Source organism: Arvicanthis niloticus, chromosome 1, assembly GCF_011762505.2.
Source record: "Arvicanthis niloticus isolate mArvNil1 chromosome 1, mArvNil1.pat.X, whole genome shotgun sequence".
Taxonomy (NCBI): Eukaryota; Metazoa; Chordata; class Mammalia; order Rodentia; family Muridae; genus Arvicanthis; species Arvicanthis niloticus.
The window spans coordinates 72,759,965-72,819,704 of NC_047658.1; the positions used below are offsets into that span (position 1 = coordinate 72,759,965).

Below are 59,740 nucleotides of genomic sequence, written 5' to 3' on the forward strand. Positions count from 1 at the left end.
ACTGGAAACTTGTATTTTATTAGTGTTTACTTTTATTATATATTTTTTACTGGATATAAAGAACAGTCTTAGTTTCCTATAGAGACAGTGTTGTAATGTGATACAACATCTTTAACATTAATATTTAAGTAATTAAGAGGTACAGTTTTGGATGTATTCAATTTATGCAAATATGTCAAATCAGGTATATGGAGAGGAAAGCTTTATATAAGAAAAAAGTATCTCTGTAAAAGGCATTTTTTCTTTCCTTTTAATTACACTTCTATTTTTGATACTTTCACACACTTATATTTTTATTTACTTTTTACTTACTTTACATCCCTCTCACTGCCACCCTCCTGGTCACCCTCACCCACAATCCTTTCCCTGATTGCTCTTCTCTTCTCCTCTGAGTGGGTGGGGACATCCCTTAGTGTCACCTGAACCCTAGCTTTTCAAGTCTCTCTAAGGTTAGGTGCTTCCTCTCCCTCTGGGGTCAGAGAAAGCAGCTCAGCTAGAAGAACATATCCCACATACTAGTAACAGCTGTTGGGATAGCCCTGCTCCTGTTGTTTGGGACCCACATGAAGACCAAGCTACACATCTGCTACATATGAACTGGAGGCCTAGGTCCACACAGTGTATGTTTTTTGGTTGGTGGTTCAGACTCTGAGAACCCCAATGGTCCAGGTTAGTTCATTCTGTTGGTCTTCCTACTGAGTTCCTATGGTAATTAGGGCCTGTAGTCCTTCCTCCTATTCTTCCATAAGAGTCCCCAACCTCCATCTACTATTTGGCTGTGAGTATCTCCATCTGACTGAGTCAGTTGCTGGGTGGAGCCTCTCAGAGGACAGCCATGGTAGACTGTTGTCTGTAAGCATGACAGGGTATCATTAATAGTGTCTTTGATTTGTGCTTCTCTATGGGATGGGTCTCAATTTGGGCCCACTGTGGTTGGGCATTTCCTCAGTCTCCTCTCCATCCCCTGTACCTGTATCTTCATCCCCTGTACCTGTATCTTTGGATAGCCTTTCTTTCAGTCTCTGTTCCATTTTTTGTCCCTGCATTTCCTTTAGACAGGAAAAATTCTGGGTTAAATATTTTGAGATGAGTAGGTGGCCCCATCCATCAACTGGGGGCTATGTCTATCTACTAGAGGTGGTATTGAGGAAGATTTCCTGAACAGAACACCAATGGCTCGAGCTTTAAGATCAACAATTGACAAATGGAACCTCATGAAACAAAAGATTCTGTAAGGCAAAGGAAGCTTGCTGTCAATAGGACAAAAAAGGCAACCTATAGATTGGGAAAGATCTTTACTAATCCTGCATCTGATAGAGAGCTAATATATAAAGAACTCAAGAAGCTAGACTCCAGAAAACCAAATAACACAATTTAAAAAAATTGGGTATAGAGCTAATAGAGAATTCTCAACTGAGGAATCTTGAATGTCCAAGACATACCTAAAGAAATGTTCCTTAGTCATCAGGGAAATGAAAATCCAAACATCCCCGAGATTCTACTTACTTCAGAATGGCTAAGATCAAAAATTCAGGTGACAGCAGATGCTGGCAAGGATTTGAAGAAAGAGGGACACTCCTGCATTGCTAGAGGGGTTGAAAATGGGTACAGCCACTTTGGAAATCAACCTGGTGGTGCATCTGTAAGTTTGAAATAGTTCAACCAGAATACCCAGCTATACCACTCCTGAACATATACCCAAAAGATGTTCTACTATATCACAAGAACATGTGATCCACTATGTTCATAGCAGCTTCATTTGTGATAGCCAGTAACTGCAAACAACCCAGATGTCCCTCGATAGAAGAATGGATACATAAAATGTGGTTCATTTACACAATAGAATACTATTCCGCTATTAAAAAGGAGGGCATTATGAAGTTTGCAAGCAAATAGATAGAACTAGTAAATATAGTCCTGAGTGAGGTAACTCAGACACAAAAGGACATACATGGTATATACTCACTGATAAGTGGATATTAGTCAAAAAGTTCAGAATATCTATAGTACAACTCACAGACCATATGAAGTTTAACAAGAAGGAAGGTCCAAGTGTGGATGCTTCAATCCCACTTAGAAGGGAGAACAAAATAGTCATGGGAGGCAGAGGGAGGGAGGAACATGGGTAGGGGAGAGGAGGGGGAGAGAATAAAAGAGGGCAGGATCAGGTATTGGGGGAGAGAGGAGAGAAGCCCAGAGGGTCAGGAGAATGAATAGAGATGTGCAACAGTGTGTTGTGGGGAACATGGCAGGAGAGGGGGGAACCATTAGAAAGTTCCAGACTCCAGGGATGAAGGAGGCTCCCAGGACCCAATGGAGATGACAGCCAAAATGCCCATCACTGGGGACATAAAACCTCTAAAGGTATTTTATTACATACTCTATATGATCTTCTTTTTACTATATGAAGATGTTTACACAGAGAAGCTCATTAGTTATTAATATGTTCATAGATATGTTTATGTATTGATTTTATTAGAATTCTTTTCTATTATTTATGATTTGGTGTGAGTGAAAGAGAGAAACATGACCATGAAAAGACAAAACTAAAGCGCGACCATGTTGATGACACACACTTCAAATGAACTCTTACACATTTGGAAAATGTTTTCAGTTCATGTGGTATCATTTGTTCATATAAACAATAAAATTTCAATTAGAGTACACTTATTACATATCAGCAAGCACTTAGGAATTACTAACTTTTCATACATCAAGATTGAACAAATATATGCAAGTTATATTCCAACCTGACTGAGTTCTTTTCTTAAATTAGTACTTTCTTCCCACTCTCAAGAAAATTCAGAACTGGGTGAAATCATTTGAACTCTGGCTGTATATAGCACCCAATGACGTTCCTCCATGTCTTCTTTTCATCCCAGGTAACATCTCATTTCCTCTGACAGCTCAGTACCTGCAACACCCGCTCCCGCATCTGTTTGGTTCGAGCTGCGTATACTAAGGGGTTAACCATAGGAGGCACCAGGAAATACAAATTGTCGATTATAATCTGTAAGTAGGGAGCCATATGGTACCCCAAAATCTGGGATAAGACAGAAAAGACAACTGGAGAATAAAACAGACCAATGACACAAAGATGAGAGCCACATGTACTGAGAGCTTTGCTTCTGGCTTGCCAAGATGGAATATGAAAGACAGCACGAAGGATCAACGTATATGAAAGAATGACAAAAAGTAGATCAATCCCCACAGATGCTGCAATAACCATGAGGCCATAGACAACATGGTTGGAGATGTCTCCACAAGCAATCATCACCACAGCCATGTAGGCGCAGTAGGAATAGCTAATGACCTGGGTTTGGAATCGTTCCAGCCTTTTAGTTAAGATGGGTGCAGGGGTGACCACTGCCACTGCCCTTGCCAGTATAGCCAGTGCCATCTTTACCAGCATGTTGCTGTCAAGAATGGCTGTGTACCTTAAAGGGTACCAGATAGCTGCAAATCTATCAAAAGCCATGGCCACGAGGATCCCTGATTCCATGACATAAAAGGAAGGGATGAAAAACATCTGTGTGAGGCAGGCTTCAAGGCTGATTTCTTTGGCATTCAGCCAGAAGATTCCTAGCATTCTGGGTACAGTGACTGTAACCAGGCATAAGTCTACAACTGATAGTGTAGCCAAGAGGAGAAACATGGGTTCATGGAGAGTCTTCTCTATCCAAATGATGTTTAAAATGGTGACATTTCCTATGATGGTTATTACAAATATCAAGAAAAAGGATATAGAGAACCAGCCATCGGAGGATTTGAGGCCTGGGATTCCAGCCAGGATGAATATCAAGGGCTGAGGAATGGAGTTATTACATGACGGCATGGTCAGAGGAATTCTTCAAGGTCTGGTCCTAGGGAGACAAAGACAACAGTTCACAATAGTAATAGGTATTAAATTGATGATCAAGTTAACAGTTGAGCTACTTAGTGTAGGAATGCAGAAAAAAAAATTCTGGACAACTTTCTAAGAGAAAGAAGCCTTCTCGAAATTAAGTTCTTACTAAACATGTACTAATTCCATGATTTAGTCTTTCCTGTTGCTCTGACTGTGTAACACTCAAGTCTTACTATTTTCTAATATGACCACTTAGGACAGTAGGATATAGCAGGGCATGTATTCCACGTTACAGGCAGAATGTGTGTGTACAAATAAGCCAGTCACTGAAGTGTTTACCCCAGCCAAGGAAGCTGAATATAATTATGTATTAGTCTTGCTTGGAGGATTGGACTTTGTGCTTTAGGATTCTTGCCTGAATTTATTATGGATGGTTCATTATGATAAAAGGTACAGGAACTATGTGGGAAAATCATGTAGAAAGCAAGGTGATCACTTTGGTAGAATAGTGGCTGTGTGGGATGACAAAACTGGTATCTCAAAATGCCTCCAGAGGTAATAATTCAGCATTTCCAGACTATTCAGTCATGCACATCCAGGGAGTGGGTAAGGGTCAAGATGAGTTACTAATTTTATGTGGAAATTTATGGTTGTGTTTCTGTAGGGAGTAGTAGTTGGGGGTTAATATAACTATTTTTTTTATCAAAATAGCACTTTGTTATAGTTATTGAACATTTTGAACTACATAATTATTTTTATAGAAATACAAAATTTTCTGTCACTAAATGAAAGTCATGAATGTATGTTAATATGCTAAAATGGAAGGTTCATATGAATAATAAATATTAATATAAAGACATAGTAGTAAGTTTTTAACATTACACAAATGTAATTACATTGTGCTTTTAAGGCTTGGCTTTAAAATTTTATTTAACATTTCAACTGTATAATTTTAATAAATATCACAGAAAAGGAAACAAACTAATAAAAGCTTAAAATCACAAATCAAAGCATGTATTTCAAAGTTGCTTTACATAGAAATATGATGATATTAATATTATGACAAAATTCTTCCCTGTAATTGATGATTTTCTTGGATTACTACTGTTTTATTGTTACATCCACCTCATGATATATTTAACATGTTTCCAAATTATTTGTAAGTCTAATGACTTGGCATTTATTCCTGTTATTGTTGTTTTCCTTTGGGATTTTATTTTGAAACAGTGTCTTTCTCTGTAGCCCGGTTTGATCTCAGATTCACTAAACAATCAGGTCTTTCTCTGACTCATGACCCTTATGCCTCAACCCGTGGAGTGCTGGTATTGCAGACACACCTTGGATAGTCTCCATACTTGCCCCTCATCCAGTTATAGTTAAATTTCTGGGATACACATATTCCCAGATTTGTAAAGGCAATTAAAACATCCACATATGTTTAGCCCTAATATATATATATATATATATATATATATATATATATATATATATATACACACACATATGTGTGTGTGTGTTTGTGTTTACATGATTAAATCATTTTAAATATGTAAGAGTCCAATATGTTGTGATAATTGGCTTAGTACTCACATTCTACTGTAGCATTTTCACATAGTAAGTTGACTGAGTCAGACATCAATATTTTATATTAAAATTGCATTTTGTCAGTGGCACACTGGTGCTTAATAATAGACATGTCTTCTAGGAGGTAAACTGGCATAGTAAAAATATAAAGGTGTTTGGAATCTCAGACCTAAAACTTACTGTATGTGACTTGATCTTATCTTTTTAATTTTCTTTTTATATTATACTATAATTTTTATCATTTTTACCTTCTCTGTCCTCCCTCTAAACTCTTACATATAACTCTTCCTTGCTCTATTTGAAATTAAGTGTTCAATTAAACTTCTACATATTTTACCTTATATATAATCCATATACGGCAAAATTAATCTCTGTACAGAGGATGTATACCTTGCATCATTTCTAAAAGATTCTTTTTGTTCTAAACTGCAACCATTTTTTTTCAATGCATTATCAACTTGAAGTTGATATGGAATGTTGTATTATAAGGATATGGAAGTATTGTATTACAAGTTTGTTCGTTACAAAGAACTGTGATGAAGATAATGAAAAGTCTTGAACTGATTCCTTAAGCATAAATAGCTGAAAATCTTGATACTTTTATAGTCTATTGTTTCTAGGTTAATAATTTCTTTAAAGAGAAAATATTTGACGTCACTATAGCTAGATATCTGGGCAAATGATGAGAGTTAAAATAGTAAAATGCAGTTTAATCTGCTAGAAGTCAGGGTCCTATCATAAATAGCTGCTTGAGGACAAAAGAGATGCATAACAAAAGCAGAAACTTGTGCATGTTAAAGTTTCCAGTGGAGAATGTATATTCATCTATCAGAAATACTATGGATCATGATCCCCACAAAACAGAGTCTTTAGGACACTGTTGGTATTTTAAGCAAAGTGACACAGTTTTTCTCTGTGCTATCATAAAGTATTGGCAATAATACATGAATATTATAGAAAGATGCAATCGATTTAAGAATAAACACTTAGAGGTTTCTTTTGTTTTGTTTTCTTTAAATAAGTGTCTCTGATCATTCTAAAATTGAAAAAGTGTACAATGGGTTTAGGTATTTTGTAATATTTGGTTGAACATAATGAGAATCTATTTTACTCATATAACTGTCTGTGTCCCGGGACATTTTTACCCTTTCCTCTCCCTCCTGTGTTCCTTTTTCCTGGAGTCCTACCTGTAGAGTTATAGACCTGGTCAGCAATCCTGGAATGATCCCAGTACACTGGAGGTCTGAAGAAGAGCTGTTTAACTCAAGATTAAGATGGTGTATTTGAGATTGAGGTCCATTTAAATTGGTTTGGTTTTCTTCTCTGAGTCTCAGGTGACCTCATCTTATACCCAAATGTGCTGCTCTTGGCTTTAATGTTGTTGGATAAAAACCTTAAGGAGAGTCACTAAGGACAGACAGAATTTGCTAAGCACTGTAGGATTTGCTGTGATGAGCTGTGGGTAACAGGTCGATAGAGATTAGAAGCCCCAGAGGGACTCAGTTGAATCAGAATGGATAGCTTAAGAATGCTGAAGCTAGCTCAGGCAGATCGAGTCAAATTCAAAACAGTTTGTATTAGGTTATAATTACATGTAAATTGATTTGTTTTCAAGTTATTTATTTTTTACTTCTAATCACTTTTAGGATCCCATAAATAAATTAAAAACAGATATCAGGGCTCTTAATTCCTTAAATGAGATCGAAGCCCAGGCATACTTAGAAAAAATATAGACAAAGTAAAATTAACTTAAAAGTACTTGTGGGATAAAGAGAAAGGGAAGAATTGATGGAAATTTGAATAAGAGCAGAGTGTTAGATGATAAATATCATAAAAGACAATGTTCTGGAGGAACTGTTTTAAAAAGACTCTTGGTAGCATTGTGAATATGCCTAAAAAAAGAAAGAAAAATTTTTGAAAACTATTTTGTGCAGAAATTACTGATAGAGCATAAATATCTTTTTTTCCCCTAGACAGCACCATTTTATTACAAAATGACTAGGATAGATAAGTATGCATTCTTTTTGTTGTTGTTGTTGGCTTGCCATTTCTTTTTATAATTTTTAATTTTTTATTGGATATTTTACTTATTTACAATGCAGATGTCATCCTCTTTTGACATTTTTCGTCCCTAGAAGCTCCATCCCTCCCCCCCTCCTTTTTGCTTTTATACCATTTTAATTATATGCAATTATTAAGATCAGTTCTAGGTTGAGGGTCTAGCAATACAATATATGCAAATAGTCAAGGAACAAGCAAGACAATAAACACAAATAGCCAAAGAACAAGCAAGGCAATAAACAAAGTTCTGTGAACACTCCTGTGATCACTGTTTCTAAGGACTTATCATGATGGCTAAAATATCTGAACCAACTTTCCTGTCCTAGCCCCAAATCATTTTCATGTCTGAAGCCCACTTTCTCGTTCTAGCCTAAGAGTTAGATTTCTGCCTGAAATTACTTCTTTGTTCTAGCTTAACGTCAGATTCCTGCCTGAACGCTACTTTCTTGTCCTTGGCCAATGTCATATTCCTGCCAAGCAGCCCATTTCCTTGTCCTTGGCCCAGTGGCCCAGGTCAGATTATGCCAAGAAGCCCCTAAGGCTCTCCGTCTCTCCCCCTTTTTTATTTCATTAATAAGACCAAGACTGTCTTATGTCATTCTGTCAAGAATGCCTTCCTTATCCATCATGGATTATGCATTATCCAAAGCAATGCTTTCCTGTCTTAGGTTGATAAGGCTCTGGAGCATAAATTTCTTGAAGAGAATGATTAGGGATCTGCCTTTTTATTCATTCAAATTATTATTTTAAATTATTTCTCAGATTTGATATTATAATATGATTACACTCCTTCTTCCTTCCTTTTCCTCCAAGCCTTCACGCAGACCCCTACTTGGTTTTTCAAATTATGTCATCTTGCTTTATTTATTGTTACATAAATATATGTATATTTATATACATATATATTTCTAAATACATATATATAATCTCTTGCATCTTCTTGATATATAAAACAATGCTAGTATATATTTGCATTTATACATATATGACATTAACAATATATGAAATATATATGACAATTTTATATTTGAGAACGAATTGGTATATTTCTGGGAAAACAACTATTTCTCCAACTCTCAATATTCCTTGTTTTTTTGTAGCTCTTTGTGTAGAGTTAAGATCTCCTGGAATTTTTCTAATTGACATTACTATTCTATTGTTGATGTTCATGTTCAGCTCATGTTTAGGCAGTCATGTTGGTGAGACTGTGTGGGTATAGCTTTTGGAATTCCTAGGAGACATAATCTTGAAGCAAATTACATTATAAATATATGTGTCCTTGTACACAAAGAAAAAAATGTACTCTTCACTCCCATCAAAGAAACGTCTCTTTAAACTACACAGGGAACATTACTAAAAACCACAGCCAATCAAAATGAAAAGTTTTGGATTCCAGTTGCAATGGATACATTTGGAATACAACTCTTGTTGAGGCCCACACTCTGCCTCAACACTTTGTCTCAACACTTTGGGCCTAAGTGCTCTGATCAAGAGAGAGAGTGGGGCTGCAGGGGCAGGAGATGCGAAGAATAGAGACAAGACAGGGTGTGATCAAGTCTCTTCTATTTTATCAAGTCTCTCTTTATCAAGTCTCTTCTATTGAAGGGAATTCTAAGGTATTTATATACACAAGCAGGAGAACACAGGTGAAAACACTTTACCACGTGCACCATACAGCTGAGGTCACTAAACAGCAAAACAAGCTATGTGGGATAAACAATATACTTATCAGAGTGTGCTTCAGCTGTTATAGGCTTTTGACAACCAAGTCTTTCATCAGGGTATATGGTTCCAGATGGCTGCAAAGTTGATCTAGCCACTTTCTACTAAAGTCGGCTCCCAACAGGTCCCCCTTTTAAAATTTTTTTTCAAAAGGGAAGGCTGAGAAAACTTACGGAAACCGTGCCTGTCCTAGGTTGGAACAAAGGACCCCAGCCTCACTTAAGATGGTGAGGCCTCCCTTATTTTAGGGGCAAGGGTCTCGATATGCTCTCTTACCCGTCATTGGCTATCCGGCTTAGTGCGTAAGTTAGGAGTTAATCCTCGTCAATCTTGATGACAGAGGTTTCAGAGTCCCCTACTTCCAGCCTGTAATATTGGACCTGTATGGGTTTCATTTGTTATCTGTTGTCATACCAAAGCCATCAGTTTGTTGAACAGCATGAACCCGAGAGACAAGAGACTTAATATCTAAACTGTTGATATAAAAGCAACACTCTTTAAGGCAATACACAACTTCCCCTGTTGGAGAATTAAAAGGTCTAAGCCTTGTACCCACAAATTTTCAATAGAAGAAATTATACCAATGAAATCCTTGAATTTTGCATCATCTTAGTAACAATTATACAGATAAAGACAGCCTAATATTAACCACCTCAGTCCCCAAGTCCAGGGAATTGGGGCACCGACTCCTCATTAACTTCTTCAAGATGAACATGGGCGTTGACTTTTAGAAGAGGAATGAGGGGAAGGGTAAATTGATAAGCCTCTGACGTCTGTCTTAACTGCATCCAGCTGGAAGTCCAGGGCATCAGTGAACATGCAGGTGATAAGATTCATTCTCCAAAGCTGTGTATTCTGCAATATACAAATCTCAAAACAAATTTTAGTATCAAGATAATTATTTTGTTTGATTCTCTGGAATCTAGTATTCTGGAGGCCTATCTCTGTCATGTCTGATCCATATAATTCTGGAAGACATAACTACTACCTTAATGACCTCTTCAGAAAACACATAGAAAACCCCTTTTTCCCAAATCAGCCTTTCCTTAAGCCAGTAACCAGAAAAACCTTTACATTGAGTTTTTATCCAGAAAAATATAACTATATAACTCAGAATCACACCCATTTTGAAAGTTAAATCAATTAACATTATCATTCTGCTTAGCTCTCTGCCTAGAGCAGACTTCTATTTATTCCTCACGTCTTTAAAACCTTTTTCATCTGTTTTTACTCACTTATTTCTTGCCCCATTTTCATTACTATAACCTTTATTTATCTGTTTAGCTCTCTTGACTCAGAGCAGCCTGTAATTTACTCCTTGCATCTTTAAAACCTTTTTCATCTGTTTCTGCTTACTTATTTCTTTCTTTAATTTTTTGTTACTATAACCTTTATCTATCTGTTTGGCTCTCTTGACTCAGAGCAGCCTGCAATTTACTCCTTGCATCTTTAAAACCCTTTTCATCTGTTTTTGCTTATTTTTTGCCCCATTTTTGTTACTATATAATCACCTTTGTTTCACTTCCGAATTCAGCCAGCTCTGTCAGTCAACTGGTTCTCCAGCGCAGGGTATCTTCCACTGTATCCCGCTTACTGGAGTTCAAAAGTTGAGGCTCTGTCAGTCCACTGGTTCTCCAGTGCAGGGTGTCTTCCACTGTATCCCGCTTACTGGAGCCCGACGTTGGACGCCACAAATGTTGCGGCTTTTACTCTGCCTCAACGCTTTGGCCTCAACGCTTTTGGGCTAAGTGCTCTGGTCAAGAGAGAGAGAGTGGGGCTCTTGGGGCAGGAGACTCGAAGAATGGCGACAAGACAGGGTGTGATCAAGTCTCAAGTCTCTCCTCTTGAAGGGAATTCTGAGGTATTTATATACACAAGCAGGAGAACACAGGTGAAAACACTTTACCACGTGCACCATACAGCTGGGATCACTAAACAGCAAAACAAGCTATGTGGGATAAGCAAGATATTTATCAGAGTGTGCTTGAGCTGTTATAGGCTTTTGACAACCAAGTCTTTCATCAGGGTATATGGTTCCAGATGGCTGCTAAGTTGATCTAGCCGCTTTCTACTAAAGTTGGCTCCCAACAAACTCTCATATTTAAGGTTCAGTGATCATTGCAAAAAGAGGGGCAGGAAGACTGTAAGATTCAGATGAACAGGAAGTTTACTGTGAGCTTATATCTATTCACCCATATATTACTGTTGCCCAGGCAAAGGCCAGCCTTCAAATAATATCTATGAATAAATGTGCTCATTCCTACACACACACACACACACACACACACACACACACACACACTGTCTCATAAATTGTCAACTGTGAACTCTTAGACCTAAAATAACAGTGCCAAGGGTAAATGATACTCAAGGAAATAAAATACTTTTTTGGTCATCATGAATAATCTGGATCTTTCTTATCTTTCTGGACAGTGAATATTCTCTTATGACTTCTAGTTCATTCATTTCTTCCATTTATATCTCACCATTATTTACAACACTGTGGATACAAAAGTCTTTTTTTTAAGTATATGTATTTATAAAGTTAACTTGTATAATACAATGCTACCCATTGTGAAGTATTTAATGAATTGGAAGGATTACTATAACTATTAGAGAAAGGTACCTAAAACACATGAAACTCAGATTTATAATATCTGATTATTATAGATAATATTTCTTTACATCAATACTTGACCTACCCTTCATAGCCATTAACTGTGCACCATTTGATTTGTCTCTCTGTCACACTAGGCCACCCTAGGAACTGTTTCTTCTCTTTTTGCTGTTTGATGCTCTTTTTGAAAATGTATTTCTTTTAATTTTGAGATTATAATATAATTACATCATTCCTCCTTGCTTTTTCCCCTCCAAACCCTCTCACATATACCTCCTTGCTCTCTTAAAATTCATGGCCTCTTTTTTTTCATTAAATGTTGTTACATGTGCATATATTTATGCCTATATATATAAACATCTAAATATAACCTACTACTATCCCAGTCTTAATTATCTCATACTCTGTTCAGTAGCCAACATAGAGTATTCCTTTATTTCTTTTATAATTTCACATCCTATACTATCTGAAGAGCCACATTGATTCATGTTTCCCATTTTCTATCCTTGTGATATTAATGGCCCCACTTCCATGACCTCTTTGTCTTTCCTTGGCTGTTAGCTCACATACATACATACATACATATATACATACATACATATTTAGACATGCATCCACACATATCTATGTCCTCTCACACCTGGGAACATGACTATACATACAAAACCACCTCAAACACATTAACATGCCTTACCCAAAGATAAGGTATAAAGAATATTTTTTATAAAATATAAGTCACTATAGGGACAACATCAATTTCACAAATATTTATTGAGTACATCTGTACATCTATATTGTATAAGGGAAGAAATAAGGAAAAAAGCTAAATTTTATAAAGAGTAAATGTTCAATTGCTCAAATTGTTCCAGTAAAAAAAAAGTAGTTTTAAAAAAATTTTATTTTCAATATTGTGTGTATATAATGGTTCAACACTTTAAGCTGATTTACTTAAAAAAAACTTTTACAAAAGAAAGTAACTCTTACTTTATGAATACAAAAATAAATAAATAAAATCAAGATTATTGTGTCTGAGCAAGCTCTGGGATGATTCACAAGAATGTAGAGACCGTCAGTGATGAACGGAATCCAAGTCTAATGAAATGAAAGGTTTAAAGAGGCCATATATTAGTTAGGTCATGTTAAAACTAGTTACACTTCCTTTCAGTAGAAAAATAGCCTATAATTACAAGGTGATTTAAATAATTGTTGAATAGAACTGGAGAGATGACCTGTGGCTAATTTATGATTGTGTAGAAGACTGAGCCTTCCATCCCAGAACCCACACTCCACAAACCACCCGTGACTCCGGCTACAGACAAGCCAACACTTGTATTTCTGAGGATACCTTTACTCATTTGCACATACCCATATTACATATACTCATACTTAAAATAGAAAAATATTAAGTATTTGTTTATTAGATCATTGAGATCATTGCAAAGGATACTCTACATTTACTGTCAAGGTCTCGTGTGACAAGTTTTATAAATAAATAGGATATTATCACAAATTTAAAGGCCCAAACCAAATATATAACTTTCATGTCAACTATTGACAGTGATCATTAATTTTTCAGTAGCCCATTTTACTTGAAGAACATTTAAAGATGGTAATGTGTTTCTTCCTTTTGAATTTTTTTTTATTGTAAAGGAAGCTGCTATACCAAATTAAAACATAGATTGGAAGTACCAACAAGAATAAAGGCTGCATTGACTTATCATCACGCTCTAAAGAAGTTTACTATAAACAAAATACATGCAAAAATATCACAGCTACTAATTTCATCAGAATTTGAGCCACTTCTATGTATAGTAATTCCTCCTCATTAAAAACCAATATTTATGCTTAAAAAGTTCATAATGAGAAAAGACTATTTATTAGCATTCTTTCCTTTAAGTTCTATTACTGTGCTTTCAAACAACTTCAGCATGATCAGCTGCCTTTTACTTTTAGAGTATTAAGAACATAATCTCGAATTTTCTTGGTTCTAACACCATAAACAATGGGGTTAAGAAATGGTGGAACCAATAAATACATATTGGCTACTAGAATATGAGTTTGGGGGGCCACATTGTGGCCAAAACGGTGTGTCAGGAAGGTAAACCCAGCTGTGGAATAGAACACAACAATGACACAGACGTGTGAGCCACAGGTGCCTAGAGCTTTAAGACTTGCTTCTCGAGATGGGAGCCGGAAGACAGCACGGAGGATCAGAACATAGGAAATGGCAATGAAGAAACAATCACAAGAGCCGATGCCAAAAGCAACACCAAGGCTGTAACGCTTGGTGGCACCTATGTCCAAACACACCAACTTCACCACAGCCATGAACTCACAGTAGGTGTGTGCAATGATTCGAGTTCTGCAATAGGGCAGCTGCTTGAGCAGGATTGGGTGTGGGGAAAAGAAGCCTACCCCTCGCAGCACCACAATTGCTCCCATTATGGCAATGCGGCTGTGGGTGAGAATTGTGGCATGACGCAGTGGGTCACAGATTGCCACATAGCGATCAATGGCCATGGCCAGGAAGAAGCCGGATTCCATAGCAGTGAAACTGTGGATGAAGAACATTTGAGCAAGACATGCATCAAAGGTGATATCATGAGCTGCCATCCAGAAGAGACAGAGCATGCGTGGCAATGTAGATGTGGAGAGGACCAGGTCAGTGACAGACAGCATGCACAGGAAGAGGAACATGGGCTCATGGAGGCTGCGCTCTGCTCTCACCACGGCCAGGATAGTCACATTCCCCATCAGAGCCACCATGTACATGGAACAGAAGGGAATCCCAATCCAGACATGGAGGTGCTCTAGGCCTGGGATGCCCATCAACCAGAAGGTGCTTGGGGAGAGTTGTGACTTATTAGCTGGCTCCATGATGGCACTGCCCACTGTTTGTGGCTGAAGTCCTTCTCGTACAGAGTGCATGCTTTGCTAAGGTGGTTACAAACAACTCTGAAAAATGATTGAGGAATAAAGCTAGAAAATCCAGAAGTATCATGTTAGATAATTCTCATTGTTGTTTTGTGAGTGTGCAGAATCCCTTAGACAGTCTTCTTTAAAATGTGAACCCTGCAGCAAAGTCTCATTATAAAAGAATATCATAATTTACTCAAGAATAATTTACTCAAAGAAAGCTTTGCTAACATTTATATAATAAAGTAAAAATTATCTACCTATTTGTGAATTTGGTGTTTCTTTTATTTATTGATTATCTTTTCATAGTTATCAAATTAAAATGAAGATCATATTCAACATTATTCAAATACTTTTCTTTATGTCTCAAGAAAGATAAATTTCTAATACTTATCTGAATACTCTGAAGATATTGTTTTTATTTGTTAGACAGTGTGTTCTTTAGTTTTTACCTTCCTCAGAAGCCTTGAGCTGACACTGGTCTTTTCTGTGGATATTTGTAGACTTCGTGGTCCATCACATGGCAGAGCAGTCTTTCCAAAATTTGATGGTGAAAATTAGTTTTTTGCCCATTTGTTATTGTTTGTTTTCATCACATGGAATTCTACCTATCCATTTATTTTATCTTAACTTTGAGAAACTCTCATTTTACATTTAAACTATTCTGTATTTTTCCTATTTATTGTATTGTACTGTGCCTGATTTATCACAACTTAAAAACTGTGGTACATCTTGTTTAGTGAAATGCAATTATTTGGTCAACAGACTTCTTTATAAGTTTAAATTTCTCAGTGTCAAAGTCTTGCATAAGTTGGTATTGCAGTGATCTAGCCCTAAGTCTAGCACCTGATTCTTTATTTTATCATGTTTCCAACTAATTAAGTCATTTTTTAATGTGAAAAGGCTCCCAAGGAAATCCTTTTTCTGAATATTTAATTGTAGGTTTCAGGCATACCATACATATGCCTACAATTAAAAAACAGTACTAAAATGCCAGGACTGAGTTTTCATTTATTTTAATTTTTTGATATTTTTATTTATTTTATTTTAATTAGGATTTAATTACATCCTATTGCCTTTCTTTTCCTTACTTGAGTCCTCTCATTTCTCACTCTCTATCTTCTCCCATGTCTACCTGCTTACTTCTTTCAAAACCATGAAGTCTTGTTTTTCACCAACGTTTCATCTTAGTAAATAAAACACATTTCTTCTTTACTCCTAAATATTTTTCTTTCCACAAAATATGCTGTGATTTCACAAACTCTAAAGCTAAATAGAGCAAAAGTAGGAATATCTCCACACAGATATGATCTGTCCTGGCTGATTACAATGCTATTACAAATCTAATTCAGAATGGCTATCAGTCTATCATGCTACACTTCAATTAATACAAAGATACACTATACATCATTTATGAAAGGATGTACTTATTTGTATATATATATATATGATTATTATTGTCCTTAACCTTATTGTGTTTAATGTAGAATGGAATGTTACCTTTCTGATGATCTCATAATTTTATGAAGTAGTATATTAGAGTGCAGCCTTGTTTGCTCTTTCCCATCCAGTATTTCTGTTTTCACTATTTCAATTTAAAAGATACCTATTCTCCAGAGAGCTGCCTTTGATGAACAGACACATGGGATGCTCTGTTAATAGGAGCCGGAACTACAGTTCAGTCTGGATTCATCCCAGATGGAGTAATGATTAGTGGTCCTCTGAGGTCAGGGTCCATTTCGCAACTTGTGGGACCTAAATTGCTTTTAGTAAGAATAATTATCACAAACTCTCTTTTGAGAAAATTAATAAAGATATTGTTTCTTTAATGTATTCTGAATACTTTATTTAGTATATTTGCTGAATATATCCAAAAATATTCTTATCATGAGTCTTCCTGATGTTAATAACTTGGATAGTGTTTTTGCTTTCTAACCCTTCTTCTAAAAGTTGTACCCTGTATCTGATTTCTTATTGTAGATCTCTATTTTTTAGACATTATTATATATAAAAAAACTTACCTTTCTATAATCTTACTCAATACCTTTCTTCTACTCAATAGCATTCTAGTTTGTTCCTTTTCATATTCTTATCTTTCTTAACAATCCATTACTAGTTTGTATCTTACTAAAACCATATTGTCTTCTTTTACCAGCAGAAATCCAAAGTCAAACTTTTTCATTGACCTAAACTTTTTATACTCTTTGAATTCACTCTAGCCTTTAAATAACATGAAAGTCATGTACCTTGTCCCACATAAGGCAATTCATAAGGAGCACAATTTCCTTTCTCTTCTAACAAAAGAAAGAAAATTATTTCTTCCAGTCTATAGCTTGAATATAAAATACCCCTTTACAGACACATGCATTGGATCCCAGTGGTTAGTGCTCTTTCAGGAGGCTCTAGAATCTCAAAGACACTCAGTCCAGCAGGAGGAATATCACTGGAAACTAGGGGTAAGTCTCAGGTGATGTCATGCTTCTGTCTTTTTCTCTCTTTTTGTACATGGCCATTTCTTCTCCTCCCTTTCCTTTGTCTCTCAGTTCCCTGAATGCTGCCATGCCATTCTGGGCCATATGCAATCATTAGGCTTTTATTTTCTTAATTGTGGTTACTGTTTTTTTTTTTTCCAGACTTCATGGAACAAAATTGCAGCACATGAACAGTTTCCTAAAGTTCTTGAAATAATGACACATCTTATGGCATGAGGGGTTTTTCTCTCACATTCGCAAACTTTTACTAATTAATTTTTAACTCTTCCTTTATTGTTGTTTTATCTTATTTTATTTTAAAATTGTTTTAATTACATTTCCATATGTACTAACCCAGTTAACACAGTTCAAAGTTTCCATATATCTTCCTTTCTCCAAATGTAAAATTTGGTGCTGTAGAGTCACTAGGTTGGAGAATTTTACCTTCCATTCAACTCCTGCATTTTTTCTCACCACTAAACACTGCTTTCCTTTCTTGTTCTTTAAACAAGCTGAGCAACATTTTTTAAATTGCATGTCTAAAACTAAATTTCAAGTTTCCTATCTTTACTGTGAATTTTTTCTTTGTCTGCATTAAATTGTGAATTTATTACCAACTGGATCTTCTTATTTTCATGATTTAATTAGTTCTAAATGTGTATGTCAATTGATTGTAGGCTGTGTCCAAGAGAATCTCTCTCCAACAAATAGTTGTGTAACATAGTATCCTTGCACTTCAATAGGCTCCTACCATACAAGAACATAGTGGAAATGCAGTATATAGTCACTACAGTTTTTGTTTCTCATCTGTATTAGTTCTTTGATAATTTCATATAAATTTGATCACATTTGCAATCCTCTCTCAACTTCTCCAAGATTCTCCCCAATTGCTCAGCTACCTAACTTTGTGTGTTCATTTTTATTTGTTTGTTTGTTTGTTTTAAACTCATCTAGTACAGTTTTTGCTGTCTATATGAGCTGATATGTGTGGCTCGCAACTACACTGTACTCTATCTAACAGGAGCCACATCCTTAAAAAACCGATTCTCTCACAGTAGCTATAAAAATATTTTTCAAAAATATGTAGATTATACTATAATTATATAATTTCCCTATTCCCATTTTTTCCATATCAGAATCTTTTACAAATACTCATTAGAACAATAGCAAATCAGTCACTTAATCACATGTGCAATATAAAAATGTATTTATTATGATTGGCAAACAATGGATACTATTTTTAGGATGCATGATCAGTTTGCTTTTATTTAATAGCAGAATGTTATCTCTTACATTAGATATACAGAAACATTAGAATAGAAAACATTTTAATATGCCAATTTTTCTTTGAAAATATCTTAACTAAAAGATATTCTTAAATATCAGTGTTTTGTTTTATCATTACATAAACTGATCCACAGACAATTGTTTTGGAAAACATAAGTTCTAATAACTGATAGTTTGTAGATTTCAAGCTGGGCAATATTGACTTTTGTGGCCATTCTTAGTAATTTTAGATATGTGGGCATATCTAATCCTAACCAAGAAAATGTAAAAGTATGGTAAATTAAGTTTATAAAAATAGATAAGAATTGCAAAGAAAATTTTTTTTTATTTCTCAATGTATAGCAAGTGTATCTAGTAATAGAAAATATAAGATCATCAAAGAATTTAAGAGGAGGTTACAGCTTTTAAAGAATCCACTATAACAATAATGTGAAAACAACAAGAAAAGAAAATGTTAGAATAATTTAAAGTATTATTAAACAACTGGAGAAGGTATTTATTGGATTTTATTTAGATTTATTAAAAGAATTTCTAGATTAACATTATATTTCAAAATTCCAGTAAGACTTCTGGGAGTTATATTCAGAAGACATTTATTTTAACATCACAATCTCTGTTGTTAAGGTTACAGACTGCCACTTCTACATGATGTGTATATAACTATATTAACTGAAAATGCAAAATGCATGTTACTTCAAGGAATGACTATTAATGAGTCAGAGGCAATGTCTCATAACTTCTAAGGTGAAATAATAAGGTTTTTATGTGTGACAGTAGGGCAGGCTTGCAGCGTCAAATGTATCAACAAATAGAATCAAACAGCTAGATAAATATTGAACAAATGTTTCGATTTGTGCTTTTAGTGAAACAACTTTTTGGTTCGTTTTTTGATTGGTTTCATAAATCAGTAGTTTCATAAACCTTAAGTGAATAGTAGTTTACTTTATGCTTTTTTTAGATGATAAAATTTGGAGAAAATGTTCTCTGATTGCCTTGGTTCTAATGCCATAGATCATTGGGTTTGCTAAGGGGGGAACAAGGAGGTAAATATTAGCCACAAAGATATGAATGTGAGGGGCCACATTATGTCCAAACCTGTGAGTAAGGAAGGAGAAAAAGGCTGGGGTATAGGCTACTAAGATCACACAAACATGTGATCCACATGTGCCCAAGGTCTTCAGCCGAGCTGCTTTGGATGGAAGATGAAAGACTGTATAAAGGATGACAATATAGGAGCATATGATCAATATGAAATCTAAACCACCTGTTAGGAAGGCAGCAGTTAGACTGTATAATCTGAAAATCCGGGTCTTTGCACAGGCTAACTTGATTAGAGCCATAAATTCACAGTATGTATGAGGGATGGTATTTGTTCTACAGTAGGGAAGCCAGCGAAGCATAAATGGCTGGGGACTGAAAAGCAACACTCCACGGAAGACAATCACTATCCCCAAGTTCCAGATGACACTGTGAGTCAAGATAGTGGAGTGCCTCAGAGGGTTGCAGATAGCCACGTAGCGGTCCAAGGCCATGGCCAAGATAAACCCTGAGGCCATACTGCATAGTGAGTGAATGAGAAAAACCTGGACCAGACAGGCTTCAAAATGAATTTCTCTGTCATGGAACCAAAAATTGCTGAGAATTTTAGGCATGGCAGTTGTGGAAAGAATCAGGTCTGTCACAGAGAGCATACAGAGGAAGAAATACATGGGCTCATGCAGATTGGAAACTATTCTGACAATAAAGAGAATAGAGAAATTCCCTAAAAGAGCACCCAGGTAAACGAGGCAGAAAGGCACTGATAACCATGGGTGTATGGCTTCCATTCCTGGAATGCCAAGGAGAAGAAAGATCCTGGGGTGCAGATTGGTAATATTTGACAATGGCATGATAGAACCCACTTGCTGCACCCTTTTGAAGAAAAGTATAGAGTCTTCACATCCATCTGTTCATTAATAAACAGATTATATAAAACACTTAACATGTTTCATTTCAAGATTAAATTTAGAATAGAATAGAATGTTCCAACTTGGAACGTCATCATTATATTAGGAGCAGTATTTGGATAATCTAATGATTATCTTCCTCTGTAACCATCGCTTTCAAAGTCATATGAGCAAGTACTTTCTATGACTCAAAAGATGAATGAATTGACTGATTCATAGATAAGGTGCTCAATTCTTGTTCCCAAACATCCTGGACCTTTAGAATAAAAAGAAAAATATAAATTTAAAAATGCAAAACCAGAAGACATAATTTTTATTTCTAAGAAGACAAAAGAACTATATTTCTGTGTTTGTAGACCAGGATAAAGTATTTATTTTTAAACCTTCAAATACAATTTTTATATACTTTTCATGTATGATGTATTGATTTGAAAGATGCATACATGATATAACAGATATTACTCAGTTGTTGATGTTTGTACATGAGAGCCAGAACTAGAATCCCAGAATCTATGTAAATGGAAGGTAGACATGGCAGCCATCTGTATATCAAGCCTACAAAGACATGGGCACAGAATCCCCAGAGAAAGCTGGCACTTAAACTAAGCATGCCAGGGTTTGATTGAGTGAAGGTGAAAAAATGGTCAACGATGATTCTGGATGCCAACTTCTAGGCTCCATCTACACATATGACCATATACAAGGGCATCAGCATATGTGTGCCAATACTCCAATACATATGCAAACATGCACAAACTGTCATGCACACCATACAAACACATATGCATACACGCAAACTAATTTGTATGATTAAATTAAATTAATTTATCACTTTTAATAGACTCTTTTGGATCAAACTGTCTTAAAATATCTCTTAGCAATTTTTAAAAACAAAATACATGATTAGTCAGGCTGTGCTTTAATCCCAGCGCTAGGGAGGCAGAAGCAGGCAGATCTCTGTTAACTGGAGCCCAGTATACAGAGCAAGCACCAGGACAGCCAAAGCTACACACAAAAATCCAGTCTCAACAAACAAACAAACAAACAAACAAAACCAACAGACAAACAAAAACATGATTATTAGCTATAGTTTCCACACAGTACAATAGATACTCTACTCATTTTGTTTTCCTTGGCTGACTTTTCCTTCAAATCTTAGTTGGAACTCAAATAACGATGAGTTAACGTCTATGAATGCCATGTATTTGAGATCATGTGACATTTCTACTATATAATGCATAAATAAGCCTATCATGAAAATTGTTATTTGGTAAATAGAAGTTTCTGCATATTATACTTATATTGAGTCCTTTAAATGGAGGAAACCACACATAATCTCCACCCTATATATAAAGAACTATCAGCAACTAAGAAATTTTGAGTGTGGGAGAAATAATCTTTTCTAGGGAAGGGTCTTCCAAAAATATATATACAAATAACATTATACAGATTGAGATGCCTATATTTTGGAATATAAATGCATATAATATATGTATATCTGTATGTAATAAATAGAGCAATTTGAAAGAACAAATAAGTGTATATGGGACGGTTTGGATGGAGGATGGAAGGGAGAAGTTATATAACTATAGTAAAGTCTCAAAAAGACAAGAAACAGTGGACCTTTTGCTCATCCCTTAACAAAATGGAAAATCTGAAACATTACAGATTTGTCAGCAGAGTTTAGAAACAGAACATGAAAGACATATGATAAAATATTGCTTATTTGTTAAAATATCTCAGGAAATTTTATACAATATATTTCTGTAGTAGAAATAATATTCTAGTGATATAACACAGAAACTCAGTTTTATTTTTATTCCTGTTCTCACAGCTTTATTGGTCCTTTATTTTTTTATTTGTAAACCAATATGAACTTGGTTACTTATACTCATCTTCATTCTAAGAATCATGCAATTTAAAAAATATATAGTAAGTAATTTCTTTTTTAGTGAAGTGTATATTACTTATTTCTTTTTCTGTGTTTCTCTGCCTCTCTTCTCTCTCTCTCTCTCTCTCTCTCTCTCTCTCTCTCTCTCTCTCTCTCTCTGTGTGTGTGTGTGCGTGTGTGTGTGCACACTCACACATACTATGCTACACATGTGGAGTCAGAGGACAACCTACAGGAGTTGATCTGTTTTAGGGAATCAACTCAGAACATCAGGCTTGGTGGCAAGCATCTATTCTCACTGAGCTGCATGCTGGCCTCGGTCCTTTCCAAACAAATAGAGACTTATAGATTTATTACAGCACCAACCTTACAGTTAACCATCTAGATTTAGAGTAATTTCATCTATAACAATTATGAAAATATATTAAAATGACAATACCATCATTACAGAATGAGAGGAACAGATTTAATTTAATTTCAATAGTTTTAATTATGCCATGACTTGAAATATTGATATGTAATTTATTTATCAGTTATCAATAGTCTTTCACCCAAAGTGATAAAAACTGTAAGTAGGGTGAAGGTTTCTAAGAAATTGCACTCTCCATACTTAACGCCTTTAAATTAAAGAAGGCATGTTCTTATAATAAGTAACCAATTTTCTAGCAAGGTACAAGCATTCTCTGTAAGTTGAAATCTCTTTTCTTCTCTGAACAGCTTCTGTTTCTTCTTTATATTAGTAAATTAGAATTAGACAATGTTATTTTAGAAGTTACATTATAAATTCTAACATGTTCTAATGAATTCTAATGTGTTCCAAAGACTATAATGCTCAAAAGTAGTTTCAGACTAGATACAGAGGAGCAATAGTGGTACCATCTTTTATTAGAGAGAAGTATGTATCAGTGAACCAACAGAGTAGAGATAGTGAGGCAGATGTTCACGTGTCTCCACCAGTCAAAGATAGTTTATATATCTAGGTTGGGTATTGGGTTACACTTCTGATTGAGCATTACCAAACTTATAAAGGCTTTGATTAACATTTAAAAAATTGTATAAAAGCAAAAAGGAAAAGGGGGCATGGGATAGGGGTTTTCTAGGGAGGGGAAATGGAGAAAGGGGATGGCATCTGAAATGTAAATAAAATATATAAAAAAATTAGGCCAGTTCTGTCAGTATTATTTTACAGCATCAAAGGGGTTGTTGTGTAGAACTCACCTCTACCAGGAAGTGTACGGCCAACACACTATTTTTAGAACTGTTCTTTGAAATACCTTCTTTATAGTTATTTAAAGAATTAGCAAGTTTTATTAATCTCAATGATGGAATGATTACATGGAGGAAGAAATAAACAAGTCAATAAGTTTTCAAGTTGGTAACAGCTAAGCACGGGCAGACTTGTTTCATTTGAAAATGAGTGAGAGGGACTGGAAGACAGCTTAGTGGCTATGAGCAATTGTTGCTCCTGTGGAGGACCTGGCTTCAGTCTCTATCATCTACACAGTAGATCACAATCATCCATAACTTCAGTACTTGAGGCTCTGTTGCCCTCCCTTGACCTCCACAAGCAAAAGGCACGCATATAGTGCAAAGACATACATACAGGCAAAACCAAACTAATATAATTTAAAAATGCATAAATCTAAAAACAATAGAAAGGAAAGGAAAACAAATTTTAACAAGAGAATTAAAATGTTTTGTGATAATAATAAGTAACTGGTTCATTATTTGTGGTTAATTATTTTATAGAAAGTTTTTATATAATTAAATAAAACAGATTAATAACAGATGATATTTTGACAAGAATAAATTTAAGTACACCAAGATTATACAGTAAATTTGCTCATCAAAACAGTTCTTGGACTAAGGAGTAAATCAAATGCAAAGGAAAAACATGCCTTAAAATCTCATACATACATTTTGACCAAGTTTAATGTGTATGCCATAAACCAGACCTTTCTTAGAAATATGTACATTATCTTGCTTTTTTTTTACATGGACGCAGAAAGAAAATTAAATTTTATTTAAAAATGTTAAGGAATGTCCACTATAGTGCTAGACTTAATAGCAACCATAAAAACACACCATGTGGGCTGGTGAGCTGACTCAGTTGATAAAATGTTTGCTTTAGCAGCATGAGGACATAAACTCAGCCCTCCTGAAGCTGTATAAAACTAAATGAAGTCATGCATATCTAAAATCAAGTGTGCGATTGGAGGCAGCAACAGAAGACTTCCTGCAGGTCTCAGGCCAGCTAGTCTACTATATACAGAGAAGACCAAGAGACCTGGTCTCAAACAAGATAAAAGGCAAAGAGCAATACCTGAGATACTCCTGTGACCCCAATGCCTGAAAATGCTCAAATACACCCTATTATGTACATACAAAACTACACAAAGAAATGCATAAATGTAGAAAATAGAAAAGCACGCTTTTAAAAGAAGACCAAACCTGTCAAATTTTCACTAAGTTTAAGACTAATTAAAGATATAATCAGCAAGTATGCATACACAGAACAAGTAATTGATTTAGGACTATAGTGGACACAAATCACAGTTGTGTGTCCTCTCCTGGAACAGTGATGAAAAATAATTTAAAGGCAAAATATTCCCACTTTTACTGAGACTACTTATCTTTAGTAAATGTCAGTTATGTGGCGTGCCTCCTCTGGAGAGAAATCAGGTGGGAAAGCTTCACAGTTACTGGAACAAAGAAAACTCTAAATGGAAATAATAGCTGGTGGTTAAGACAAATGTCAGCAGAGATAGTCTATTCATTCATAGAAATGGAAAAATGCATGTAATTAAAATAGTTTTGGGAGTTTGCAGAAGTTAAACGAATTTGTGTTCATAGCACAGTCTTCACAACATCGTGTTCTCTCTCCTCTGTGCAACGCTATTCTAGTTCTGATCCATTTGGTTCTCATGAGGGCCAAGTACTTGTACTCTGTCATGGAATGGTGAGCTACTTGTGTCATTTGTGATCCTACCTTTATCAACAGATGCTGAAGTAGTTCTGCTTTGTTTTACCTGCTGCTGACATCAGTTATATAAACAATTGAAGATGTGCAGCCACTCAGAGACTGAAAGAGTAACCCAGGTGTTTCTGTTCTCTCCAAGGAGCCCAGCATATGCCAGAGAGAAATATAACAAAAAGTCTCATGAATATTCATTCTTTTAATATTAAAGATTTAATGTTTCTCAAATGCATATGTTTTGGGAGCTGACCACTTTATATTGGATAACTAATCAGGGGAGTTCAACCCTGGAGAAGAAGGTTCAATAGATTGTATTTATATATGTGTTTATATAATGCACACACATGCATATGCACACACACATACTAATTTAAGAAAGATTATGAATTTGAGGAGGAGCAGAAAAGGTTCAGAGGAGGAGTTGTAAAAATAAAGGGGGGATGATGTAAACAAAGTATACATATATAAAATTTAAAAAAATGAAAACTAGAAACCTAAAAAATGGAGATAGAAAAGAATTTAAATGCAATGTGTCTCATAGTATTTTATTGGAGATATACTAAATGATAAAAGATGTCAAGTTACTTGTACCACTCTATATGTGATATTTCCAATGTGTCCACATTGGCTGTATCTTCTCTGCGTGATTTTCATTATCACTTGTTATTTTAATGGATCTATAGGATGAGTGCATGTCTTATGTGTTAGAGTACTGGGGCCTGGACTTGTGCCCAGTTACATAGTGTAACTAAACAAATATCAAAATCTCTTGCTTATGGCAAAACAAACCCCAGAGATAATGCAAACAAAGTAACCAAAGAAACTATCATCTAGAGTTGTTCAGTGTTCTCAGTATTTAAATTTATTCCCCAGATAATAGGAGGTAAAATTGAGCCATTTTCAACACTCAGACCTAAGGTATACAATCTGATTCATGAATCAGAAAGAAGATTCAAGGAGAAACTATAGGAATTTGTTTTAATAAAAGAGGGGAGGTGAGGGGAACTTGAAGTAAAGGGAGGGGAGGCTGTGGTCGGGATATATTGTATGAGAAAAGTCTAAATAAAAAAAACAAGGGAACTTTAAATAAATATGAAATGTACATTTCTTAGTAATATAAAGAAAGAAAAATGCACTGATTTCTTATAGAATTATCACTTAGACATCCCCCAAACTGAAAAATATATAGAAACTAACTCAATATTAAAACATTTATTAAATTTTAAAAAATCACCCCTAATTATAAATGGTTAAATTATACTTAGAATAATGCCCCTCCTCTGCACAGTAGTGTTTATACAGGATCCTGTGAATGACTCTATAATGTACCAAGAGAGACAAATTGAATATGCAGTCAAAACTTGGTATAGGAGAACAAACGTGTAATTATTTTGTTCCATTTTTGCATCACTTATTGAAGGACTGATTTTTGTTTATTTGAATTAAGACTAATTAAAACAAGTGCTTCACTTCCTTTGCTAGAGTTAAGCCAAGATATTTTATGTTATTGGAGGCTTTTATGAATAATGTTTTTTTTTTATTTCATTTGGCATTTGGATATAGGAAGGCTACTGATTTTTGTGAGTAAATTTTGTATCTAGCTACTTTGCTGAAAGTGTTTATTAGCTGTAGGAGTTTCCTGGTGGAATTTTTCAGGTCACTTATGTATACTATCATATCATCTGCAAATAAAGACACTTTGACTTCTCCCTAAATTGTATTCCCCCAATGTCCTTTAGTTGTTTTACTGCTCTAGGTAAGACTTCAAGTACTATATTGAATAAGTGTGGACACAATGGCCAGCCTTGTCTTGTTCCTGATCTTAGTGAAATTGCCTTGAGACTCTTTCCACTTATTTTGAAGTTAGCTTTGGGCTTTCTATAAATTGCCTTTATTATGTTGAGGTATGTCCCTTGCATCTCTAATCTCTCTAGGACTTTTATCAAGTGGGTGTGTTAGATTTTTGACACAGGCCTTTTCTGCATCTAATGGCATGTGGTTATTTTCTTTCTTTCATATTATTTATATAATGAATTACATTTATTGCATATTGAAACATGCAATAATATATTGAGATATACACAATGGTGTCAAGGTGAAAATTTGTCAGTATGGGCTGAAGAAATTAATCTTCCAAACAAAGTACAGGAGTTTAAGTGGTATTTCAATTGTAATAACATTTAGTTTTTCCTAGGTAAGAAAGATGTAGAAGAATGGAAAATCAGCAAAGACTGTGGGGCAGTGGTGGCACAGGCCTTTAATCCCAGCACTTGGGAGGCAGAGGCAGGCGGATTTCTGAGTTCGAGTTCAGCCTGGTCTACAGAGTGAGTTCCAGGACAGCCAGGGCTACACAGAGAAACCCTGTCTCAAAAAACAAAACAAAACAAAAAAATCAAAACCAAAAAATCAGCAAAGACAAAGATAGGAAGAGTACTGTGGCTTGAATGTAAATGTGAGTCTTCATAGGTAGAAAACAACACACAGGGATGTAGAGAAACCTAAGAGAGCTGGAGAATGATGGTTTAGCAAGCCTTCCTCACACACATATCAGTATCTACTTACCTGTGTATCTATTATCTATCTACCTATCATCTTTCTATGTATTCGTCATCTATGCTAGGAAGAAAGCTCTGACACATGTAGAGGAGACACTAGATATAGTAATCAATAGAATTGCTGAAACAGCTTGGTGATAGTAAGAGACTGAACAACTATATTTATTAAAAAGATAATGAGTTCAGATATGTACCCTCAAAAAGTTTCTAGTTGTAGATAAAACAAAGAATGAGAAAAGGGAAATAATATTTAGAAATTATAAATTTTTATAACGACAGCATCACTTAAGTGAAATTAACATCAACTTTATTGACTGTTAACAGACTAAGAAAGATTAAGGTTACCATATTTTGAGGTGTAGCTAAATGGCTGTATTTTTAATAAGCATACTTACATTTTCATTAGCAATTTGATCATCAATGTTTCTGAGAGAACAGTTATTCAAAAATGTAAACTGTGCTTTACACAGTGGTTTGTACTTTCCATTTAACAAGACACAAGTCCATCTAATAACATCAAAAATGAATCAAGTTCACCGCTCTTGACAGGTCTTTTGATGTAAATATAAATAAACATGTAGTGTAAGAAACAAGTTATAGAAACTTTGAGGACCATTATAATAGAGACCAAGTGTTAGTTAAGATAAAAATTCAATAGTGAATGTAAGTTACTATAAATTTTTTGCCATACCTGCTTTATGCATTACTAGAGAGTAAATCCTGGGCTTCATGCACATTTGACAAATAGTCTGACACAAGTTACTCTTAGTGAGGAAAAATATTCCATTGAAATATGGAGCTTAGAACATGTGGGCTCCATGGCTGCAGTGATCGATTGTAGCACGTCTTCTGATCGCGAAATTGCTGTGTAATTGTTGTCTGTGTGAAATGTTCTTCATATGCAGATGCTGTTAGACCATTTATAATGCCTCTTCATGGTATATTGTCAGTGGTTATTAATTTTTCAATTATATGTTTTTCATGGGCTTGTTTTTAACATTTTAATGTCATTTGTAAGTCATTGATTTTTAAATAAGCCTCTAGCCATTGAATCACATATTGGTAAAAGCAAGGACTTAAGAGATGCATTCGATCTCATCAAGCTCACAGGACGGCCTCCGTGCATTCGATCTCATCAAGCTCACAGGACAGCCTCCGTGAATTCGATCTCATCAAGCTCACAGGACACCCTCCGTGCATTCTATCTCATCAAGCTCACAGGACAGCCTCCGTGCATTCGATCTCATCAAGCTCACAGGACAGCCTCCGTGCATTCGATCTCATCAAGCTCACAGGACGGCCTCCGTCCATTCGATCTCATCAAGCTCACAGGACGGCCTCCGAAGGGCAGATGCCACAGGATGTTTTCTACTTGCTAGCTTTATTATAATCCACACATTAATATTATGTGAAGAGACCAAAAAATTCTCTAATTTCTGTGAGGAAATACAAAAAATGGCATTTACAATGAAGGCTTGAGTTGCTTGCATAGGAAACTCCTATGCTGTCACTTTCTCTGCAGAAAACTTCTGAAACATCAGGAAACTTTTATTCTAAGAAAACTAAGAACATACTCTCTAATTTTCTTTGTCCTAATACCATAAACAATGGGGTTTAGAAAGGGTGGTACCAGAAGGTACATATTGGCTATGAAGATATGAATTTGGGGGGCCACATTGTGGCCAAAACGATGGGTCAGGAATGTAAAGACGGCTGTAGAATAGAAAACAAGGATTACACAGACATGAGAGCCACAGGTGCCTAAGGCTTTAAGACTTGCTTCTCGAGATGGAAGACGAAAAACAGCACGGAGAATAAGAACGTAAGAGAGGGCAATGAAGAAGCCATCACAAGAACCAATGACAGATGCCACACTGAGGCTGTAACGCTTGGTGGCTCCTGTGTCCACACATGCCAGCTTCACCACAGCCATGAACTCACAGTAGGTGTGTGCAATGATTCGAGTTCTGCAGTAGGGCAGCTGCTTAAGCAAAATGGGGTGTGGGGAGAAGAAGCCTACCCCCCGCAGCACCACAATTGCTCCCATTTTGGCAATGCGGCTGTGGGTGAGAATTGTGGCATGACGCAGTGGGTCACAGATGGCTACATAGCGATCAATGGCCATGGCCAAGAAGAAGCCGGATTCCATAGCAGTGAAACTGTGGATGAAGAACATTTGAGCAAGACATGCATCGAAGGTGATATCATGGGCTTCCATCCAGAAGACACAGAGCATGCGTGGCAATGTAGATGTGGAGAGAACCAGGTCAGTAACAGACAGCATGCACAGGAAGAGGAACATGGGCTCATGGAGGCTGCGCTCTGCTCTCACCACGGCCAGGATAGTCACATTCCCCATCAGGGCCACCATGTACATGGAACAGAAGGGAATCCCAATCCAGACATGGAGGTGCTCTAGGCCTGGGATGCCCATCAACCAGAAGGTGCTTGGGGAGAGTTGTGACTTATTAGCTGGCCCCATGATGGCACTGTCCACTGTTTGTGGCTGAAGTCCTCCTTGTACAGAGTGCGTGCTTTCCTGAGGTTGATACAAATAACTCTGCAAACAAATGAAAATTAAACCTGGAGTATTCCCCAAATCTCACCCTGTAGCTCTACCCAAGTTTTAATTAGAACAGTGGTTCCTCATCTTGTGGGTCGTGACCCATTGTCATTCATTTAAAACCCTTGGAGAACACAGATATTTTTATTACGATTCCTCACAGTAGAAAGATTACAGTTACGAAGTAAATACAAAAATAATTTTATGGTCAGAAGACATTACAGCATGAAGACCCTGATTAAAGTGTTGCTGTTTTAGAGAGATTGAGAATCACTGAAGTAGAGTGAATAAAAGGTCCTTAGCAATATTAGGTAAAACATGTACTCAGACACCTCAAGTTGATTATAAATCAAGTAAAAACTCATATATTTAAAAATTAAACTTATTTGACACTATATATTGCAAAGCAAAAATCTCAACATTCTTTTATTTTCATTATTTTCTTAATTCTTTGGAATATCTGATTTATACATGGAATAGGTTTGAAATTTTAGATGCATACATTTTCTTCTTGACATCAAACCTAAATCTCTCTCTCTCTCTCTCTCTCTCTCTCTCTCTCTCTCTCTCTCTCTCTCTCTCTCTCTCTCTCTCTTTGTTTTTCTCTCTCTCTGTTTGTGTTTGTGTTTATGTCTGTGCCTGTATGTTTTTAAGTAAATGTTTGTATTCCACAAACCTTATTTTCCAAGAGTGTTATAGAATTTGTACCCATATCTTCTACAGTTCTACAAAAGTGAAGAGTTTTCTGAAGCCAGATTTTCTAAAATTTAAAAATTAACAAGAATTTTTTTAGCATGACCCCAGCCAGTTCAGAGGCTGAGGAAGGTTTATTTTTTTTCCCAATCTTCTTTTATTCCATTTTAATTAGGTGCAAGTAATAAGATCAGTTCTATGTTAAGGAACAAGCAAGGCAATAAACACAACTAGTCAAAGAACAACCAAAGAATTTTCTAACAAGTTCTTTTTTTAAGTGAAATTTCTCAATTTACATGTTCTATTATTTTAAGCCTCAATTTCATAAAACATAATTTCTGTTTTAGCTCACTCCCCATATGTCTGGTCCTTTTTTACTTTTATTGTGGTAGACATATTTGGCACAAATAGTAACTCTTATGAATCTCTTGATGTTTGCATATAAATGTAGTGTCTCACCATTTTCATACAAATTGATGAAAGAGAATAATGCCTAGATTCTCTTAAAATGGAAAACTAAACATCATCCTAGAATGCTTTTTATGTTGCTACTTAACTGGAAACACTATGCAAAGTAAATAGTGATTTTCAGTTTTGTGGGCGTAAGACAGGAGCTCAGAATATTGTGGATAACACAAGAGTATCGCATACAACCCTCTCAGCCACCATGGTCTGTCCTGCTCAAGCTGCTCAGATGCTGTCCTACTTCTTATCTGGATATTTTATTGTCTATAGCATAGCTAGCTAACTATATTTACAACCTTTACACAAGTCTAGTCTTTTTGATATGTACTTATGGTATTTATCGTTCACTTTAACAGGGTTCTTCAAAGAATAAACATTACCGATTTGAGGAGCGCATCCTGTTCATGAAAGTGAAAGTGAAGCTCTATTCCCCATCCCTTTATTTAACAATGTTAAAAGCTGACCATTTCCAGAGGACCACCTTATATAAGGAACAGACTCAAAGCTCATTCATCTTACATCAGCTGGACTTACAGTTCATTGTGGATTTCATCTGATTAATCATGTTGCTTAAAGAGCAATTAGTGGTCCACTGGGATAGGATTATTTTCTGAAACAACCAGAGCTAAATAAATTTTATGAGGAATGATTACTATGAATATTTTAAAAGATAAATAATAAAGACATTTTCCAGATGTCTTCTGGATATTTTGATGTTTAAAAAATTTTTGACTGTATCAAAAAGTACCAAATAAAAGTGTTATATTTATCTTTTGAGAGATTAATAGTACTTGCCTAGGCGTCATAATTAATGCTTAAAAGTCATTCTTCTCTCTGGATCTTTTAGGTTTTCCTTTGTAATATAGAAAATTACATTTTAACACACAAGGAAATAGAATTGTGGATAGACTTTAACATGTGTTTGAATTTTAACAGCCAATAAAAGGTAATGTCAGTAACTGAATTTAGACAGGTTTGGGTTCAAATATAGTCCATGTAAGTACAAATCACTAAAATTTTTTAAAAAGTATAATTTTCTGAATTTACTTATTTCCATGGATTATAACTGACAATATCAAAAATGATAGGCAGGTACCTTCCCAGTCTGATTCCTATTGTCCACCTTCATATTCCTACCTTATACCTAGACTTATTTTCTTTGACACCTTTGTCCATGCAAAACTTTGTATTGTGTCCTTGTTTAGCACTGCTTTGTGTCATTGTTCTTCCTACTGTTATTTCCTGTAACAAGTGTGTCCTATGTATTTTGGGCTACAGACATAAAGTCAATGTTTATGAAGTGCTGGTGTGAAGAACTAGAGGGAAAATGGTAAACTGATGGGAAGGGGAGGGGAGAAGATGTGGGATGATAGTTCAAAATTAATTTTATTTATGCATAAAATGATCTATAGAGCATTAGTAAAGGACAAGAGGCTAATTCTCCCTCTCCCAGGAATCATTTGGTGCCTGTAGTTCTTTGTCAAGGGGTTCGGTCCTGTGAGATTCCCTTGCCCATATATGTTAACAAATCTATTGTTACTGCCATCATTCTGGTTTTATTTGTTCAGTCATTTCTAAGACAGACTGTTTCAAAGAAGACTTTCTTGTACTCTGGCTCTTCCTATCTTTGACCTCCCAATCTTGGGCTTTTAAATAAATCCATAGGATTATACCTTCCTGCTACAGAGAGGGACTCAGTGCAGCCAGAACACACTCGATAAGATAACCTCAGAACAGTCCTGTTACACCAGGGAACCTATCTTTCTTGACAGTGTCTAAGGTCCACAGTAGGATAAAAGCGTATCTTTTTCCCCTAACCGCTTTCTTAATAACCTTCACTGCTATGCAAGCTAGTTGTTTTTCTGTTTAATTTCCCTGCCCCCCAACTCCATATAAATTAGATTTTAGACTTTGTAGAACTGTATTCTTGGACTGACCCTCTGTTATTATTGAGCCACCTGTCGTAACTCTCAGATGTGATTTTTTTAATTCCTTCATGCCTCCCTCCACCAAGCATGATCTGGAAGGTGTTTCTTACTTTCTACTTTATAACCTTTTAGTTTTTCCAGTCGTTTCAGATGTGCTATCACACGCTCTTTAGCATTCTTCTTACCTTGTTTCTTTCCTTTTTTACCCTGAATATTCTCATGCACAGTCACACAGAGGATGCTCCTAGTATTGCATCTAACTGGGAGAATAAGAAAAACACTTAATGTGCTAGAAACCAACATGAGGAAGGATCAGCTACGGAAAGAGCCAGGAAACCCTCACAGATGAGAAACTTTTTTAGTTTAGAATGTAATGAAATGCTAAATTAGTCATTCAATACACTGAGACCAAATATTATAGGAAATATAATTAGAAACTAAATAAACAATGCCTATAGAAGAAAACCTTGTTAACTATTGAGGGCAAGGGAAAAGGTAGGACACAGTAAGCAAGGAGAGAAAAGGACATCAAAAAGACTAAAGAGAACAATTCATGTCATTTATGATCATCTCACACGTTAAAATTCCCAAAATTTAAGACAAGTACAATGGTAATCTCCTCCCCCACTAATTTGTAATATAATCTGCAGAAGAGAGAATTTATGTAAATATTAAGGGTTAGATTAATGCTAACTCTAGAGTTATTTTTCAAAGCCAGGGTCACACCACCTAATGTTTCCCAGAGCTGCCAAAACATTCTTAAAGTGAAAAGCAGATCCTTAAAAGCAGAATATATAAGAACAGTGCTTTTTGCGTTTAGTGTCAGACAATGGTGGTTATTGTGATGGTAAGCTGTAGTGTTCACTGTGATGGACAGTCAACCATAGTGGTCACTGTGGTTATCAGTTTTAGTTTCCATTATCATGTAGAGTGATAGTGTCCAAAATTGTGGTCAGTTGTAGTGTTCAAGTGATGGCCAGTCATAGTGAGTGTGTGAGCAAGTGAGCCTCTGTTTCCCATGCTTTCTTGAAACCCTTTCCTTTTGTTTGCCTTGTCCAACTCTGATGTGTTCATTGTTTTATCCTAATGTGTATTATTTTATGATTATCCCTTAGAAGACTTTTTATGTTTTAATGAGAGACAGAAATCCAGAAGGGAAGATAGATGGAGAGAAACTATGAGGAGCAGGTGGTTTGGGGTCAGTATAATAAGGATATTTTACATAAAGAAAAAGCTTTATTCAATAAAAAGGAAGAAAAGTGTGGGTAAGATAAAAAGAAAAGAATACATCAAAGCTAATGAGAGTTTTTGGCTGTAGTATACCTGATAAAGCTGGTACATATTTCATCAGCCTTCAGGCATTAAGGAATCAATATTGTTGACAAAACATAAGCAACACACTTACTCTATGTGTTGGTTATATTTGTGTCAACTTGGCACAAGCTAAATTCATCTGAGGATAAGGAGCACCAATATTTTAAAAATGACTCCATAAGGTCTGGCTGTAGGCAAGCCTATAAGGCATTTTTTAAATTAGTGATTGATGTGATAAGGCCCAAAACATTTTGGCTGATGCTACGTATGAGTTTGTGGTACTAGATTCTACAAGAAAGCTAGCTGAGCAAGCTAGGAAGGGGGAAACCAGTAAGCAGCAATCCTCTATGGCCTCTGCATCAGGTCCTGCCTCCAGCTTCCTGCTCTGTTTTTTAGTTCTTGTTTTGACTTCTTCAAGGTTGAACAGAGCTGAGGAAGAATAAGCTAAATAAGCCTTTTCTACCCCAAGTTGCTTTTGTTCTGGTATTCTATTAGAGCAATGGTAACTTTACTTAAAATATTCTACATCTAAAAATTCTTCGGTATCTGTATTCTGAATGCAAGCAAACATCTCATTCCACATAGCACTGTAATATTTTTCCAGATACTGAGGCAGTAAATAATAAAGAAATATGAAAACATACTACCAAGAAACTCAGTGCTTCAGTCTGGAATTAGTGGACTTAGTGGCTTTGGGAGGTGGCATAAAATCATGTTGTCACTGAGGTAGCTAACGCCACTGCCTTGCATACATCTTGGGACCACACGTCTCTTAGGACTTTAGGAAGATTTATAAATTAACCTCACTTATTTGTTGAGTTGAATGGCCACTCATAGGAAGGAAAATTGTTGTAGAGTGTTAGAGATCAAGGAAATATTTAGATAAGAGAAAATGGAAACACACAGTTGAAAACTTGAGAAGCAAAAGAGGTGGATACTTATCAAAAGTGGAAGAAAAGCTATTTGGGGGAAGTTTTTATTTGTTTGGGATCTTGTTTGTTTGTTTTCAGTTAAGGGCAGGTTAATGACAAAACATCTTAGTTATTCGTGCTCATCTAAGGGCCTCCAATTAGACTCAGCTTTTCAAACTCAGAAGGCTGATATGGCTCATGTTCTTTGTCAGTGGATTTGCTGCTTACAGGAGGCAAAGAGATGCTTTCAAATTTAACAGATAAGGAACTGCAGTCTATAAACTAATCCTAACAAAATATGGTAAGTCTGTGAGGACTGATTTGAAACTGTAGTCATAAGCAGTGGAAAGTGTACAGTCAAAAGCAAGCCTTGCTAGGGCTTTACAGGAGGACTAGTGGCTACTGGATGGACAGCTGCATCACATGTCTGTGTAACAGGGTCACCACAGAGTCTAACATAGATTTTCAGATTAACATCTTAGTAAATCCCAAGGATTCTCATCTTTGTCTGGGTGAAACTTAGTATTCCACTCTGGGTGTTATTTTCTATTTGAACCAAATAGAATGAAATGCATCTGGGTAGGAATGTTGTAATTATCAGTGGAAATTGACAATAGTAGAAAATGGTTAGGGTGTGACTCTTATGTATGTTTAGTAATCACTGGTTGTCATTGAGATGAAATTGATAATTCTCACAGTAGAGTTACCTATATTATTTTGAAAAATTCCCACTCATGAGGGTTCTATCTATATTATGATGCTGTATGTCTTCTCTATTTTTCATTTATACAGTAACAAAGGATTGCTGTTTTTTCATTGTTTCTGCTAGACTCACCAGCAGCAGAATCAGTATTTTGTGATTACTATCTATAATCGTATTTTAAATATTTACATACAAATTTCCCATGTTATAATTTTTAGTTACAGCTGTAAATGTTTCTTCAATGAGAAAAAATAACTGTGTGGGGTGATTTGTAAATTAATTTCTCTGGTTTAGATACAGTATCTCCTTGGTTTCCAGCACAATACTGCCAAAGTTTTGGTTGATAGAGGATGCAACTTTTGTGTATATATAGCATTATATGTAGTTTAAAAAGTGAATCTACATTTCAACTACAAAATAATTCAAGCTGATGTGGTATAGAACCAGAGAAACAATGTTCACCATGAAGTGGCAGCTTAATGAAAAAAAAAAAAAAAACTTTAATTTTCCTTAAATGTTTTGTTTTTCTCTTTACATTACAACAAATATTTTCTTTGACAATTATACATAATTTCACTCAAATATATTTTACTATATAATTAGCTTTCAAAATAACAATCCAAATTACTGGTAGTGTGATAGCTTTCTCAAGACCTACACAGGTTCACATCAAACTAAATGCCAGCCTGGGAATGAGGGACTGTACTGAAAAACAGCAATCCTCTGTTACTGTATAAATGAAAAATAGTCTTACCCCTAACTAAAAAGCTATTTGCAACTGATATTGGCTGAAACAGGAAAAAAAATTTCTCTATGGTAGTGTTATTGATTATAACAACTATTCTCTATGGAAGTCTCCATGCCCAGGTGTAATTGACAAAACAAAAGACAAAAACCAACCAACTAAACAAACATACAACCAAAAAAAAAAAAAAAAAAAAAAAACAAACCATAGACTCTATGTTTGTCTAAGTGTGTGTTTATGTATGTGTGCATTCCTCTTGTATTTATATTTTATCTTATTCTTTCTTATCTGTTTTGTTGGGTTTTTGAAAGAGAAAAAGGGAGGTGGGAACAGTCTGGGGGGAGTAAGAGGAGGATAAGAATAAGCACAATATGCATTATATCAAACTTTTAAATAAAAAGAAAAAAAGAGCTACAGTCCAAACCCAAATCATATTTGGAGTCTATTGTCTGAAGAAACCAAGATTATGACATCAATTAAACAACAAAATAGTTAGGGAAGAATGAGACCAATGTGAGTCTAAACTTTACTGATTCCTCTAAAGGTACCTTGCGTGATGCTCCAGAATTGTGAATGCAAATGCCAAATTTAACAGGCTAACACATCCATTCAAATCTCTGCAGGAGTTAATTAATGAAGGGTTGGTGTAAAACATCTACTTCTCAAAAACATGTCTTTGGAAATTATTGAGTTAAAACTGTAGTCTTCTATTTGTGTGTACATGCATTGTCAGGCTGATGTTTTGGAAGCTCATGCATGTTTAAATGGCTGTTGAATGAGACTGAAGAAATGATGGAATTGGTGGGTTGAGTAGTTTTTTCAATTAATTTGTTTGTTTATTTACTTTACATGCTGACACAGCTCACATCCTCCAAGTTACCCCTCACACGTCCTTCCCCCTTCATCTCCCAGCTTCACCCCTCAGAAGGGGGCGATCCCCCTGGGTACCAACCCACCCTAGCACCTCAAGTCACAGCAGGACCAAGCATATTCTCCCAGTGAGGTCAGATAAGAAAGCCCAGTTAGGGGAACAGTATCCACAGGCAGGCAACAGAGTCAGGGTAAGCTGCTGTTGTAGTTGTTGGAGGACCTGCATGAAGATCAAGCTGCACATCTGCTACATATGTGCAGAAAGTATAATTTTAACTGACAATAATCAACAATGCAGAGAAAGGGGAAATAGGATGAGAATGGCTGAAGGAGTTATTAGAGGTAAGCACTAGAGGCTCTTTTGTTTACTTTTTTTTCTTACTCATTCTTTTTAAAATACAGATCCTGGATTTGTCAATGCCTTCCCCATGAGAGAGTAACAGTGGTATTGGACGTCACTAGAACAGTCAACCCAATGGCCCCCTCAAACTCCAGTGGCAGTGTGTCCTCCATATTCTATCTCACAGGCATCCCTGGCTATGAGGAATTTCACCACTGGATTTCCATCCCATTCTGCCTTATCTACATTATTGGGGTAACAGGAAACTGCTCCATCTTACACATTGTACGTACTGACCCCAGGCTCCACGAGCCTATGTATTACTTTCTGGCTATGCTTTCACTCACTGACATGGCCATGTCCTTGCCTGCTATGGTATCACTTTTCAGGGTGTTGTGGTCTATTTCCCGAGAAATCCAGTTTAATATTTGTGTGGTTCAAATGTTTCTGATTCATACTTTTTCCTTCACTGAATCATCTGTGCTCTTGGCCATGGCCCTTGACCGTTACGTGGCTATCTGCCACCCTCTCCGATACGCTACCATTCTCACACCAAAACTTATTGCCAAGATTGGAATTGCAGCCTTGCTTCGGAGTGCTATTCCACTCATTCCTCTCCTGATTCGTCTAGCATTCTTTTCCTTCTGCCGCTCCCATGTCCTTTCTCATTCTTATTGTCTGCACCAGGACATAATCCGCCTTGCCTGTGCTGACATTAGGTTTAACGTTATATATGGAATGGTTGTGATTCTTATGCTGTGGGGTATGGATTCTTTGGGTATTTTAATAACCTATGTTTTCATCCTTCACTCAGTATTAAGAATTGCATCCCGGGAGGGTAGACTTAAGGCACTTAACACATGTGCATCCCACATCTGTGCTGTGCTCATTCTATATGTGCCCATGATAGGGTTGTCCATCGTCCATCGTTTTGCCAAACATTCCTCTCCTTTTGTTCACATCTTCATGGCTCATATTTACTTAATGGTGCCACCAGTGCTCAACCCAATCATCTATAGTGTGAAGACCAAGCAGATCCGACAAGGAATCCTGAATTTGATCTGTCCTCATAAAATCAATTCTTCTGCAATGTAGGCATATCATCAAGGCAATAAGATATTGGTGCTGATGGTGTGATGCCATGGTAAATTTTGCATGTTGTGTTCAGACAAAACATATGCAAAGCAAAATATGAGGCAACTCAGTTACAGACAGGCTCTTTAGCACTTATTGTTGATCATTAGGACTAGATAGAATGACCTCACACATTCTTTAAAAATCATAGTCAGTTATTAATGTATTAGAGAGAAATATGATGAAAATCCCTGGCTTTTCTGTTCTTGCCTATACTAACCTTAAACTTCATATAAAGAATCTATCCCCCAAATTTTCCTTGAATCAGCAAAACCCAGGTTCCTTTTGCTTTTTGACATTTGATAATGTACGGTATAGAACTTTATGTGACCTTTTGCATTTCAATATTATTAATTATTATTGTTTGAAATATATTTATTCAATCATAATTTATAGATGATAACAACTCTATACAAAGTGTTAAGAATCGCACTTATAAGTCAAGGCAGAAGGTATTATCTGGCATGCTGCCTGTGTGTCATCTTCAGAAAATAATGGGATGCAAATTCTTTCTGATCTGGGATGTACATTCTCTTTAGAAGGGATCAACATCAATATCAATTTTCTTCACTTGTTTTCTTGGAATGGCATTAACTTCATAGAATTTTGAAAGTAATTTTGCCATATTCCCATAGATTTTTATGTGAAGCAAAAAACTACAAACCATTAGTTTAATGCATGCTTTAATAAGAATTTAGGGTGAAGAACACATTTAAATATTTTCAAATGCAGGTAAATAAGGATTAATTATTTAAAATTTTGGAAGAAGAAAACATGATATTCCAGATCCTTTCTGTAGGTGACTTTTCATTTTATTGTGTTTGTTTAATATTAACTTTTTATTTAAAATTTTCATATAATATATTTTGATTATGTTTTTTTCTCAACTCTTTTCAGATGCTCTGATGTCTCTGAACACTAGTTAAAAATAAAATCTTCTATCTTTGTAATAATCCAGTTCATATATGTTCATAAAATGTAGAATAATAACTGTAAATGTTCAGTTTTGCTAATACACATATCTCAATATTTGGTTTGAATAAAAAAAAATAAAGCAGAACCTGATGTAAAGATGCTTTGTATCTTCTGATATCTTCTTCCTTGCTAACTGGTAATGTATGCTCATATATCTTATTCTAGCTACTGTCCTAGAATTTGACTTGCCTTAGTGTGAAAACAGTCTTTAACAATTATTGGATGTATAAACAATGAAGAAATAAACAAGACACTGATTTTTAAAAATGGGTAATTTGGGTGTTATATTTTTAATACTAATATTGTAATGTAATCACACTTAATACAAGGCAAAGATGATAGAAAATTGAAATTAGGACCTTAAATTCCAGGCAGTTGAAAGATTAGGATTGTAAATTCCAGGCATTAACTCGTGGAGGACTCACAGCTTCCATGCTGCTTCTTGATGGATTTTTGTTCCACCAATGTCTCATTCCTCTAAGCTATATCCTTTACTTGAGCCCACTTATCATTTTTCTATTTAGGCATGTTAAATTTGACCAAAGAAGCATTGATTTAAAATAAAATTTAAGAACTACTAATCTCACATACAAGAACATCAACTTTCTAAAATAATTACAATAAAATTTCCTTTAAAGACACCATTTTGAGAAAATAACATTATTTAGCAATCGGAAATTACATAAATGTAGAGGAATTTTAATTCAGTAACATGGCTGCTCTGTCAAGGGATCATATATCCAGCTGGAATACAGGCAGGCTACACACCTTTAATCACTCTGGCTGGAATAAGACATGTCCTTAGTACACTCCTTTGGTCCCTGTGTCTAGAATACAGACACACCTTTAGTATATCTTTAATCCCAAGCAATGAACTCTAATTAAGGTGTAGATAAGGTGACAAATCAGAAAAAGGTTTGACAGAATGTCTAAAATAGGATAAGTCTAACTTTCACAAAAAAAAAAAAAAAACTGTGAAGAGAGGCTACTAAAAAGCAGTAAGGGAGAGAGAATTCAATTCAATTCTATTCAATTCAGTTATGCTCAGTTCAGTTTGGTTTAGTTCAGTTGAGTGTAGTTGTGGACAGTTCAGTTTAGAGCAGAGCGATTGTGTTCAGAGCAGTTCTGTTCCTGGAGTGCACAGTCAGTCTTTTCAAGTATAGCAATTCAGTCAGAAACCAAGAAAGGTCAATTTGAATCAGGCACCTTGGAGGGAAGCAAAAACAGCTGAGTTGAACCATCCAGCCAGAGTTCAAAAAGAGTTAGAAAGAGTGAGTTTATTCAGTAGTAAGTTTCAAAGGCTGAAACATTCTAGGTTAGATGATAGAGGCTGGAAGCTGAAGTCTTCTAGGTACAGATTTGCAGAAGATTAGATTGTATGGAGGTTAGAAGCTTCAGTGCTTAGGCATAGGGATAGTTAGAAAAACTCTGGGCTCAGCCCAAGCCATTTATTCACACAGCTTGGGCTTTGCTCTCATCTCATCCCTTTATCTGAGGAAATAAAAGGAAGATTAACATTTACACATAAGGTGGATTTAGTTAAATATAAAATGCTTTAAAATCACACTTAAATACAAACTATTTTTTATTTCATTTAAACCAATTTTTTATTCTTGATAATTTCATTCATGTACAATGAAATACTGTCTCTACTTAAGTCTTCCTATAGTTTTTCCAAATGTACCTCCAATTTTTTTTTGAAACTCAGTACATCCATTTAGTTCTGCCTTTGAGCACATAGGGTTGTGACTATTCATTGGTGTGTGGGAAAACTATAAGTAGTCACATTTTCATGGGTATTATTTTAATATCCCTATCATCTATCCACCGCCAATACTTATCAAAAAGGGTTGAGACATGAAGATCATCTGGCCATATTGCTGGAATTTTGACTATACTAATTTTGTTCAGGTCTTGTACAGTTAATCATAGTTTCTTAACCATCATGAGTAAGATACTATAAATATAAAGATGTTAAACATTTTTATGGCTTTATTTCCGAAATATTTTTATTAACTTTCTTGTTAACTAAATCATGCAATTGAGCAATTACGCCTGAATAATTTTAATATACTTTTTATAACAACTTTTTCATACAATTTATTTTATCAAATCCCTTCTCTAACACAAATATGTGCTAGATAAGCTATTTTAAGTACACACATGCACATACAGGAAATATATATTTTTTCAAATTTTTATTACTATGTTGCCTCCTGTAACTCATTGTTAGATCAGCATTGTATTTATTACAAGTCTCAAGAAAAACATTTATTAAACATGCATTTTTAAAATTAAGGAAGTCATTCCTACCAAAGTACATTTGGTCAGGATGAGTGATTGTTCGTATCCATGAGTAAATAAATAGATGGCTTCCTGGAGTTTTTCTCATTATGTGAAAATGCCATCTGGTGGTATCATTATGCTGGTCTTATTCGAGCAATGGTATTGACCTGGTTAGGCATGCTCTATCTGCATGGGGAAGAACTTCAGGTGTTGTCAATACATGGCTGATTGTTATGGTGGGATGTCATGGTTATGTGCTCCAGGATAGAAATCTGGTCCATAGCTAGTTCAAACTCCTGATGTTCTCAATTATGAGTTTTATCAGGGTTCTGAACATTTGCTACAATTTTTCCAGTTCTGTCTGGTAGCATGGTCCACTGCCCCACAGGACACTACCTAGAAACAGCCATCCTTAGTCTTACGGTTCTTACAGTGTTCCCATCTTCTGGAACTTAGGCACAGGAGTTGCATTACAGATGTAACAATTTGCAGTGGGTACTTTTCTGATACTTACTCTCTATAATTTTACCAGTTGTGGCTCTCTGTATTAATCTCTATCTATTATAAAAAAAAGAGGATGTCTTAATTAGGTTTTTACTGCTGTTAATAGACACCATGACCAAGGCAACTCTTATAAGGACAGCATTAAGCCGGGGCTGGCTTACAGGTCCAGAGGTTCATTTCATTATCATAAAGGTGGGAGCATGGGAGCATCCAGGCAGGCATGGTATAGGAGGAGCTAAGAGTTCTACATCTTCATCTAAATGCTGCTAGGAGAAGACTGACATCCAGGCAGCTAGGAGGAGGGTCTTAAAGCCCATGCCCACAATGACACAATTCCTTCCCCAAGACCACACCTATTTTGACAAGACCAGGACTTCTAATAGTGTCATTCCCTGGGCCAAGAACATTCAAACTACCCCCAGAGAAGGAGAAGAGGAAAAGGAAGAGGAGGAGGAAGAAGCATTGACATACAGGAAAAATTCATAATGTCCTTCCTAGGGTGATGGTGTACAATGGCTGCTGAGAATGGGAGAATCTATTTCATCTTAAGGCAAGGTCCAATAAAAATTTTCCAACACCATATAGTCAGACCTGGATACATGTGTGAATTAGTGATGCTAAATAAATCAATAGGCTGGACACACACACACACACACATACATATATATACACATATATGTATAAATATGTGTATATATATGTATGTATATATGTGTAGATATGTATATATATACATGTATATACGTATATATGTATATATGTGTGTATATATACATATATACATATATATGTGTATATATATATATATATATATATATATATATATAATTGAGTTGGGAAGGAAGGAGTGAGAGTGATATAGATGTAATACCTATTTAAGAAAGTTCTCAAAAACATAAGATGGCACTTTTTTATTCTTTATATTATTCAAGTATTATTTGGTATTTTCTTTTAATTGATACAGATCACTTCATTAGTTCTCTTACTCATTCAATATTTTAATCTAATACCATAGAGAATAAAACATATTTTAACAACAGTGTGAAATAGTCACTTTGATATACATGCAATATAGAGATTTTGTTTATGTATAAAGAAAAATGCCTTGATAAAAGGTTTGCAGGACACTCAGTACATCAGTAAAACCAGTAGACCATGTATATTTACTCTTTTATTGTACACACAACATAGTTTGTTCCTAAACTGCAGGGAAATGTTTTATTTTTTTCTTATTCAAAAGTGAACATCTTTCAGTGAAGAAATGGTTTAAATTTCAGGCTTATCTCACATAGTCTTCTAGATGTAAATGTAGACAGCAGGCACAGTAGGATGCAAATATCATGACACTTCATTATTGGGAACTAAACTAGGGAATGTACGTGTGTTTATGTAAGAGAACAAGAGAAACTAAGCCATGATTGGTATACACATGTGTCCAGAAGTGTAGAGAGGAGGAATGTGAATCTGAGGCCAGTCTTAGCCTCTGAAGAAAACCAGTTCAGAAAATTATAAGCAAAATAAACTATAAAAACATTAGAAATACAAAGAAAAAGTTAAAGAGCCAAACAAACCCACTGAATGTTCCCCTAAGCTTTCCATGATTTAGCTAATTGAGAACCATCCTGACAGAGTTTTATTATTTTTATATCAGAATATTGTACTATGAGGTATTATGAATTGACTTAATATGTTAATCTGACCCAATGCCAAGCAATCATTTTTATTGTATCAGAGTCACAATCCCTTAGCTTGATGTTACCTACTTCAGCAATGCTCTCCTGTAGGTGGAGTGCATAGCAACTTGGTTTCTCTACTTCTTGAGTCTTAGATACATATTCATTCTATTTTCAGACATCATTATATAACTCAGATGTGTCACAAAACAGCATGTTTGTGACATTTTTAATCCAAACAAAATAAAATTCTAGAATGTAAAACTAAAGCAGATTTAGTAAATGAATGACTTAAAATCTGTAAGAAATAGATATTTTCTGGAAATACAAGGGGGAAGCATTTGAATGATAGGCAAATCGATCATTGACTTCTGGGAGGAGAGATAGTCTCCCAAGGCTGAGCGTCCTTGTAAACTGCCCAATGCATAGTGCTCAGCTTTGAAAACATACACACACAAACAAAAAAAAATAAACTTAGCAGATCCCATTTACATATATTTGTGCATACACATACATGTATAACTAGGCATATAGCAAACATAATCAAAGGTCAAAGAGGTTATCAATTTAAGACTGGAGGAGGAATAGGATTTTGAGAGAGGTGGGGAAGATAGGGAGAAAATAAAAGAGTCATATAACTGTTTAAACTACAACATTAGAAGTTAAAACAACAAAGCAATATATTTTGTGCACAATTTTATTATTTTAGATTTTCACATATCCTTTCTTATTTAATTTTGTACACTATATTGTATTCCCTCCAATACCAATTTCTCCAGGATTCATTCTACTGCACTACACACCCGACTTATATTCTTTCTCTTTCGAATTCTATTTAGTGTTTTTATTGAATGTTAGCTGTTCCAGGGCTAGATCTGAGCAAAATGTTTTGGATTTTTATTTAAGCCTCATTTTTTATTTTGGATTCCCTGTTCTTTGCTGTTTCATTAGACTTGAATACTTTTCGAGAACAGGGTCCTACTACTCGCATCCTTATCTCTTTGGTCTTTATTCCATAAACAATGGGGTTCATGGTTGGGGGTATCAGTAGATACATGTTTGCTAGGAGGATGAGGGTGTGCCTGGACACATGGTGTCCAAATCGATGGGTAAAGAAAGAGAAAAAGGCCAGTGTGTAGAATATTAAAATGACGCAAATGTGAGCTCCGCAGGTGCCAAAGGCTTTTGTCCGTGCTTCCCTTGATGGCAGTTGTAGAACTGTTTTCAAGATTAGCCAGTAGGACAAAGAAATGAAGACGAAGTCCAGCCCTGTCGTGAGGAGAGCAGCTGAAAGACCATAAATGCTATTTAAGGTAAAGCTATTGCAAGCCAACTTGGCAATGCCCATGTTCTCACAGTATGTGTGACGGATAATGTTGCTTCGGCAAAAGTCCAAGCGGAGAATAAGTAGAACACCTGGAGTAACAACAGCCACACTTCGAACTATCAGCGCCAGACCAACCTTGCCAATGAGGGAGCCTGTAAGCAGGGATGTGTAATGCAGTGGTGTGCAGATAGCCACATAGCGATCAAAAGCCATGGCCAGTAAGACAGCAGATTCAGAGAGGAACAGAGCATGGACAAAAAACATCTGTGTAAGGCAGGCAGGAAAGGTGGCTGCCAAGGGGCCCTGCCAGAAAATGAGCAGCATTTGAGGTACCGTGACAGTACAGAGGAGGACATCATTTAATGCCAACATGGCCAGGAAGAGATACATTGGTTCATGGAGGCTCCGGTCACAGACCACCACTGCCATGACCAGCACATTGCCTAACACAGCCAAGAAGTACATGAAGCTGAAAGGGATGGACATCCAAATCTGAATATCTTCTAATCCTGGCACACCAGTAAGCAGAAAGAAAGTGAGCTGAGTAGGTGTAGTGTTGAGTTCTATAAAAGAGATGTGGAAAATTTATCACATGAAAACAAGTGATGCAGAGTAAGCTGCTTTAATGCTCTAATGTTACTAAAGGACCAAATGTTTTTGGTGTGATGAAGAGAAAGGAATAAAAATCATGATGAGATCATTATAAGTGAGCTAGTGTATGGAATGTCTTCTGAAAATCCTTTTTTGCAGAACAATTTTCTTTGAAACTGTGGGTCAAGTTTTTGGAAGCCATTTTCTGTGATTGTAAAATACTCATTTTTTGTGATTGATGTCATTTGTTAGAACCAAATAATTTTATTTGATTTTTTAACTTTTATTCTAAATGTTTATATCTGCTAAATAATAACTACAAAAGCATGGCTTTCTTCCTTTCTCCATCTAAGTAAAGGCTAAAAGGAACATCACATTTATTAAACCACCATCTGGTATATAACTGGCAACAATTGCTTGCTAATTCTTTAAGATTCTAATTCCTTTAAAAATAATAAATTGTATAATCTTTTGCTTCCTCCTTTCCTGCTTCCCTTTCTCCTTTCTCTCTATCTTTATGCATGTGTGTGCATGTGTACCTGTATGCATGTGTGTATATGTGCATGTATGGGGGTGTCATGCATGGTATGTCATGGTATACCATGGTATACAGTGCATGCAAAGATCTGAAAACAACTTTCAGGACCCCTTGTAGGTCCTGGGAATTGATGTCACATTATCAATCTTAGCATTAAGCAATTTTCTTTGGTGAGCCATCTAATGGGCCCCAAGAGAGAAATTCTTATTTTCTATCTGAACGTTTGGAAATTTTTATTGTTGCTCTAATTTTTTACTATCAAAAGGAATAATTTGATTAACTTGTGTCTCATTCAAATTATCAAAGACAATAACTGAACAAACATAAAATTTAAAGTACATTACAAAAGTTAAATTATTCATCCTCACATCAATACTGCTTCTCAAGAATCAGGACATAGAATCAGACAGAAATTCAGCCCATTGTAGATTTTCATTTGGAGAAAGCCACAGCAGAGAATCACGGCTCATCCCTACTCAATACCTAACACTGTTGGAGTTCTCCATGGAGCAGAAAATGTCTATTTTTATTCAGATCTATCAAGAGAAAAAGATGAGAAGGTACCAATATTTTTATAACCATGGATCTTGTTTTTATAATGTTATTGAAAATTGTAATGATGCCGAGGGCCATGCAGGAGGAATGACAAATGGCTGTAGAACTCATGGAATGTAGCCCACAGGTTACGAGAGCTACATGGGTGAGCCTCCATGTGGCACGACTCCAAGGACTGTGTCCTGACGACTGCATGCTGTTGTGGACTTCTACTCTGTTTGCTACATTCACACTTGTCTTAATCTCATAATTATTTAAAAAAAAAATCTCTAAGGGGGTTTCCAGTCCCTCACTGGGCAGTATTCTGGCATTCACAATAATCTCTTTCAGGCATTGCTGATGAAGCAGATTAATAATTCAATCACTAACATAGAGAAGAACTTAGAAATATAGATTGTCAACAATTACTACCACCATTAGAAAATACTTGGAAAAAATAAAATTGTTAGTGAAGCTGGGTTGAGATGTTTTTACCACTGGCTCTGATGAAAAAAAAACAAAACTGAGGAACAATTTGAAATTCAGAAAGGCACACTCTTATTAGTTAAGCTAGGGATCCTTTGTGGTCGGGGAACAAGAACAGTGGCAGTGCTGAGTGATGTGACTCTCACTGAGGCTGACTGGTGATAAATGATTTCTTATAACCATTTTTTGTCCTCAGCTGCCTGATATGATTTAATAAGAATTGCTGATGAGTAGATATGCATTTTTGAGGATTTAAGATAGATATGACTGATTCTTATATAAAAGTTTAGATTTGTGATTCTTTTAATATTTTTCAAGATTACTTTTAAAGATAAATAATAAAATAATTACTCCTTTCTTTGTAACCACAAATTGCTGCCTGCCAGTAAGAGAAACTGGCTGAGAAAACTACCTTGCTTGCTCACACTTTGTTAATCTGTAACACGTTGTTTAGTTACGAATGTACATGGGTTTTGGAGAATAATTTATTTTCTTTACCTCTACTACATAATGTCATTTCTTGTAAAGGTATTAGAGAACACACTGTTTTTTCATAATCATTTACTAGAAGAAATCTAAAACATAATCATATTGTAATTATATACTGCTTGAAAGACTTTGCTGGGATATATAAGCTATGGAAGAAAGAATAAAGTATGGTGGCTGGAACACCGTTTCTCCCATTCTTCAACTCTGTGTGTATGTGTAAAGTTTGTGTGATTAGGGTCTAGAACATTGTTCCTCAACCCATCAACAGTGTGTATGTATGTATATGTGTAACGTTTGTGTGAGAAAGGGTCAGAACATCCATCAACTATGTGTGTGTGTAAGGTTTGTGTGAATGGAGACTTGAATGACCTTTTGTCTCCCTTTTGCTCTCTTGTTTTCTTTCACTCTCTTCTCCCTACTTCCACTTTTTTCTCTCTGCCTTAGTTATAAGGAATAAATACATTTTATTTTTTACTTCAGGGACACACACACATGTAATAGATAATAGAAGTAGGATAACTATTGCTTAAAATACAGTTAGGTCCACTGTTTCCCCAAACACACGAGGTAGAAAATTTGCACTCTCTAGCTTTGTTTTATAACAAACACACAGAAAATATAAGCTACTTAAATAGAAGACAAACCACATAACACACTAGTAATTGCCATTGTAGTAGTAAATGGTAATTTTTTTAGAAACCTTTATGAATGCTTACTAATAACCTTTTCTCTAAAGTTAAAATAATCTTTTCATTCAATGAAAGATAAGGATACAAATTACTCTACTTAGTTCATTATGCCAGTTTTGTATAGGCAGAATCCTGGTCATCTAACAATATAAAATTCTTGTTTACAAATGCAGAGATTTTAGTTTCAGAATTCGTAATTTTAACCATTGAAGGATTATAGTTTACCTTATGAGTTCATAGCTTTTCTGAGTCAATAAAACATTAAAGAAAAGGTTTATAAACTGTGTTAATTACCTTTTACTGTGATATCCATAAAGCTTGTGTGAAATAGCCATGCCCTACTGGTGTGGGCACAGAGGGGAGTTATACATATACTTCTCTGTGTTTCACACTGATAATATTAACATCAACCAAGGGAATAGCATCTACCTGGATAGAGAGGTCATTTGAGAATTATTTTCATTAAGTAACTATGTTGACCACAGTTAGAATTTGATTACCTGACTAGATCATCCCTTTCCTGCCTCTGAAATGATGATTTCATATCTTGAATTGTATCTGATTATTTTTAAACCATAATAAATATCTTTGCAATGTAAGTGTTTACTGCTATAAGTCCAATATTCAATCTTTATATAACAGTATAAAAATACATGTTTCCTATTCCATATCTGCTATGAAACATAAAAGCCTTCTGCAACAACAACAACATCAACATCAACAAATTTCTGTGGCCACTTGTACCTATTTCAATAAAATACCAGATGCTTCTTAGTGCAATTTTTGTGTGTGGTGATTAGGGAGATGTGCAGTGTGGTATTCGAGGAACTCACACTTCAGTATAGATTGAAAACTATTAGAAGGCTGTATATGTTGTCAAAGACCTTCACTCTCACAACTTGGGATGCTGAGGCAGGTGGATGTCTATGGATTTGCGGCAATGCTGTTCAATATAATGAGTTTTAGACCATCCAGGGCTAGAACATGAGATTCTGTCTTAGAAAACCACTAAATAAAAAAATAATGATAGATTATATTCTAGTTAACAGTTGTATGTTTGTGCAAAATGTATAAATAAAGTAAAAAGTATTCACATGTAGAAATGGGCAACTAAAGGTGGGAAGCGTCGGAGAATTTGTCAGATAATGCTCAGGTGCATCAGCTGTCTCCAAGTCAGATGACACTCAGGTGTACCAGCTGTCTCCACGTGATTCTGTTTGTTAGCAGCTTGAGCTCACTCCATACCATGAACTATATTTATGTTTAAATATTTTAAACTTTTGTTCATGTCAGAATAAATACTTATGAAATAATCTGATATATGTATATATATAATTAAGTATAAAATAATTAGAATTACTAATCTCATTGAGAAAGTTTTTCTTTAGTTCTATAAGTTTAAGTTCATTAATAAAACTAATCTTGCCACATAAGCCTAGTACAATAAAGAAATTATTCCTATTCATTGTATTTGATTTTCATTTTGCTGCTATAATTGAAAATCAGTTTATTTTGGCACACTAAGCTTCTTTATAAAACACAACATTTATAACATGCATTTTAAAATAAAATTCTTCCATTTTAAGAAGGTAATGATTAATGAAGAGTCTCATAAACCATCAAAGTTCTAAGAATAGGTGACTACTATGTCCTTATCTCTAAATCGAACATCAATATCACCTTCTTCAAGGTCCAGCAATAGGGCCCCAAAAGATTTCAAGAGCCTGAAGATGGGGTGGTGGTGGATTTACAAAGCTCTGTCTTTAGAATATGGCATGCCCTTTATAGTCATGAATACACTGCAGCTGTGTTTACCTACATACAATCTCCCTCACTTCTCTCTCTCTCTCTCTCCCTCTTCCTCTCCCCTCTGTTTGTGTTTATGTGTGTGTGTTTGTGTGTGTCTTTGTATGGGTCTGTCTCTCAACACATACATACACACAAATACACATAACACAGATGTAAGTAGAAGAGGGAGGGTTAGTTGGGAAAGAAGAAAGGGTCTACTGGAGTGGGAGAGGGAGGGAGAGTAAACATTAAGGGCATGAGTATGAACCAAACACATTGACTACATGTATGAAGGTGACAGAAATAAACAAAGAACATTAGCAAAACAAGGAAAGAAAAAGAAGGGAAGGGAAAGGTAAGGAAAGGAAAGGAAAGGAAAGGAAAGGAAAGGAAAAAAGGAAAGGAAAAAAGGAAAGGAAAAGAAATTCTCCTGGCACAACTGTGCCTTGAATCCAATTGAGTAACTTTTCCAAACCTACCTAGATGCTTGCATACTATAGTTAGTAAAATCTAACACCTTCAAAAGCTCTACATTCAAATCCAGAAATTACAATGTAATTTTCCTGAGAAATTAGTTCTTAAGAAAACTTTTCACATATTTTAAACATATGTCAATAACATATTAGTTGTGTAAGGGAACGAGTCACATAATCATATTTACATTCAAGTATATCAATTATTCTGACCACATGTGCACTCCAAATTTCTCCCCGTCTTCCCAAATAGCTCTCTCTTTACATATGTTTATGCGTACAAATATATGTATATGACATACATACATGAATATATATATATATATATATATATATATATATATATATATATATTGTGTGTGTGTGTGTCAATATCATGTGGATGTCCTTGTGTTTTAATTACAATATTTGTTTTGGGGTGTGCTACCATCCAGTATACAATAATTCCTATTAATGTTAAAATAATCATTTCCCTTGATATTTGTATTGATATGATCTCTGATAAGAAATTAATTTTCAGCAAACCTTAAAATGTTAATGGAAAATAAGATCAAGTAAACTCCCATAAAATTAAATGTCTACCTACTTTCCTTAGTATTTTGATTCTTTTATATGTTTTCCCAATACTATTTGTTAGCAAAGGTGTTAAAAAAAACCAGTGTGAAGGGCATCCCCAGCATTCATAAGTATATGACCTACACTTTTTATGGTTGACAAGGTCTTGTAAAATGAATTGGACAAGGCAGTTAAATATCTACAATAAATGAGGGTAGAACATGTAACAAGCAACGAAGAGCAATGGGAATTTTTACTTCAAGGAAATCATAAATACTCACTAATTTGGGGTGAAAATTGTTCTAAATATAAACAGAACTTCTAAATTTACATGAGAAAATGTACCTTAAGAATAGGTTATTTTTAAAAAAAACATGAATACTTCATTGGAAAATAGCCAGCAAATTACAGTCAGACAATTGAATATTATTTATTTATTTATTTATTTATTTATTTATTTATTTATTTTTGAGACAAGCTTTCTCTGTGTAGCCCTGCCTGTCCTGCCACTCACACTGTATACCAGGCTGGCCTAAAACTTAGAGATCTACCTGCCTCTACCTCCTATTGCTGGGAATTAAACATGTGTGCTACCATCACCCACAGAATAAGTTTCTTAAAATATAGTGTTATCTTTATTGCCACATAACTACCATACAAGCTTATTGGGTACACTTTGTGTTGTTTCAGGAAACAAAAATACACACAGAATCACAATAAAATCAGCACAATAATATGATATTCATTCTGCCAGCATATTTTATTTTTTGTGGTGAAAACACAGAAAATCCTCTTTCACTTGTGTTGAAATATATAATACAGTGCTTTAACTTTACTCATCTTACTTGGCAATGGTACATGACGATGTGCTCCTTCTACGTGGAGTCAATGCAATAGATGACAAAACTTCTCCTTACCATTTTTCCTTCTGTTCTTCCTATGAAAGAGTGACAAATCGTCTATCTTCCTCCATGAGATCAGCTTTCCTAAGTGCCTGATATGAGTGAGTTCTTAAGGATTTATATTTCTATGCCAAGCTCATTTCACATATTTTTAAAGGACTATCGGTTTCTAAGAATCTAATGGTGAGATTTCATTCTTCTAGGTAATTGAAGAAAATCTGTATATCTCAAAATAGTGCAAAGCCCCAATGTTTACTCAGATTAAGCATCTTAGGAGAAATATAGATATAATTGAAATTGAGGTTTGGAGAACGAAGATTATCACACCTTCACTGACAAGATTTGTGGAATGTTCATGGCGAAGCAGGGCACATTGCACTGTTTTGTGTTGCATGTTGCTTTAATCCTTTTCCCTGAGATCGTGGCTATCCCAAGGGATATCTTCACTATTAATCAGAGGAGACTCCTGAGCATTGGACTAGAACATTAAAAAAGAATCACAGCCACTAGATTTATAGAGTGCAGGTTATATGATACAACAGGTATGTTTACATCATCTTCACTGTATCTTAGTTTATATGGCAGTTATACAATATAGAGAAAATAAAATCAAATGAGAAATGAATACTGAAAATGAAGAAATAGCACTATATATTTGAATGATAACTAATAGATATTTGAAGAATTTGATATGATAGGGATGAAGTGATTGTTTTCAAACATATTATCATTCATTGAAGAATTATGTTATTTTCTGTTATGGGGTGATTACTAGTTATGTTACTCAGGATACAAATTGAAAAAAAAAAACATTTCAGAGGATGAAGTTTGGGTAGTAGCTGTGAGTAAGCTCCCCATCTGAGTATGGTCAGAGTCTGTAAGGGTAGAAAAAAATCTCTGATATGCTTGTGAAAGTATACTACATGTAAAAAGCTTCTAGTTTGCCCTAAGAACAATTAATTATCCATTTATTGGGTTTCTGTAAATTCCTTTCTGTGTTCCAGATCTGATGAATGAGACTGATAAGTGTATAGGAAAGAAACAAAGTTAAGAGGAGAGATAGTGACTGTTTAAGAAATGTCAGAGTTAAGTAAACCCAGGCGACAAGGATCATTTTAAGGCATCTGATGTTTATGATTGGATGGTTAGTGTTGCAACCAAGTAAACTTTTGTCTCTTTCCTAAAAACTGTGCTTGAAATTATTCCCTGTTATATTCAAATAATCAATTGTATGTTTGACAATCAATCATCAGATGCCATTTTGAAGAGGCTAATCGTGTTTAGTAAGTTACAGAAAGATGATAATTTTAGAGTAACCTCTTTCTATGGTCATGTTAAATATTAAAACTGAGCATTCCTCACTAAATTTTTAAGTTTCTAAAATGAAACTGAAGCCTATTGATTGCTTACTTTCCCAATAAGAAAGTTGGTCGAAATATCAGTGAAATTTCTCAAACAGGAGAGTTTCAGTTCGTGTGATGTAGCTATGCCCTGTGTTTTAGCCCTTACACAGGAGGGGCAGGCTATGTTGTTCTGATGGCACTTAATCACTAATCATTCTATTGAGTATTTTCCTTTTTCCTATTTCCTAGGAAAGTACTTTCAATATGACCAACCTGCTTTGGTCTCTTTTCTTTGTGTTGTTTAAGATTTCAGTGTCTTAAAGTCAAATACCTCTGCATGTTGAATCTTTTCTATTTTACCAAGTGAGGGATTGTTCAATGCTGAAATAGAAAATAAAGTTAAGAAGATATAAAATTTTTTGTATTTTCCCTCTTGAAAACATAAAATGTATACATTTGGTGTTGACGGATGTTAAATCAAATATTGCATATAATTTAATGTTCTTGTTTCTTAGTATGTCTTGTTTTAGTGGTCAACTATTTAATTATATTAACAAAGAATAACAGCAAAATGTTAAAAGGATAATGTAATTATTGGAGCATTTGTTTATTTTATATGTACATCTCCATCCTTCATTTTAGTTCCTCAACAATCTTTTGCTTAAATACAATAGACTTGTACTTTAGCAGCTTTACTTTCAATGAAAAATGAAATTACAAAAATGAAAAATTTGCAGTAAGATTTAATTAGATCTTGAATTCATAAAAATCAGCAAACAAAACCTAATGTACAATATTTAATCTTTTCTTTTGCAGATAAGGGTGATGCTGATGCTGCACAGGATGACATTTTGGAAACCTAGGCTAGAAACTCTAGATTCAACCCATAAATACCTTGAATAAAGGCTTTGCAATGCCATCTTTCCTTTGAGGAGATTATCCTGGTTATTATACAGTATACTTAAAACATCCTTAGTTTTAACATGGAACATAATACAACACAGCAGTACATTTCAATTTTCTACCTGGTTGGTATTCCTGGCTTGGAAAATTTTCACTACTTGATCAGCATCCCTGTCTGCTTCCTGTTTGTTCTGACCCTGCTGGGGAACAGCTTAATCATTGCTACTATCAAACTAGAACCAAGCCTCCATCAGCCTATGTATTTCTTCCTTTGCATGCTGGCAATGAATGACATTTTTCTTACTTGTTCCACATCCCTGAAAATGCTTGGTATTTTCTGGTTCAACGAACACTGGATTGAGTTTGATATCTGTCTAACACAAATGTATTTTATCCACACGCTTTGCATTTTTGAGTCAGCCATCCTGGTGGCTATGGCTTTTGATCGCTTTGTGGCCATTTGCATCCCACTGCACTACTCAACCATCCTCACAACAGCCATGGTTATTAAACTGGCCGTAGTTGGCTTGAGCCGAGCTGCGTTCATGGTTTTGCCCTGTCTTTTTCTGATTAAGAGGCTTCCCTACTACACAAGCTATATAATCCCTCATACCTACTGTGAGCATATGGCTGTGGTGAAGTTAGCCAGTGCTAGCACTCTCATTAACAGAGCATATGGCATCTCAGTGGCCCTTTCAGTAACAATATTGGACATATGGCTCATAGCCACGTCCTATATAAAAATTCTCCAAGCAGTGTTCCGGCTGTCTTCCCAGAATGCCCGCTCTAAAGCCCTGGGCACCTGTGCTGCACATATCTGCACTATTCTTGCCTTCTATACACCTGCATTGTTTAGCTTCCTAACTCATCGCATTGGTAAGAATGTGTCTCCAAGTGTCCATATCATCTTGGCAAGCATGTACCTTCTAGTGCCCCCCACAGTCAATCCCTTGGTGTATGGTGTCAAGACAAAACAGATTCGGGATCGAGTGATGGGTCTCTTCTCACACTTGAAAATTACTGTATACTGAGCCATTTAAATAACATTTGTGATAGAAGAATATGTCTCATGAAATAATGTGGTCTTAACTAAAGCTTGTTTTATTGCTATTATATAATGCTATTTCTCTTTTATGTTATTTTTTAAAGAACAGATTTATGGCATGATGTAATGTTTGTGTACTGATCTTCTGGTTTTAATTTTACATGAACTGTCTAATTTATCACTTCATTCAGTATCTTTACATTACACAATTCTGGTTCAGAATATGCACATATTATCCATCATTACATATCTCCCTGTCAATTTCTCTGTGTACACTACATATTTAGTGACAAATTTCTGCAGAAAATAAATGCAATGATTTCAGTTTTAGTTTCATATGTAGATGTTTGAATACTGACACTGCAATCCTTCCTTCAGAATAATTCTCAGCATCTGTGGCCACCTGTACAATAGCTGTCTGCTATTGTACAGTAAACAAACAGAACAGTATATACCCTTTAGTAAATAAAAGTATGATCTTTTGCCTAATTTCATCTGATCATTTTAAAACATTTTGTTTTTATTTATGTCTTTGTTAAGAAAATCAATACTGAACATTTTTCTTCATTTCTCAAGAGAAGTAATTTTAGCTGACTCATTGCTCCCTCAACATCTGGATAATCAGTAAAGATAGACAATGTACCTCTACTTGAAACAAGAAATTTGAAGCAGGTATCTGTGCTCTCTATGAATTTTAAACACAATTCTTCAGAGATATTAAAATTAAAGGAGGTAGAAGACTTGAGTCTGTGTGAAGAAAGAACATACCAGAAAAGATATTCATTCATATTAGGTCTCAACTTATTTAATATATACCTGGTTTATCAAGGAAGTATTAGACTAAGGTGATACATTAACATACAAAAGAGAGAAATGAAGAGCAACCATATTATAAAGATGTGGTAGAAACTGTGTAGGGGCTGGGCGGTGGTGGCGCACGCCTTTAATCCCAGCACTTGGGAGTCAGAGGCAGGTGGATTTCTGAGTTCGAGGCCAGCCTGGTCTACAGAGTGAGTTCCAGGACAGCCAGGGCTACACAGAGAAACCGTGTCTCGAAAAACAAAAACAAACAAACAAACAAACAAACAAACAAATGAAACTGTGTAAGGGCTACTAAACATATGTACACTCTCCTGGAGAGAATACTGCTAAGTGGAAAGTGTTGTAACATTATGGTGACAAAACTTTACAGCACCATTAGTTTCACTAAAGACACGTAAGAGATATAATACTAAACTTCTGTAGAATTTTCAATTAAATAAAAGAGAACTCATGAAAGCATAATAAAATAAATTATGATTCAAAATTATTGCCTCAGTGTACTAAAGAAAAAAATCTGAAAATTTATATATACACACAAAAATGTAGTTCACGAATATAGATATTTGACTTCTTACCTCATTGTTTTTTAAAATTTTTTATTAGTTTTGAAGTATAATATTATATATAATGATAATAAATGCAATATAATATGAAAGAAAATATAATTGCACTATTTGGCACCAAATATCAAATGGCCATTCCTGAAAATATACATAAAATAACATTATATAGACTGAGCAGGTCATATTAATTTATACATATATACATATGCACATGGCTATGTAAAAAGTTGATGAAAATGAGGCCATGAATATGGAAGAGAGTAAGGATAGATGTATGTTATGAGAATTTTGAGATAAGAAAGCAGATGGGACAATTATGTAATTGTTTATGACCTCAAAATATAAAATAAATGACATATATACATATATGTATACATATGTATATGTATGTATGTATATATATATATATATATATATATATATATATAATTTATAAACTTCATTTTCCCTTTCTTCTTTCCTCCCTCTAAACCAAATTCATACAACCTTTCTTCCTCCCTTTTAGTCTCTCTTTCTTTAATTGTTGTTACACTCACACACACACACACACACACACACACACACACACACTGTATATCCATAACTATATGAATATTCCTTGCTCAATCTGTATAGTATATGATTTCAGTGTTGACTACCTGATATCATGTAACCAATCATGGAGCTGTTTCCTGAGGAAGATTATTTTCTTCCGTTCTCAAGATTCCTTTCTCTTGTAGTGTTTTTGTCTAAGCTTGGTGTTGCACGAGATGTACCCCTTTCCATGTGGACTTCTTGTTCAGGCAGCTATACTATTGAGACTTTATGGGTATGGTTTCCATCATATTTCTAGGGGATATTGTCTCATAGCCAATACCCTTTTCCTCTGGCTCTTACATTCTTTGTTCTTGAATGTTCCCTGAGCCTTGAGTGTAGGAGTTGTGCTGTGAATGACTGGGACGGGGCACCCACGATCACTTATTTTTGCCTGTTTGGTACGTCCTGATTTTTTTGTAATAGTTTGTTTCTGTTACAGAAAGGACTCTTTATGATGAGAGTTACACTTATCTCCAGGTAGAAGGATAAACACTTTCAATGAGGTTAGAAATTATGCTTGTTTAATAAAGTAATGGCTGCATGTTCTCCTCTAAGGCTTGTGTTAAGAGTCCAGGTAGTTGTTCAGGTTTCCTGTACCAGACATAATTTCCCTCTTGCCAAGTCCACTTAGAAAGCCCCTGATTACTCCCAAGACAAAAGTGCCACTGTGGCACTTTTAGAGTTATTGTGCCAATCTGATAATTTCTGTAATTCATATGTTATTTTAACATCTTTTTGTTCTTGCATTATTGCTATGGTTAAGAATTCAAGTACTGTATTAAATAAAAGTAATGAAAGTAGAAGCCTTTGACAAGTTTATTATTTTATAGAAAATGCTTTTTGTTTTTCTCCATTTACTATAGATACTGGCTACTTTAATCTTTTCTGTTCTTTATATATTTATTAATTCTTTGATAGTTTTATCAAATGAATTTGCATCATAATTAGCCTGAAATTCTCTCAACAACTTCAAAAATAATTTAATTCACCCCTATCTTTCTATCCCTCATAAACCTACAATTGGTCAAAGTATAGAGAATTAGTGACTCAGGAGTGCTCAGCCACAAATGGGACATCTTTATCATATCTCTCCCTATGTCTCAGAGGTTATAATTTAAAAAGAAATGGAAATATAGTG

At 35.2% G+C, this 59,740-nt stretch overlaps 7 protein-coding genes across 8 annotated transcripts; 2 read left to right on the forward strand and 5 right to left on the reverse strand.

Moving 5' to 3' along the window:
- Positions 1-2,454: 2,454 nt before the first annotated feature.
- On the reverse strand, positions 2,455-6,751 carry LOC117697922 (olfactory receptor 52J3-like). Its single transcript, XM_034489628.2, has 2 exons — positions 6,619-6,751; positions 2,455-3,863 (listed from the first exon to the last, which is right to left on the reverse strand). Exon 2 carries the CDS (start codon positions 3,833-3,835, stop codon positions 2,891-2,893), a length of 945 nt encoding a protein of 314 aa, XP_034345519.1. The 5' UTR covers positions 3,836-3,863; positions 6,619-6,751; the 3' UTR covers positions 2,455-2,890.
- Positions 6,752-13,217: 6,466 nt separating this feature from the next.
- Positions 13,218-16,306, reverse strand: LOC117695184 (olfactory receptor 52M1-like). 2 transcript variants are annotated; one of them, XM_076912148.1, is made up of 3 exons: positions 16,248-16,305; positions 15,200-15,280; positions 13,218-14,786 (listed from the first exon to the last, which is right to left on the reverse strand). In XM_076912148.1, exon 3 carries the CDS (start codon positions 14,757-14,759, stop codon positions 13,764-13,766), a length of 996 nt encoding a protein of 331 aa, XP_076768263.1. In that variant the 5' UTR covers positions 14,760-14,786; positions 15,200-15,280; positions 16,248-16,305; the 3' UTR covers positions 13,218-13,763. The 2 variants fall into 2 exon arrangements, with proteins under 2 accessions (XP_076768263.1, XP_034341925.2); XM_034486034.2 differs by lacking the exon at positions 15,200-15,280 and having other exon boundaries at positions 13,218-14,810; positions 16,248-16,306.
- A 2,253-nt stretch (positions 16,307-18,559) lies between these two features.
- On the reverse strand, positions 18,560-20,706 carry LOC117713538 (olfactory receptor 52D1-like). Its single transcript, XM_076912201.1, has one exon. It carries the CDS (start codon positions 20,392-20,394, stop codon positions 19,444-19,446), a length of 951 nt encoding a protein of 316 aa, XP_076768316.1. The 5' UTR covers positions 20,395-20,706; the 3' UTR covers positions 18,560-19,443.
- Positions 20,707-28,228: 7,522 nt separating this feature from the next.
- On the reverse strand, positions 28,229-30,400 carry LOC117724715 (olfactory receptor 52M1-like). The gene has a single exon (XM_034524621.2). The coding sequence runs from the start codon at positions 30,354-30,356 to the stop codon at positions 29,412-29,414; it is 945 nt and encodes a 314-aa protein (XP_034380512.1). The 5' UTR covers positions 30,357-30,400; the 3' UTR covers positions 28,229-29,411.
- Positions 30,401-35,673: 5,273 nt separating this feature from the next.
- Positions 35,674-40,759, forward strand: LOC117699197 (olfactory receptor 51L1-like). The gene is made up of 2 exons (XM_076912290.1): positions 35,674-36,049; positions 38,469-40,759. Exon 2 carries the CDS (start codon positions 38,542-38,544, stop codon positions 39,499-39,501), a length of 960 nt encoding a protein of 319 aa, XP_076768405.1. The 5' UTR covers positions 35,674-36,049; positions 38,469-38,541; the 3' UTR covers positions 39,502-40,759.
- Positions 40,760-44,345: 3,586 nt separating this feature from the next.
- Positions 44,346-49,989, reverse strand: LOC117713598 (olfactory receptor 52Z1P-like). The gene is made up of 2 exons (XM_034509944.2): positions 49,927-49,989; positions 44,346-46,868 (listed from the first exon to the last, which is right to left on the reverse strand). Exons 1-2 carry the CDS (start codon positions 49,943-49,945, stop codon positions 45,880-45,882), a joined length of 1,008 nt encoding a protein of 335 aa, XP_034365835.1. The 5' UTR covers positions 49,946-49,989; the 3' UTR covers positions 44,346-45,879.
- Positions 49,990-55,512: 5,523 nt separating this feature from the next.
- Positions 55,513-57,910, forward strand: LOC117697106 (olfactory receptor 52B2-like). The gene has a single exon (XM_034488001.2). The coding sequence runs from the start codon at positions 55,677-55,679 to the stop codon at positions 56,625-56,627; it is 951 nt and encodes a 316-aa protein (XP_034343892.1). The 5' UTR covers positions 55,513-55,676; the 3' UTR covers positions 56,628-57,910.
- Positions 57,911-59,740: the final 1,830 nt, after the last annotated feature.

What these genes read in the sequence shown, in the direction of transcription:
- LOC117699197 (XM_076912290.1), top strand. Translation starts at nt 38,542, where the DNA reads ATGGCCCCCTCAAACTCCAGTGGCAGTGTGTCCTCCATATTCTATCTC.
- LOC117697106 (XM_034488001.2), top strand. Translation starts at nt 55,677, where the DNA reads ATGGAACATAATACAACACAGCAGTACATTTCAATTTTCTACCTGGTT.
- LOC117695184 (XM_034486034.2), bottom strand. Translation starts at nt 14,759, where the DNA reads ATGCACTCTGTACGAGAAGGACTTCAGCCACAAACAGTGGGCAGTGCC.
- LOC117697922 (XM_034489628.2), bottom strand. Translation starts at nt 3,835, where the DNA reads ATGCCGTCATGTAATAACTCCATTCCTCAGCCCTTGATATTCATCCTG.
- LOC117724715 (XM_034524621.2), bottom strand. Translation starts at nt 30,356, where the DNA reads ATGGGGCCAGCTAATAAGTCACAACTCTCCCCAAGCACCTTCTGGTTG.
- LOC117713538 (XM_076912201.1), bottom strand. Translation starts at nt 20,394, where the DNA reads ATGCCATTGTCAAATATTACCAATCTGCACCCCAGGATCTTTCTTCTC.